This window comes from Hippoglossus stenolepis, chromosome 5 (assembly GCF_022539355.2).
Source record: "Hippoglossus stenolepis isolate QCI-W04-F060 chromosome 5, HSTE1.2, whole genome shotgun sequence".
Taxonomy (NCBI): Eukaryota; Metazoa; Chordata; class Actinopteri; order Pleuronectiformes; family Pleuronectidae; genus Hippoglossus; species Hippoglossus stenolepis.
Genome location: NC_061487.1, coordinates 14,166,666 through 14,238,754, shown reverse-complemented (window position 1 = coordinate 14,238,754; position 72,089 = coordinate 14,166,666). Strand labels below are relative to the sequence as shown.

Below are 72,089 nucleotides of genomic sequence, written 5' to 3'. Positions count from 1 at the left end.
GTAGACTTTCAGTCGACAGGAAGCGGCAGCACACATGCAGAGCACACCAGTACTCCAGCTGAACTGCAATCACCTCACCTTTCAACTGGGAGGAAGAGAGATGCATGGAGACAGGCACGTTCTCCTGTGCACATTGTTTTTTTTATAGGTATTCACATTGGAGACAGATAAAGTCCAGCAGGCATATTACAATTTTGGCTCAGGGTTGTAACAATATATTTCACCTCTTACATAAAAACAAAATGATCATGTGCAAGTCAAACCAGGATTAAGGTGTGTGTGCCAATGATGAACGGATGATGAAACGGCATTAAAAGATGGACTGGAAAGAATGGATGGATTCATGATAATTTTCCATTCTTGCACATGTCTATTTATGAACACAGCACACCCGACGGCTATCGGCTAGCTCAGACGCCAGTCTGTACACTATCATCAGGGTCTGATGAAGCAGATAGCACAGGGAGCATTCGCTGCTTCACAGTGTGCAGTCGTGCGTGGCGATATGGGTGGAGTTGAGGGCGTGGGGGGGGGATTATTCAAGGATGGCTAGACAGTTTGCAATCTGCTGTGAGAAAAAGACAAGAAGCATTCAATCAGCCGGTGAGCAGAAGACAGAATGGCACCAGCAGAGCGCCAGCCAGCCACAAAGCTGGCCAGAGGCATAGGTCACAAATGTTATCACCCAGCCTCCAGTGACATACTAACTATATCTCCATCATCAAGGTCAGGTCATTGTTTGCCTGGTCATGGGGATGAATCATGGCCAGCACCCGTTCCTGTTGGTAGTGGACAAGCAGGTTTGTTTGCGTGTGAAACCTTATTAGCCTTAGACCTCAGGCAAAGGCTTTTACTTATTGGGAAGTTATGTGTGAGGCGTTCTATTTAGATTTTTCTGAGCCAGTCCATATAACTTTGTATTTAAGCTTTTAAAAGTGAAAGATCCAATTTTAGTACTTAAAAGATCAAATAATCTCTGCTATATGTCCTTTTAACAGGGTGGGAGTAACACACGCATGGACAACTGGCTTTCTCCATTGTACCCTCGGCACTTTCACTTTGTCCCATTCTCTTCATCCATTATACCTTTTTTGACACCAGAATAAGCGAGTATAAGCACGTTTTTTTTAAGTGGGTAACTTGATTAAAAAAGGTCGATTGACCCCTTTCCCATTGCATCAGAGAAATTGCCTCTCTGACCTGGGAGTGAATGCTGATCGAATCCATTCTCGTTGCAGACAAAAGCCAGATATTAGCAGGTGTAAAGTGGGTTTCTGACCACCGGAAAAGGGGCTTCAGTCTCCAACCTAAAGGCAGCATCTTTGAGTGTTTGTGTGTGTGTGCCTGTCACAGACAATCAAATGAGTCATGAAATATGGAAAGGTGTGACGCATTCCTCCAGTCGGTGTCATTACTGCATTTGAGTCTCTGGATCATGACTTTGTTTTAGCGGCGCGGCACCAGAGAAGTTTTGCTGAATATCTTCCCACTGAGACAGAAAGTTTCAAAAGGCACAGTGCTAAAACGCTGTGAATCAGATAATTGCACTGATAATTATAATGGAGTGCTTGTACAGAATCAGGGGCTGCCATAAACCAACAGTGCTGTGTCGGTGCTTGGCAGAGCTGAGTCAGTCTGAGCTGGCATGGTCGTTAAAAGAGCAGAAGGAATGTCAGCATAGGATCACAATGTAGGAAAGGAAAACTCCCAAAAATGTGGTCACCATAGCTATGTCAGGAGCAGTAGCCGGTACCTGTTAGTTAACTGTTGTTTGTAAAGACATTACATGAAGCTTCTTTTATTGTCCAGCTACCTTACTTTTTTGTCTTAGTTAACTTACAATGACTTTGGGCATCTCAATGAGAAACTTGAGGATTATGCTTTATACTTGAATACGTGAATCCATAGTCAAATATTGGGCTGTGAAATAATCTTCGTCTACAGCTTTGGTAATGAAAAGCATAACACCCCCGCCCGCCCCAGTGAGCTACACAAGTTCTTGAAAAATTCCACTGTCTCTCCAAGGTGCTCATAAGTTTGACATCCAAGTGTAACTACAGGAATCCTGGAGCCACTTGGGAAGTGCATTGTAAGGTGATCTGGAGTCATAACAGCTGTCATACTGTGCTTGAGTAGCTTAGAGCTGCGACCAACCAGCTGATGGCATCCTTCCAGTTTTGTAACATTTCAGGGAATTCTCAGTGAGAGATTCTTTCCAATGAAGCAGTTTTGAAATATGGTTACCGTGGAAAACAGCGAAGATAAAGTCGCAACAATAGCTCAAGGGAGCGAAGGGCAACAGGATGTCCCTGTTTCGGGAATTGCCACTGAAGTTGTTTCCTTACTAGTCATCATTCATTATCTTTTGTGAAAATTATTTTACTGAGTCATCCTAGGCCACCAGGGATTTGTATTTTAATTGTAATGCTGAAATATCAACAGCAGATAATATCATGAATCGATTTTTGCCCCTTGGTGTTAATTACAAAAACAGAGACAAGGAAAAAAGGTTAAATCTACGATATGTAGTGTAAATCATTGTTCCACCAGTGTCCTATCTCTACCATAGACTGTGTATAAACATGGATGACTCATCGCCACTTCCAGAAATGAAGCCAAAATATCCCAGATACGAACGCTGCCATTTGTGTGAGTCTGTGCAACTGTGTGATGTTTCACCCTTTTTTTTACATAATCATAGAACTACATACAACCAAACTTAACGGAAACATGACACTAAAATGACACAACCCATCTTTGGGAAATATGTATTTATCACGTACTTGTCTTTTTAGGTTGGTCCATGTCCCATCCACTAACATGGAAGAGGTGGGGTTTATGACCTTTACTGCACCCAGCCACCAGGTAGCGCTGGAGATGCTTTGGCTTCACTTTTGGGAAGCTGTCATTTCGTCCATCCTCATATGCAGCCTATGGTCTGTACATTTCTATATTAAAAATGTTCTCCCAACTTGATCATTGATTTCATGCTATCCTCCAGATATCTGTTATAGCAAAGGCATCTAAATTTCCAGACATTTCTAAAATTAAGTTTTTGTTTCGTCACCATGGGCATATTGAGCGTAGATTTAATTTCATTTTAGTTTTGGAATGAAGCTGCAACATAACAAGATGGGAAAAAGTTTAAGGGGTCTGAAAACTTTCAATGTGCTCTCTATCCACCGAGCCAGAAATCACAGTGTCATCTTATCCTTTATTCTTTTGTTGTGCTATAAGAGGGTGTATGCTTGTGTTGGTATTGGCGTGAGTCCTTGTCTGTATTTGTGAGTGTTTCGTCCTTTCAGAAAGCACACTTGACCGTGATTGTGTAACTCTGTAGCTAAGAGGCAAGGATATTAAAAGCAGATGTGGCCTCTTAAGTTGAGAATATGGGGGAGATGCTTGCTGGTGGGGTGGGGGTTAGTCTGAAAGCGGGGGGTGGGCCTGGGTTCTGGGCAAAAATGTTCCCCCGTTATTGATTGCCGATCCTCTGGTATGTTTGGGCTATCAGCGGGGTTCTGAGTGCTGAGATGATAAATTATAATGGTGGGGGGGAAGTGGTAGATGGGAACAAGAGAATGGAAAACACCACTGGGTTCAATTCATAACAAGATGTGGGAAATGAAGAGTTCATCCAGCTTGTTTTTTTACTTCCTACTTTTGTTTTATTGCATTGATATTACTCTCGCTCCATTAAAAATCGTAGGCCAAGGCTATTAACAGGCTTTCCAAAACACTGAGAGATTTTATATGCCACACCCCAACATTTTATGGCTTTTTTTTCTATTAATCTCTTGTGACTCTCTATAATCCTACCACCACCTCCGCCACCCATAGTCACGCACGCACACAGTCACTCATCACTTCCTCCACTTTTCACATGGGATTCGCTGTTGTAGGAGGGAACTCTTGTTTCTCTTCTGCCCCAAATATGCACAAAAAGACACACATGCCCGCATTGTCTCAGAGCGATAGTGGAAGCAACACTGTTGGAGACACGCTTTATCAGTGGCAGGTTGCAGTGTGAGAGGAGAAGAAAAACTTCCTTGTGAAAGTAGGAATGCAAAGTATTCCCCACAATGCCACACTGCTGCAATTACTCCAGAGCCTGGTACTGAGCCAAGACAATGAGAGGATAGCTTATGGTGTTGAGAGGGAGAGTAGTTCAACTCCCATCTTTCTTCTGTGTGCTTCGGGTCCACACTAGACCTCTCTACACAGTAACATTGTTTCTCAGACCTCTACATGGAGGCCAATTGTGTCCAAAATGAATGTGATTCCATCTGGTATTTAGATCAGTCGCTTTCAAAACATCATAACCCAATAAAACTTTGCCTTATATTGCATTGTTTTGTTGTTGAGACAGAGAAATCGTGTGTGTGTGTGTGTGTGTGTGTGTGTGTGTGTGTGTGTGTGTGTGTGTGTGTGTGTGTGTGTGTGTGTGTGTGTGTGTGTGTGTGTGTGTGTGTGTGTGTGTGTGTGTGTGTGTGGGTGTGTGTGTGTGTGTGCTTTAAGTGAGTGTCTCGTGGATTATCTTCACTCTCTGTTCTGTCTGCTCACCATGCTGACTGATCCCACTCACATGGCTATTAACTGATGCAGTCTTCCTCTGTGAAAAGAGACAGAATAGAGGTGCGATTAGCCATGCTGGGAGGGGGAGTGAGGGATGTGGGAAGGGAGCTTGCTGCTGCCAGAGTGTCTGCCTCCCCAGGCCTTGTCCACTGCCGCCAAGGGCTGCCTGCCCTCCCGCCACTGTTATCAGCTGGCTCAGCAGCGGCAAAGAAACGGCTAAACAAAGCACTGTTTATCTGTGCAGACTGTATTCACTGCACATCCCAGCCGCTGGGTTGCGGCACCACTCAAATCTGCCCGGCTCTGCAAAGAAAAGGTCGGCAGACCTGCTCTCAACAACAGTCTGCCTAGAGGTGCCAGGGGTACAGATCAATAGGCGACAGCGTCCCAGCTCTGTCCGACACTGCAAACCCAACAACCCCACCTCTCCTCAGCAGCCTCTACCAAAACCCCTTTCTTATTCACTTTCAGCATGATGCATGCATATGTATCCCTGAATTAGACATTTAGAGGCGCTTTCATGTGGAGGTGCATTTCTTAATAATGAGCTGGGATTAACCTCCATCAAAACCTGGCTGATTTCATTATTACTGTTTCAGTCAGTAAAAGGCTGCATTGACATGGCCATCAGAGCATTCCTCCAGAGGTTCAATGTGCTTTGTTGTTGAATAATTAACCTAGACTTTAAGGAACTTTATCTTTCAGTTTAACTGTGAAACTCTTACCTACTAGTTACCTCTGGCATGATCATTACTTTCTTATCTGTAACAGACATTTTATGAAAATGTCCACCAGCCACAAAAGCCCTACCCTGTAGCTGACCCAGAACTCAGTATTGTCAACAGAGAGGAGAAACATGACAATGCTGAAAGTAGTCTTCAGAAATGCTGAATTCTATTCAGTTCTCGTCCTTATTTCCAATAACCATTAGTGTCAGAAAACTCCGAATCTAGGGCCGGCCCAGAGGGCTGCTCAGATATGCAGGATCTGTGAGCGCTCTCTCACTCTTCTCACACGCACAAACATGCACACACAAAACCATCCCTCTCTTATCTGCGGGCTGAGGAGCCCTGACTCCAGCCTGTGCAGACAGTGCTATCTAACTGGGCCATGTCTCTGTATACACAAGGAAATCACCTAGTCCTCATGCAGAAATTAAATCTGCTGCAGACATCCTGGCCCTGAGCTGAGGAAAAAAACATATTTTGAAAGGCTAATTTAGCCTGAGACAATTCATACACAACTTCTTGTGGAAATACAAAACATAGACACACTTTTCATTTCAAGTATAAGAACAAATTCCTCTTATTCCTTTAAGCATCAATGAAGCATAATACAAATTGTTGCTTTTCATTAAGACTTTTCTCTAGATGAGCTGGTTTGCCAATCCTCTATCCCTATTGAGAGGATCTGCTCAGAGTGAAATACATTTCAGTCTGTGTTGAGCTTGTGGATGTGTTTGAGATTGACACAGGCAGACTGACAGATAGGCAGAGCAGACGGCACAGTGCTGGAGGCAAGAAGTCAGGGGTCAGAGGTCACATGGAAGTGAGGATGGCTGACCTTTCAACAGGACAAACTGTTCAGTGGTGTTGACTTAACATTGCCCAGACTCCTGTGTGGTGCTCAACCTAACGTTTTAGCTGACCTGTCCCAAGTGCTCACCACAGGAGAGATCAGCAAGATTCCTCGTAATAGCCCGATGCGAGACCCAGCACAGTGGGAGAGCTTTGACACAGATACTCCCAGGATCCTCATGGCAGAATATGCTGACTTATCAACACCACTTGATGAAACACACGTTTGGGATTCCTGGAGAGTGTTTAGTGTTTCCATGCCAGTCAGCCTCATCACTACAGGAGGTGTCACAGCTCTCACAGTTCCAGCATAGCTATGAATTAAACACTCTGCTGCTGTGTCCCAACCTTCCCAGGAAGGAGACATAACTGTTAAATTCATAACTCTTTAGCACCAAAGTCATGAATAGCATAAAAATCTAATGTAAATGTTAGTCAGAAGAGTTAGTGAGTAACGGTAGAGATAAGGGTTGTTTGGGCTTTTTAGAGTAAATGTGTACAAAAAGCATGGCAATATATATTTTCATTAAGCACTTCAGTCAAACTCTATCAGTGAAATCAGGGCAGGATGCGGACCAGCCAGTTGCTTCATTTTCGGTAACCAACCGGAGGAAGTTAGTTACTTTGTGTTTACAAAGCAGACAAAACCGTCTGAGAGGCTCGCTCCATGAATAATTGATGATTATTCAAAAGATGACTCACATTAGTGGTTTCTATGGTAATGAATCATTTTGTTGTTGTAGAGCTATGTGGAGTATTAGGCCCGGGTCTGTTGGCTGCCCCTGGCTACATAGGAGTTACAGAGGCCCTATACAGATAGATGCACACACTGGCTCTGATCAAATTCCAGTAATTCCAGTGTAGGGGAGAGGATGTATTGGGCCAAAGTTTCAAGGATTGTAGAGCTAACCAACAATTGGACAAGCTGCCCAGGATAACATTATGTAGCCTGAATTACTTCGCTGGGAAAATGGCCCTCAGGTTAATGTGCTATCAATGTTGCGAGATCCTATTGTGAACCCTGCTAGCGGTGTCCGCACAGACCTCCTATAGGCAGCGTCACTCCTTTTCATGACCCCTTGTACTCTCGCTGCACATGTATCCACTCAAATTGTCCCTGATTTACATGTTTTTTTGCTTCGTGCATGTTTTTTCCCCACACAATAGATTAATTTCTGATGCCCCCAAAGTGACTGTATGCTGGATTACTTATTGCGTCCCGAGCATGTTGCTGTAATGTTCTATATTTTTTTTGTGTGTAACCTCTTGTAAATTCCTCAATAAGGGTCAGACATTTTACTCAGGATTAGCTAGTGTCACTCAACGTATGCAAGTGAAAGCATTGCACCAGAGCCAAACGGTTATTTCCGTGGTTTTAAGTTCTCATCATAGCAGATTATCCTGTTTATAAGGCCAAGTGCTCCGATTTCCCGAATTAGAAGGACTAATGTCTGTTTTCAGTGGTTCAAGTCCAAGATAATGTCATAAAAGATTGTGTGATCAACATTATCCTGTCCAGTAGGTATACTAGATTCATAGATGTTTCAGTAAAAGTATACATATTGTACTGTCTTACATCCAAAGTGAATTACACACTGTCGTTCATGTCATATCAATTTATATTTATTTCCCAGAAGTGTAATATTGTCAGTACTCTTAATCATTTCAGTCTGAATGTGGCCTGAGAGACCCAGCGGGTGTCTCTCTCTCTCTGTATCTAGAGGAGGAGGGCCTATTTTTACCTCTGGTTTGGGAAACAGTGGGCTGCAATCACTGGGCAAAAAAGATGGTTCTAATTACAGATCTCTCCCTTCTCTTTCTCTCTGTGTTTCAGCTGTTTCGTGGCTTCTCTTTTAGTTTAGACACGAAAACAACGGTCTTTAAGAGCACTGTAATGTTCTACCGTAGATCTTGGAGAAACTGACTCACAGGGAGAAAGCAGCAGCTCGGCTTCAGTCTGTTCCGGAAACAACATCTGCAGCCGCACACCAAGCCAATGATAATGTTGTGTTTGAGCAATAATGGCTGTTTTCACTAGTGTCAATTTGAGATTATGATGTACTGCTCCAAACTATGATGGACGAGTGTGTGATATAAAAAAAATCAGTTGCTGGTCTTTAGGCAGGGGTCAGCATTTCGTCGACCACCAAACACGTTGAAGTACCTCCAAACGCATACAGCCGTGCACCTCTGGCAGCTGTCATTGGATGGTCAGAAGTTACTTTCATAGCAAACTAACCCACAGACAAAAATGGTGGATTAGAGGCTTCCAGGTTCTGCAAGGGCCACTGTAAAAGTTGTGCTTCATGGAGGATGATTGGAAAAATGCGTGGAAACAGAAAATGGGGAAGAAGGAATAAGAGTTGGGGGGGGGGGTTATAAAAGGGACTGAGGTGGAAGGAGAGAGGGAGTGCAGGATTATAGACTAAGAGCAGTGTGGAGAAAGGGATCAGAGGCCGGGGGAAGTGAAAAAGGAGAAAGAGACATAGCTGAGGGAAAGGCGTCTGCACTCGCCAGCAGGCCATGGCTGTCAGTGGCAGGGCCTCTCTCCCAGCACCAGGGGCTCCAGAGCTGTGGCCACATAATGAAGGCTTGTTTGAGTTCACATTCAAACATCACAGAGAGCGCCTGGAAAAACAGTGCCCCACGGGCCACTTTTATTAACCCGGCTAGGATTCCCAGCCTTCAACCCTGTGCCAAAAGGCTTCCTCGTTTCTCATCCACCCACACACACACACACACTGTCTGGTAAAAACTTTGTCATGTCGAGCCTGGAACCTATGGCAGTATGCTGGTGTCTCTGTCGGTGTTGGAGACTCTCATCTCGTGCCTGTGAGAAAATTAGCAAAGCTCTTTTCACAAGCAAGGTTAATTGCGGACAAAACTGTTGCACAACATGGGGTTTAGATGCTATTACACTTTTAGCTGTTTATATGTGTCATGCAGAAGCTCCTCTGTCTGCTGCGCTGTTTGTCTTTGCTCTCTCTACCTCTCTGTCATAACACACACGGCCCAGCTGAATGATGGCCCTGTTGAGATTCACTGGGGAGGATATTTGACTCAGGATTTTCCGATAATAGGATTGGAAGCATCCCTGCAACAGATCGTGGTTTTTGTGGTGACGGAAACAAGTGTGTGACGCAGCTCCTGTATGTTCATACAGCAGCCAATTGTGAAATCAGTCTAGGGCTCGAAGAATTTTGTCAGTGGGATCAGATTCAGCTGTTCAATACAAATATTTGATGATTTGTTCCTTTTTTTTTTTTATCAAAGATTGGTGGGGCGTTCAGGGTGACAATGAGGTTACTGCAATATAATAAACAAGCCCAGTTGTCCCCTCGACCTAATTGTGCCAACTACAGTAATGAAGTCTGAAGTGGCAATGAGCTGTAAATTAACCACTTAAAGATAAAGGCTGAAAATAGTGTTTTCTCCGAGCGTGAGCAAGCAGCTGCTCCCTGATCCCTTAACTGTCGCAAACATCTTCACCGAGTGCACAGGACGACCTCAGAAAGTGGAATGACTCACTCCTCACTCTGTAAAGAAGCATGAAAGTGAAGAGCGCCCACTCTGCACCAAGTTCGAGGAACCAAAGTGTCATAAGCACATTGTCTGACAAAAAATTGCTCAACTTGAAGAATCTCAGTTGGCTGATTTTACTTCAACTGATGATTCACATCAGAGACTTGCACAGGGCAGGCCTACTTCCTTGTTAAGCGATTTTTCTGTTGGTGCTACCAAGATGACACTGTTTCTTCTTTTATTCCTGAAACAACAAACCACGTGAGAGCCAATGAGTTTAGGTTTTTGTGAAGAGTAGTGGTTAGTTTCACTCTGGCACGAGGCCGTTAGGGTTGTATTAAAGAAACAGGACTTTGTTTCAACTTTGACTTGTAGTATTCATTTTAAAAAGTACGTTTCTCAGCTTGTCACAGTAGGGAACATAGTAAAATAAATAGAAAGGCTTTGCTGTTAATTAGTTACATTGAAGTTTTGCTGTAATGACATGTAACCAAGGGAGCTGGTTCAAATAAAGCATGCGATAGAAGTTCCCATCATTCTCACCCCACGTATGCCGGTTTAAGGGGGCCTGTCAGCCCTTTGGACTTGCACAAATCCCCCCTAAAACCCCGGAGTCACCTAGAGTGTATCAGGCCCCTGGATCTGCTGTGTGCAAGGCTGGGTGACGGGCTGTGGTCCGGAGCCAGCCAGGGGGAGAGGACAGCTTCTGTGAGGGCGCCCAGAGAGCTGGGAGTCACTCAGCCACAGAAACCCTGTGTTTGTGTATGGAGCGCTGTGCTCTTATCTCCCGCCTGTACTGACGCCACGCTCTTCCTGTTTCAAATCTTTACTGCTGATTTTCTCTTCACTCCTGCCGCAGCCCCAGCCAGTCATGTTGTTTTTTGGTGTTCTTGTTCTGTTTTAATGGAGATTAGATAGAGCTGCTGTGGCGACACATGAGACAGAAGCGTTGCTGGGTTGAATGCACGTAAAAGTGATAAGCAACAAAATATCAGCCTTTTTTTAGAACTTCCGAGCATAGAATTATTAAATAATTCTCAATAATGAATTAAAAAGTGTCAAATGAGATGTTTAAATTACATGAAAAAAAGAATGTTTCTGTTTTATCAATGCAATTCAGTCAGGAGCAAAAAAGTCTGCTTAAAAAAAAAAAAGTTAAACTGCAGTTTGCAGTCTTTTTCTTAATGTGCTGTCAAACTCTATAGTCAATAACCATTGGCCATAAATGTGTATGACAAGTTGTTTGTGCGAAGCATAATTAAAATATAGAACAAATACAAGAGCTCCCTCAGCCAACTTATGTGCAGCCATGAAAAATGTGTGTTGGAATACTTTTGTGATAAACAGCAAGACACAATTAATGCTCCATTGATCACTGTTTTTCATATTTGAGTGTTGTAATTAGTTACACTTAACAAGTAAACATATTGGTACAGTATATTAGGAGATTTTGCATAATTAATTGCATTTTGCTTCCAAAGCTTTTGAGAACACAGACAACACACACACACACACACACACATTCGATATCCTGTGTTTCAGAGCATTTATGCCGACTCCATGATTTTTACAAAGTACAAACTGTTAACCTCTCAGCTGTGGTTAGACATTAGTGTGCTGTGCTTACCCTGTAGTGCTGTGCAAGTTCCATGACCATAAGTAACCTACTTTAAGCCTGGTAAAACGTTGAATGGTCTCTGCACTTATTGATCTTACATAACCTGAAAGGCATGTATTGAAAAATAATCTCAGCCGCCAGTTTCTGCTGTTTCAGTGAGGTGCATTTTTTTCCCAACAGTTGTCATATAACAGAAATTTCCTTGTCTGAGACCAGATCTGGAAAATACACAGTATGTGGTCAACGTTATTTAGTAATGGCCTTGTATCTGTGAGTTACTGAATCATTGTATCAGCAGCTATGTATCTGGATCTGAATATTAACCAGGTTAACATGTGTTTCAGACCAAATTACATGCATAAATAAATTCTACTTCTCTTCTTCTAAGTTAATTTCCACTGAGGAAAGTCATCTATCTAAAAGTTATACTGATATGTATGTGTGATGAGATACCAGGTAAAACAAATCTTCTCTGGGAAAGGTCCTTGATTGATAGCTAAAAAAGCAGGTAGCTGCTTCGAGTCCATTCTATTTTTGCACTTGGATTCCTTTGTTTGCTTATAATGTTTGATGTGATTCCAAAGCATATACAATATATACATTATGAAAACATGTCTCAACAATAAGATGTTCAGTCCAGTTAGCTGTGGGGAGGCGTCTATCTTTCTTCTCCTGCTTGACAAAATCAAAAACAGCCATCTAAAATACATAAACACCAAAAGAGCTCCCTAACGGTCTCCTACTTGGTATTTGCAAGCGTCACCACCATGCTTCCTCCCCTGTCTGGCCTGCCCAGCTGCCTGGATGGCCGATTTTGATGGCGCCAAGCGCTCTGCAACTCTGCCGTAATCAGGAACAGCAAGGGGCAGTCTCTATCACAGAGAGTTTCTTTCCCTTTCCTTTGTTTTCCACAGATTTCCTTCCTCGTTTTCTTAGATATTCTCTCCCCACTGATGTAAGTCCAAACAGAGGCCTATTTAGAAAGTAAACAGATGAATGAGGGGAGGTTCTGGGCCTGGCGTCCATGGAGTCAGGCGCAGAGCGGAGACGTCTCGCTCCACCCGCCCTGTGCTGACACAGCCTGTAAATATACAGCATGACAAATGGCATGGCTCTGCAGCAGTCCTCCAACCAATCTCTGGCAAGCAGGCCTCATGCTGGAGAGGCTAGCCGACAGGCCGTGTCTGATTCACTGTCACAAGAGACACATTGTTTATAGAACAGAGAGATACTGTAACACAAACACTAATACCCCTCGAGTGGGTGACACATTGGGAAAACCCTTGGTTTGTGGATACAGAGATGGCCTCAAGGAAAACTTTGCAATCAGAAGTTTGTTGCAACTCCTCATTGAAAAGTGTATTCTACTGTGCGTCCCTCTTGTGTATCCTGCTGATCAATAATTTCCTGAGCCCAGTGTTTTTTGTTCCGCACTCTCCTGAGATCTCTCCAGAGGTCCCGCACTGGTTCCGTCTGTCATAGCTTGGATGTTCATGTTTCGATTCAACGAAACCTGTGTGAGACTATGATTGCAAATATATATTTTCTCCATAGCAAATTTATTTTCATTCTTGTTTTTAGGGGACATCCTCCTGGGAAAATCCATCTCATGAAAACTACTGTTTTTCTCCTTGTATGTTTGTCTCACTTTTGACATTAACACTCATGTTTACCCTGGTTGTGCTATAACCAAGTGAAAGGCCATACAAGGGGAAAGTATTGAGATGTTGATGGATCTGAACAAGGTTTAGAGAATGGAATGTCTTTGAGGAGGAGGGGGTTGAGGGGAAGGAGACTGAGTGGAGGCCCGTGGGGGGAAAAGCTCAGTTTGACCTCTAAGGACAGACCTGAAAAACTGAAATGGCCACAGTCTTCCGGCTATGCTCCCTACCAGGATTTCCTTCCCTTCTCCAGGCGGTCATCTACTGAAGCACCAGGGACGTGGGCTACACTGGGCCACCTATTGTGAGCGCTGAGAAGACTGTGAGGTCACAGGGAGTCTGTGAGCGCCAGACTGGCAGGCGATCCCTGGTTTCCTCCGAGATAGGAGATGAAGTAAATTAGAGTTAGGAGTCTTTACCTTTTAAGCTTCTTAATGACCACTGCTGCTTTCCCTGCCACACACAGCTATGTCTGAGACAAGGAGCATTATGAAGATGGTATTTTGTGCTATCATCCGTTTTTCATCGACTGGCTCTCCTTTCAGCAAACATGATATCATCCTGGTATCATGGCTAACTTAATGCAGCCAGTATTAGTGTTGTGTTATGTAGCATTAGCATATAGACTGGAGCTCCATTAGTCATGCTCTGGACTTATGCCCCACATGGATACTGTGTTACCTCTTAAGAGGATCCATTTTTCACAGGCTGCCGAGGGCTATAAAGACAAGAGACAAACCAATTGATTTTAATTCGTTGGCAGTGTCAGGGGAGCCTGTTGGATTAGACACATGGAGATTCATCTCCCGAAGCACGAGTAATGACAAGATTATAATGACAACTAGCTGATCGGGACATAGCTGCTGCTGCTGCTGCTGCTGGGACAAGTGATAACTGTTTGATTTGACAACACTACATAGCGGTATCCAAATCTGTGAAAATGAAAATCTCACATTAAGCTGGAAACCAACTACAAGGCCCTCAGAAGCCTCAATGATGGTGAAAAACTGTTTTTACAGATATTTCTGTATACATTTGCATCAATGACTTCAAACTATAGGATCAAATACTCAGATAACCTCCATTTTAGACACAGAACATAGTTGATCTGATCACAGCAGCTCGGATGGGTCTGAGGCCCTGCTGGGAGGTAAGGGATTTATATCTTACCTGCTTTATTTTTCACAGTGCAGTCTTATAAGTTTGTTGCCAAGTCATATCAGTGTTGTAATGACTCTTTATATTGTACGGTGGGCGGCGTGGTGGTCCAGTGGTTAGCACATTACCTCACAGTAAGAGGGTTCGGGGTTATCTGAAACCTGCATGTTCTCACTGTGCCTGCATGTGTTTTCTCCGGATACTTCATCTTCCTCAGACAGTGCAGAACCATGCAGGTTAGGTTAAATGGAGACTCTAAATTGCCCATAGGTGTGAATGTGAGCATTTGTCTTAATGTGTCAGCTCTTGTGGAGCTGCTTTAAGACTGAAGCACTGTGTGTGAGAATGCAAATATCTGAGTTAGTTGCTCCAGACCTTTTCACCCCATAGGGAGCCAACGTGAGGAAACAGCAAGAACATACGACAGATGTAAAACTGAAAAAACAAAACAAAAAGAATACAAATATCTCTGGATGAAAAAGATGTGCCATACACATAGAAAACGCAGACGAAGATGTCAGCTTGGAGTGGCAATAACATTCAGGCGCCAGTTCTCACCTGAACATTTTCCTATTTTTGTGAACACGTTTGACTTGGACAATCTCTTGCTGTGTTCCTCATATGTGAAAAGCAAACTAGTCCAGACCCAATTTTCCGTTCATGTCAGGAATTAGCTTGATAGACAGGCAACCTGTCCAGGCTCTGCATAGCCTCTTGCCCTATGTCAGTTGGGATTGGCTTCATCCCGCCACCCTCAAATAATAAGCAGTGTAGGTAACGGGATGGATATTGTACAGTGTTTTCTCTGTTTACAAATTAGCACATAACAACAAGGAATTTGGAATTATAGCTACAGTGAATATCACACATTTTCGTACTTAATTTCCATCCTGGTAGTGTACACTAAAAACATAAGGAATCACCTGGGATCAAACATGCTGTGGTTCAATTCCCTGTCCCTGAACCCATTAAACCCAGATTCCAGTGGTTTAATCATTGAATAATGGGCCCTGCTATAAAAGATGTGATGGAATAAATTTACTGTAATCTGACTGTACACGCAGAGATTTAGAGGATCTGTGAGAATATCCCATTAAACGACTGCCAGTGATGGGTGTGTGCTCCTAACACACTGTAAAGGCCTCTCCTTCAAATTTTGAGAAAAGTGCCTTAAACTCTCAGATGCAGGCTAATAACCTTTTGTTTTGTGTGCATTGTGCCAAATGAGAAAGAGTTTGGTATAAATCTTTCAGTTTGTCTCTCGGCACAGGGCTTCATTTAGAATAATTAATTCCATATGTTTTGTCACAGTATTCGCTCTGTTTTTTGGAACCAGTTCACAGTATAATCTCATTGGATCTGCTGAGTTAGTCCATTACCATGGAACATTAAATTTCACTTATCTGTAATGTGTAACTGAGCTACAGGTACGTTAGGAATTTTCAAACCTGCTGTTAGGGTCATCAACAATGTGGCTTTTCTCCGACCTGTCAGAGGGACTCAGGGATCTTTCACTCACTTGCTCTCATGTTCCCCCGTCTCAGACCCTCACACAGGTCCACTTTGGATACACTGGGGCTGCCTTGTGTTTGACGCCTCCTGTTCTCCTCTCTTATTGATTTACTCCTTCAGACCGGTTGTGGAAGTGTAGCATCGGGGACTGTAATTGGCCTTCATGTGAGGGCCTCAACAAGTGGCTCTTAGAATGGAGGACCGAAGACGAGGTCGATCTTGGACAGGGTAGAAAGTGTGCACAGAGCTGACCGTGTTGCACCAGCAAGGCTTGAATCACACTATCCATGGGTGAAGAGAGACAGCACAGGCTAATGAAAACAGCATATTCTTCTGGACATGGCTGCTGTCACTTAAATATGAGACGGTGTTAAAAGTTTGCGTTATGATTTGTTTTTGAGCCTTTATTAAAATGAGCTGAAAATGTAGAAAAAGTTTGATATTTAAATAATATATCAATAAAAAAATAATAATGTAGAACCAACACCATATGAAACTTAATACAGGTTTAAATATAATCTTAATAGAGTCAAATGTGCATATTAAAAACCACTCAAGCCTTATGAACAAAGCGTTTTGCTGGTAAAGAACAATACAACCATACGCAAACAAATCCAAGGTGTTGATGGCTTTAAAAATTACAACACAAAACAAGCACAGTGGAGCCGAAGTGGAGGAGAGAAGGTTGACAACTCGATACATTGAGTGCAGACGTCAACACAGAACGTCTGAGAGTCACGACAAAATATCAGTTTGTTAAACAAATGTGGATACTAGCAGTCGTTAGCTATGGTCAGAGCACTTGCAGCTCATGCTGTTATAGTGCCAACCAAATCACTGTAGCTATTGAAATGGTACAAGGAACCACCAGGCACTTTACTATGGTATACCATGAAACCAGTAACCGTTCCATCCCTACTGTCTCAGCTTTGCATCATTTGCTCATAAACAAGCTCCACAAAATATTAAGTTGATAGTCAAGCATATATAACGCTGTGGAGGTTCACAGTGTCTTTGGTAAGAGACAGAAGGCCTCACACTGTTAGTAATAGTGACTTGGCCATCATCATTATCAGCTCTGTGGTAGTGAGTGGCTCCCACTCTGTACAGGCGGCACCACGTCTGACCTGTCTGTGGTGTGGCAAGGCTGTGTGCTCGGTGGGAGACTGAGGGTTGGGGTCACTCAGCGTCTGCCGCCATCTCTTGAATATCTGCATGCCATTAAAAGCAATAGCTGATGAAATGTTCTTCCTGAGCTGGCCTCGTCTGAGCTCCCATGCTGCAGCCGGAGGAGCCTGTGGCCCCTGGTCTTGAGGCACTTGTCTATTTTCGGAGGTCATTTGGAGCCGGACACGCTGTCTCCCCAACGCAGCCTGTCTCCTGATACTGCTATCAACTGGCGGCTTTTAACAGGGAGCCATGGCAATTTACTAGAGTGACGCCAAGCCAGGCGGTTATCAGGACCCCAACACCAGATTAGCTAGTTGGTCTTCTAATGAGCATCCTTGAACAGGGAAATGGAGGGGGGGCTCACAGCACAATAATAACACTATTATCCATGGTCCTGACAGAACAGGAAATACTCCACAAAATACACCAGCTAAGAGAAAATACAAGTTATTTCTCCACTTCAACAATGTACAATGGCATAAGGAACTTTAAAAAAGACATTTCACTTGGGTCTGAGTGGAAGTGTTGAACTGGGACATTTTAGACAGAAGAGAAGTGACAGGAAATGAGTGGAGAGGAGGAATGATTAACAGAAATGGTCACTAACCACGATACAAGATGGGGACATTGTGATTAAAATATATGGTACACACCTTGAACACTAACCTGCCAAAATGTTCAGTGAACTATTACCTTTGAATAAATGCTCTTTCACGTTGCTCCTGGTGGCGTATAGAGCCAATCAATTCAAACCACATTTCTAGTTTTAGGTTCAGTCCAGTTGCCACATCTTGATAATTCAACCACTAAGGAGGTAATGTTATATGTTTATGTTAATAGTCACAGGTTTCATGCAATTAAACGCAGTACTTTGTTATAGTAATTTACAAAGCTGAATACAAAGAAGACTGTGGTTACAATGTCTTAAGTTTTAATTAAATAAAAACAAGTTAAATTGAACCTCTTTGGAGTTTAGACTGTTTGTCAAACAAATGAACAATTCAAAGACATTAACTTGGGATTTGAGATCTTATTTGTGTTTTTGTCACTACTTCTTGTTATAAGACTAAATAGCTTTATTAATCTCTTGATAATTACTACATAATCATTACTACATTTTTATATAATTACTCAATACTCATGGGGGGGGAACCACACCTGCTGCCTTTATGTTTATCTCAGTACACACCTGTAAACTTTCTCGACTGGATCTTGCACTGTTTCGACGCTATTGCATCGCAATTGAATTAAAAACGGTAACTGGTCGATCAGTATATAACTGTGGCCTGTGTCCTGTTATGAAAGAGTTCATTCTAGCGAATGGGTAATTTGATTTAAAACTTATTTTGTGGTTTGAGTTATTTTCCATGGCCTCATGGCTTAACTTAGTCAGAGAAATACACCAATATGCCACAACTTTAAAACCAGTTGCCAGTTTTAAAGTTGCAGCTGATTGGTATATTCTGTAAACAGTTCCTTAAGTGAACAACTTTTTGACACACACACACAGTTGATTCTAAATTACTTAAAAGAACATTACACTCAGTTGCATTCAGTTCCTGGAGACTTAACAGAAATTGAGTTAATAACTACCACTTGCCCAACCTTAAACTGACTTTAAAACACTTCTTCCCCAAAAAAAGTTATTATTTATGTTCTGGGGACTGGGATTTTTGTCCCAATAAGGAAGACACAGACACACACACAGACTGACAATGTGACAACAATACCAGCCAACAGCATACTGTTAATGCTACAGTTTACAGTGTATTAAACCCTCCACATTGGACATGGTGTATTTTGTGGCCTTCTTGATCTGATATAGTTGTGTTAATGAGGTAAACAACAATGTACAATGGAACTATCAAACTGTACACACATGAAAAGCACCAAAGCGTTTCTCTGACTCTGGGTAATAAGTAAGAATAGAGAAACTCTACCACAACTGAACTTAACCGAAACTCCAGCAGATGTTTATACATGAGCACAACAAACTACGCTGAGAAAACAGCGACTAATCTCTTCCACCTCTTGTGTTTGCCAGTCAAATCTGGAGTGAATGACTCCTCTCTGCCGTTAAATGTGGCATCTGAGTTTTAAACTGGACTCTGTGGCCTGCCCAGCCCTGGTCTCTGTAAATGAAGTTAAAAATCATAAAACGGGTCTGTGCAGGGCTGATGTCATACTTGGAAGAGTGTTTCACTGTGGATTTTAGGAGGGTTAGATTTACTAGCATTCGGGAAACATAAAAAAAAAAAAGTACAGTGGTTCACACTAAGTGCCTGTGCTCTCTGTAGTGTATCCCCGACCCTCTCGTGTTTTCATGCAATATACTGCCACTGTTGGTGCAGAGCAGTAAAACAGATATATAAAAGAAGCTCACCGATAAAAACCGAGTGTGTTTTCAAACAGGATTGAAGTTCGTTGTTCTTGAAACACCATCTTTTGTCAAGCGTAAACGTGGAAATGATGCAGTAGAGTATTTGCATGTGAATGTGGGTGTGCAATGTCTTTGCTCACTGTCACATGGTTTTGTCTCAAGTGTTTCTCTTTTCGGAACTGTATTTTTATTTTGACATGGCATGTGTGGAGGGCCACAGGCAATCCAACAAGAAATATGTGAACGCAATAAGCACATTGAGACAGTTCAAATGGACCAAGTGCAAATATGCAGCCTGTTTTAATCCTGTGTTGGTTATAATTTAGTAATTGCAGTCAGCTCCTATTTGCTGTAGGCAAGTTACAGAAGCATATTAAAAATACATAACATCGCCAATGGTTTAATACTTTTCAATGAGTGTGCTGTTAAGTGAGGGCTTGATGGAAGCAGCCTGCAACAGGAAAGTCCCCTGTGGATATAGTTCGGACCCTTGGGGCAAGATGGCGCCCACACGAGAAGACCTGTGGCACCACTTGGATGTGGCAGCCAGTGATTATGTTTCATATTGACATAAAAGCTTCCAACCACATGGAGATGTTCCAAAACAATAATAAGAAGGGTGGGGGTTGTATTAGGCCGAGACGAGGTGTGGCTCCCACCACAGGTCTTGTTACCTCTGCTGTCAGACACGCCTCTAATTTGCAGCCAAGAGGAATGTAGCAGTGATTAAGATGAAGTCACAATGGCAGAGAAATTTGAATTAAATGTATTACGTGTATAGCAAAGCACTCTGTCTAACTCTTGGAATAAAAAACTGCTGAAAGAAACTGATTATCTTGTTGTTGTCAATAATATTAATGATAAAATTCTTTATCCTGTTTTCAAAGCTCTTCTGACGGAAGACAAAGATACACATGATGCACATTACATCACATCTGATCCATGATTACAAGAACATTGTCAGGATCCCTCTCATGCTATGCAGACATTGCAACTACCGACAACTGCCGAGTTATTATTGTGTGTGTGTGTGTGTGTGTGTGTGTGTGTGTGTGTGTGTGTGTGTGTGTGTGTGTGTGTGTGTGTGTGTGTGTGTGTGAGGGTGTACTTGTGTACACTTGTGGACTATGGACGGGATTGTGTGTCGATCACGTTATGCTCATGTGGCTGGTTGTGACTCCATCCCAGACTTTAATCAAAGTTTGTGTGTGTAGTCTTTGAGGTGTGGATTAGTGGGAGTGTTGAGTCAGGCCCAGGCGAGGGCCCAGAAGGTCAGCCCGGAGAGAGGCCCACGTAAGCAGGCTGTGGCGCTGCTGAATGGGCCCGATAATGGGCTGGATCAGAAGGAATGTGTTCATGGAGCCTTGCTACTGACAGCCGGCCCCTGGGGACATGAATTACTCTGACTGATACAAAAAGAAGATGACAAAAACACTGCCTCAGGGTCTGTCTACCCGGACTCCTTGTCTCCAACGCAGCTAAATGAATCAAATTGCCTCCAATTAAAGATTTAACTATACTTCTTTCCCATCGGCTGTTCCATCTTCCCTCCCTGCAGTTTTGGGATACAAAAATATTGAACTCACTGAAATCAGAAATGAACAGACATTAGATATTATAGCTTTATAATGTCTGTGAGTGTGTTTTATAACAGAATTTTGTTTAAAGAAATGGTTGTATAAGTTACACTAGAATGGCACTCAGAGAGAGCGCATGCCTCAGCTAAAGCCCAACAGTCCTCTTATGAAACCAGATTAAATTCACTTAATCCAGATTATTATTTGGATCTGCACCAAATTGCACACATTCATAAATATCAGTCTCCTAAACATGTCTGATTTTTTTTTTTGTGAAGATCTATAAACTATTCTCTGAGAAATCAGTGAATGTGTTCTAAAACGCCCTATCTCACAATGTTTAAGAAAGTGAAAACAAATTACTGGATCTGCACCAAAGTTGAATGGCTTCTTCTCTGACCAATACCCCATCCTTCCACCAAGTTTCTTGGAAATCCATCCAGTAGTTTTTACGTAATCCTGCTAACTAATGAACAGACAAACAAACTCAGACGAATACATAACCTCCTTGGTGGAGGTAATAAATATGAGTTATGGAAAAAATTCAGCGTTGATCTGCAATAAACAGCAATGATCTACATATAAAGATATCGTCTTCAAGCGGTACAGTTTTGTGATTTGAGATGTTAATGTTTCAACACACATAATGTATCTGCAAAGCTAATTTTACCTAAACCACACCTCTTTTAAGTACCCTAACTCTTAAAACTGCCACTCATCCATAGTTTGAGTACTTTGGAAATTTTAACCACATAACAATCTCTGCAATGCCTTGATCCTCGGGAGCCGTGTCAGTCGGGGTTCGCTCTTATTTCATCCGTCTGTATTTCACCACGTGTGTTGTAAAATATTTTGTATCCATAAATCATTAATTCTCTGTATTTCATTGGTTTTCCTCCCCTTTAAAATCTCACACGGCACTGTTGTTTAGGAAGCAAGGATAAATTGTACTATTACATAGTTTGCCGGTGACATCCATGATGAATTAATATAATTTGGCACAATTTATGAATCATATGCAGCTATGAACTGAATAAGGACATTAGATACATTTGGTTAATTATAACCACACATGTAACCATTTAACTTAGTTACCTAGATAAAAGGAGTAGTATTGACTTTCATGTATCATATTAAACTATCAGATTTGTTTTTTTCAAGATTATAAATTACATTGTCGTACAGCGTCTCTGTCAGTGAGTAATGTGATCTTAGGTATATTTTCTATCACTACCTCCACTAAGGAGTTATGTTTTCATCTGCCTTTGTTTATTTGTTTGTCTGGCAGTAAGCAGGTTTTTATCAGGGAGGAACCCATTACATTTTTGTGCAGATCCGGATCAGCTCCACAATTGTTTAAAGTTGCACGACATTACCCTGGATTTCTCAGAGAACAATTTATGAATCCGATTTTAAAAATATCTCTTATGTTTAGCGGACTGATATCTATGACTGTGTGCAATTTGTTGGCCATCCAAATAAAAATCCAGATCTAGTGAATTTAAATGTGGTTTCCTAAGGGGACTGTCGGGCCTTGGCGCAGGTAGGAGCTCGACTGAGTGCCGTTCTAGTTTAACATGGATTCAATCAAGCATGACAGTCTAATGTTACTGTATTCTCCAAAGAGGACATTAACATAGAGGATCAATTAGTGAGACAGGGCTGAGATCACCTTCAAATGAACTGCATGTTAATTAGGTTCTTATTTCATCAGCACAGTTTTGCCAAAGAACATGTTCTCCTGCATCACAGGTTAATGCTTGCAATGACTCTGATCACTGTTTGGCACCAGGATCTCTGCTGCTGCTGCAGTATCACCTCAGTTCCCAGCAGCATACGGTGTCATTAAGATGGTTTGCTATATTTCCGTTAAAGAGATTTATTTTGGAGCAGAGGTCTGCTTTGAATACAAATAGTCACAGAGATGACGTCACTGCAGTAATGGGGTGGAAGCACTAATTATCAGGTGCTACACAAAGCTAATGTGTTCCTTAGGCTGGCCTAAAGAGTTTTACACTAGACCATAAGTCATAATAGAAAACGTACCTGTTGTTTATAAGGCTTTTCCTACTGGATTTGTCACTGCCACCGTTTGTATAATCTATCTCTCAGCCATGATTAATTTGCGTTGCTCACCCACTTTGTCTGATGTGTCAGTCGGGAGCTGGACCGGCGTGACCACTGCATTATTACCCAGGAGTCTACAGGGGTGCGTGGGCCTGGCCCTTCACGGGGAGAGGGGCAGACAAGGGGACAGGCCTGTGTGAACAGCTGTGCCCTGTTTTAGATCCTCATACTCAGTTACGTCTTACTCTTTGAAGAAGTCTTTCCTTACACACTTTCACACATGCAGCTCACATTAGTGGAGTATGGCTCGGGCATAGCTGCAAGATGAAAAGTTCAAATGCCTAAACTTTGATTTCTCAATTTAAAAAAGAGCCAGATGGTTTTGGTGGCCTTCTTTTTCTTTAAATGCACTTTTAAAAAATGAAGGTTCTTCAAAGTTTCTTCAAATTGAGTTTTATAGAATCATTAGTGTCTAAAAGGCTTTTTGAAAAATGGGTCTCTTTGCTGCAACAGGAACCAGTTGTCAGTCCATAATCGTCCAATTTAAAACCATAAGGTTCTTTGTAGAACCACATTTCATTCTGTGTTTCAGCTGTAGTGGTTTTCATTGCACTGTAACACTGGAGCACATGTGGTACAAAAGATTGTACATTGATACCGAGCTGCCACAGAGATGGCCTCAACCCTATTTTAAGCAATGGTTAGCTTTACAGTTCTGTGTCAACTACATGATGGTGGAATTCAAATATATGGCAGAAACCACACAAAACAATGTAAAGCTTTGTGTGATAACCACAAAATGTTTCCATTTTACAATCCGTCTTGGTGCTTTAATGGTTCTTTGTTTATTTGATTTTTATGCAGGATCGAAAATTATGTGATGTCTATTTGCTATCAAATTACTTATTACTGATTTAAAAATATATTTTTTAGCTACACCAAAATCTTTTTTATATTTTTACATGTTTTTGTCCTTTGCATCAGCAAAACTTTGAAAGCAAGGACAGCATAGTTGTGGTCAGAGGTTTTCAGAAAGTAGCTGTTTATTTCAATCACCCTTTGCAAATCTTTAAAAATGTGCAAGTCAGGGACGTGTTTTATTTATTTATTATTAGTGATTTATTTAATAGTTGTAAATCAAACTTTGTAATCCTGTAGAATATGTACTCTATTGTGTTTATTTAAAAAAGGATCGACCTGTGTGAATAAAATATGTGATTAAATGATGTCTCTATTGAAGATGATGGAAAACATTTCACGTGCTGTGTATGTTTGCAAACCCACAGATCGCAGAGGAGCCTGCGGCGTCGTCCATCTTGAAAATCATCTGCAGCCCTTCAGGACCCTTGCGGCACAGATGACGGTAATGAAACCAGTCACTTTCAGGTGTAAAAACAGGGTCACAAGTCACATCACACAGTGTGGAATCTTTGACTTTTTGACCCGGTTTTCTGCTTTGCATTAGTACACAGATGTTTCTTCAACAACTTGTTCGCTGATTTTATTCACGTGGTCTCTTTTGCTAATACGGATATTCTCTACTCCTGCCCAAATATAAATCCTTTCTACAGATGCACAAACTTGCATTTCTCATCCATAATGATCTCACAGGTTCACAGAGAACTAAGAACTCCACTTTACAAGCTCAAAATCTTTATGACCTTAATTTGACCCGTACTATATTCAACACAAACATGTTTCATGAAATGATAACTATTGAAAATGTATGGAGGTTTAGTTGTGGCTGATAACAGCTCAAAGTGTCTTTGGACCAGTTTCTCACACAATGGACGCCAGTGACTGTCAGAGTAAATGTGTCAAACAGCCTCAGTGTGAACAGAATGTTAAAAAATACTCGGATCCTTGACCTGAATAATGGCGTGTGATGATTTGATGGGAGTTCATACATTTGCTTCTGTTTCAATAACATTATTTTTGAGAGTAACTTTTCTGAAGTTTTCCCACCTGTACTTGTCGTACCCCTTTAAGTGCAAGGTTTACGGTCAGCTAACTGTTACACTGACTGAGTGGAGATCCCCTCACTGGATCATCTGCATGTAACTCATGCTGTACCAGATTGAGAGCATCTAATATATCTGCTTGCTGCTGATGCTTCCAGACATTTGTCTCGCGTGAATCATTTCCAATAGCGGGGAGAGCAGAGCCGACAGCCTCAGTGACTTATGAGCCAGCTGGGCTTTCTTTTGACTTAATTGAAAATTGCATGACACTGATTTAAATGAAGCGGTACTCTGTAATAACAGTTTTCTTTTCCTTGTCTGACATGTGATTGAGTTACAAAGGGGAATGCATTTGCAACAGGTGCCTCTAACACAGTGCAGGCATGAGGGCCTCCATGTCCACCCTCAGTAACCTCCCTCTGCCCCTGAGCCCCAAGCCTGCCAGGGAAACCTGATTCCAGTTCAGACACTGGCACCGGTGCTGCTGCAGCCCTCCGAGTCTCCACTGGTGCAACCCTGAGAGCTTCAGTGAAGCCAGTGTCACCCACATGTTTGCAAAATAAATATATATTAGTGTGTTTTAGAACATTCGCTAAGATTCATCTTTCCTATCGTAAAGCTCATTTCTTTCAAATCTGAAACATTCAAAACACTTTTAGATACAAAACACATTGTTTTTATTGGATTAATTTCAATTTACCCAAGCCTCAGGGTTTGACTCAGTGGGCATCACATGCAATGATAATTTCATGATACAGTTTTATATGTAGAGTTACAGATGTGTTGTGCAATTCGAACAACTTCAAAGACTCACCAGTATAAAATAGATGTCACATGAGTAACATTAGTGAAGAGTCTTGTTTACGTGGAACAATATATTTGGTCACCAGGGATTAAATCAAATAAGTACATTTTATTAATGACAACTTACAAATTCAATACTGGGTGTGACTGTTTTTCACAGGGGGGCAAGGCTTCAAGGTTTTTCAACCAATCAGCAGCGCTTACTTCTGAACTTTTGCTTCTTGGATCATGTTAATATATCTTGGGGGTGTGGCTTTGCCTCTGGGTTCTGAGCCAGGATAATTTAACTCTTACCAGGGTGAAGGAAATTCAAGTGAAGTCCTGAAATAGAATTCAAATTTACTTTGTCACCATAATATACACGTGTAGTTCAGACTGTAATGTACCGGATGGAATATAAGATTTGCATGTCCATAATAACTAGTAGCTGGTCACATAGAGAAGAGAAACTGGAGTTCCCTGTTATTTACGGTTTGCCCTGACAAAACAAGATGCATGAGATAAGGTGGAGGCAGACATCAGTGAGCAAGCATTCACCTGTTGTGTCTCCAGCCACTGTAAAGACTGCTGGCTCTCAAAGTGGTAAAAGGTCAGGCGTGTCGTTTTTTCCCATGCCACATAAAGCTAAAGGCTGGAGAACTATGAAATATATTATTGTGTGTTGTGTCGGTAGTGATTACATAGTAACGCTGTCGTCACTTTTGTGTCACTGCAGGTTGCTGCTGACCTGGTGCAGGCCTCTTCTTGTTCTTTAGCCTCTCACACTCAGGTCTTTTCTTTCTCAGTCTGCTCTATGGAACTGAAAACCTTTACTTTGCTCCGTTGCAACCTACAGTATCCTGCTTATTTACCTCCAGGATGTAGGAAACAATGGACGAGGGATCCAAGCACAGCAGCCAATATTAATCAATTAAAGCGTCTCAGTGCCTGTGCCAGTTTTCTCCCCACCTCCACATATGGACGCACATAATGTGAAGACATTATGGCTACGTTGCTCTACTTCTATTTCATAGAAAAAGGCATGAAAGGAATATCTTTAATGATAATATTATCGTTCCTCGTTTCCTCCTAATTTGAGACATCCTGTGTTTTGTAGTCCACGTAACTGATAACTCTCTAGTTCTTTAGGAGATAAATAATCTCATCTTGTCGACTTATTGTATGATTATCATCAGAAGCTTCCTTTCATCTGCCAAAAATACGCTTAACTGGAAGGGTGTGACCCACAGGAGGTTTACAGTCGAGACCGATTGATAAATCTGTCGGTCTGACGTCAGCTTTTTGTAAATCATTTCAGCATATTTAGACATATATCTAGACCACTAGTAGTCACTTTTGCAGTAACAACAATTTGAATGTACCTTCCCAGGGCCGAACAAATGTACGTTTGATATCTGATTATGTTGTGTTCAAGAAGGAGGCGGAAAACGAATGGTGTCTGGGTTCCCACAGACCAATGAGCAAATCGTCTACAATGAGCCAAGCGCGGTTAGCTTGATGACGACCTTGATGTTTGCTTGATTTCTTGACCTTCATTTCAGGCTACGTGCACAGGGTCCACACACCAGGCGAGATTGCAGTTGCATTGGTTTGCTGGAACATACACTTGTTTTTCAGCTAGAAGACACATTTAGCCATCTTCATTTTATTCATTTGAATGCAAATGAGTCCTACCCCAGCAGTGTTGTTGGGCTTGTGTTCCCAATTGCAAAAATCACACGATTCTTTGTGCTTTCTACATATATATTGACTGTGTTATTCAATTTAAACTATTCTATAATTTTTTATGCCATATACACAGACGCTAAAACAGTGGCGGATCTAAGATTTTTTCTAAATCAGGGGCCATTAGGGGGCTACAATTGACACAGAGGGGGCCAATTATATGTCCAACATCCATGTACAATTGCTCATTCAGTCAGGTCAAAAATGTAAGTCATTCCCTGTTAACTGTTTGTTTCATAACTTTGAGCAAAGCCACACGTCATTCAATATATTAAAAAAAATATTTCTTGCTCAAGCACATTGTGGACATCAAAAAAGCTTATTTTTTGACAAATTGTCATTTATTTTGAATATTGTCAGTAAGTGATTGTTTTTCTGTTGTTTGTGTAGAGGCACTTTAGGGGCCAATCAGATTTCAGCTGCACCCCTGGGCCCGCCCCTGTCGTTGAAATAACTTTATAATTCCTAATTATTCTTTATTTAAAGTTAAATTGACTATATATCTTTTCACACCTAAAAGGTATTTTAATAAGAGTATTTTGACAATATTACAGTAACGTGACTTCCACACTGTCCTTTCATGAGTTCAGTGATGATTTTTTTTAAGAATGTCAGTGTATTCTTGATCTATTTTTATGATTTGTTATTCATTTGTTTTTACTCTTCATAATCCATTTTAAAAGCTCTAAATAAACAATAGTGATGAGCAAAACAAAGATTTGTCAAGTGTTGACACCTCCAACATTTCCCAACCAATACCTAAAGTTTAAATATACTTTTCAGTGGTGATTTAAAAAAAAAAAAGAACCCACTCCTCCACTTGAAAGGTATTTATCCCCCCTCCCTGCTCAGATCCTGTCACATCCTACACGTATAGCGGATGCAGTGGATGTAAATAAGTTTCAGTAACTTTAACTTAAAACGAGAGAGGTGGGTGTTTCGCCTTTAAGAGTTAAGAAACTTGAAACCTTGTTTGCGCAACAATCAGTGCAGCTCACAGCCGCCAAAGTGTCTAGACTAGCACATGATGGTAGTCAGCCAATGGCTCCACCGCTCTCCTCGGGGGCCCCGCGTGTGTGTGTATGTGTGTGTGCGAGTGTGTGTGTACGTGCGTGTGCATGTGTGTGTGTGAGGAAGAGTGGGGGGAAAAAAAGAAAAAGAGAGAAACGGAGAAAGAAAGGGATCCGTGCTGCAGTTTGCTTTAGAACTGAGTGGAGCAGCAGGAGCGAGACTCGGCGCCGGATTGATCCTCTCCGTGTAGCTTCAGCTCGCATGGATATTTTGTTGGGATTGTTTCAGAAAGAAGAAGAAGGAGAGGTGCACAGACATCTGAAGGATCCGGACTTCTAGTGCATTTCCCTGGGATTAAACCTCCTCGAAGTACCTCATGCGCTGCGTGCCGGTTAGAAAGTAGAACCTGGGGCTGTTAAAAGTCCTGAACTGTTCGAGTCGGTCTCATGAAGAAGGCTGCTGCTTCTGGATTATGTTTCTAAGTGGGTTATGTTATCTCATTGTGCACTCCGCTTTCTTTCATTCGTGCGTAACAGAGGTTTAACGAGTCCATTCCGCTGCGGTCCTGGATTATAAAATCACACTTTTCAGCCGATTTCGGGGTAATCGGATGAATCGGCTAAATGAATGCATTGTGATCGGAATGCTGCGGTGCATTTATTGCGCGGTTGTGTTGTTGTAGATGCAACAAAACAGCCTTGAGTCTAATGTTGCGGTTTTGCCAGCACTGCTCGTCGCTCGGCTGTGCATGCACCGCACGGCGCTCCGCACACATTAATGTTTTGCAACGACCGTCAAAGTGTCTGTAATATCCGGATATCTGTAGATTAAAAAAAACATTGATAAAAAGACCCCATCTCGATTTTCAAGTTGTCGTATGTTCAGGACGAAACGCTCAGGTCTTGTGCGGCGACTCTGGAGAAGCCGTTTGATCCCAGATAGAGAAGGGGAAGATGGAAATGGCCAAACTGGTGAGGGCTGCAGGGACGATCTGTACTGCAACAACCCGGAGAAGATTCCCAAAACGGAGCTCAGACCGATGACCCCGAGCGGGTCTCACGCAGGGGACACGGGGGGGGTGTGCACTCGGAGCCCCGCGGAGAGCCGAGGCTCGGGGGTCACGTCGGACCAAGATGGGGGCGCGGTGTGCGTCCAGGCGCACGGGAGCCCCCGATCCGTGCAGGACAGCGAGTGCAGGACAGTGACGTGCTGCCTGTTTAAAGACCGGGACCACGCCGAGCTCAGGGGTCCGGAGACGGCGCAGGGGACCGCGGACCCGGGGTCGTGTCACTTCGCGCTGAGGAGCCTCGGACCCAGGAATAGCGGCTCTCCCGAGGCGCAGGAGGCGATGCCGCGCACCGTGTTGGATCAAGAACTGAAGTCAGCCACATACTCTCTCCTGAAGCGGCTCAAGGAGAGGGCGCTGGATACCTTACTGGAGGCGGTGGAGTCCAGGGGAGGGATGCCCAGCGACTGTGTTATGCTTTCCCGGACAGAGCTGAGGTTGGGCGGCCATGTGGCATCCCCACAGCTGCTCGTGTGTAAACTGTACCGCTGGTCCGACCTCCAGCACTCGGCCCAGCTCAAACCGCTCTGTGAGTGTAAGAGTTTTGGGGCATTGGACGGTCCGTCAGTTTGCTGCAACCCCTATCACTACAGCCGGCTCTGTGGGCCAGGTAAGAGCATCTGCCAACACACACACACACACACACACACAGTCTGCGTGTAGCACCCAGCTCCATGCAGGTTTTCATAGTCCAACAGCAGCCAACTGTAATGCCTCTGGGTCTGTGATGTTTAGCCCAGGTTTCCTCTTTCTCTCTTTGCGGTTTTCATTTGGGACACATTACTTGTACAATGCTCATGTTCGAGAAAAGCAGAATTGAATCCTACAGATGCAGTTTTACAGTAGGCCCATTTGGTCAACTTGCCTTTCAGATATTTCCAACTTATTACACCCGAGATATTACAAAGAGAACTGCAAAGGTCATATTCATCATTCCATGGCAGAAATGAACTTTTCAAGATTTTAAAATTGAAAAATATATTCAGTCTTTTCCTATCGCTGTTTTATTTGTCTGCTATTGTTTGGCTTACTTTTACACACCGAGATAGCTGGCCATTTGATTAAATAGTTAATGATTACTAAGGTCATCCTTATGGCAAGGTGAACAATAATAATATCACTCTGAGCTAAGGTTGACAGAATAACTGGGAGACTGTCAGTTTGGTCCTATGCTGATGCTACCTGGAGTATTTGTGTTCGGGATATTTGAGGAAAAAAATATCAAAATGCATGTAAGATGTTGTTGTTTGTCTCTTAAAGTTGCTTGGGAAGTTGCATTTGAATATAGTTTGGTGATAAAGCAGAGGATCACTCACACTGCCCTGTGACGACTGGACCCTGAAGGTGTTTGTGTTGTCTTGCCTTTACAGCTCCTCTGTTTCAATCTTCAATGAATTCCTTAATAACACACAGTACATGACGTCTATATGAGAACATGTCATTGTTGTGCCTGTGATTGTCAATACAGCTGTTCTTACCTCTCTTTCCTGAAGGGTAATTGCCATGTAGGCCCAATGCCATCAACAGGGTATGACATGTATACTACTTGAATGTATAGACACACACTGAGATTTGTGTGTGTCAGTGTAGTTGGTGGTGTGGTGAAGGAGCAGAGCTTTGTTTTCCACCATCAATGATCTATCTATGGCAGAACCTTCCTGACCTATATTAAACAGATTAAATTTTGGCAGGGGACAGGCCTGCGATTTGGCACACCTTAAACACTGGGCCACTCGACCCCGCTGACCTGATGACAACGCATGGTATCATGTGTAAAGACGCAAGCGTCAGTATTTCTGCTTTCTCACTGGCACGGGTGGAGGATTTTCCATAACATTCTTGTTTTCTAGGGCCAGCTGGCGGCGACACGCTCTTAAAAGTCAGAAGTCCAGCAATTTCAGAATTTGGAGCACGCAAATGTGTGGAATATGGTGTGCACAGTACGAACTGATTGGTATTATAAAGAGCTCCATAAAGGTTGCGCGGTGTTGGCTGGTTTGGATAGACTGAGTGTTTGGTTAGTGCCCCTACTGATGAGGATGTCAGGCGATGCTGTGTGTGTTTCTTTCCACTGAAACTAGCAAGATGAATTATAAGAAGAGGGAGAGAAGCACATACCCCATATTGGGACTAAGGCTTGTAGTACACATAGCTCACATGCGCTCATGCGTGGCCCAATAGAGCTGGTATTTCTTTCATGCTATTCAAGAAGGGGGGCTGTGAATCAAGACCTTAACCACTGTTTTTTTACGTTGTTTGCACAAGGGAAAGTAAGTATGGAATTGTATAAGGATAACACTCCTTTCATGAGACAGCTTTTAATTGTAAAACCTTTTTAACTCTTAGTGAACCAAAGTCAAACCTATCCTAAAAACAAGACATTTTCAACTGTAATTAAATCTACTTGTTTGGTTTTTGAATTATTTGAAAGTAAACCCCAGGCATCAGTTTCATATAAGACCTTATAAAAGAATAAAACAGTTTACAATGTGAGGCAGAGAGCTTGGATTGAAGCGAACAAAAACTTTTTCCTTTTATTTAGCCAGGCATTATACTTTTCAAATGAGATCAGTTTCAAGTTGCGCTTTAAAAGCCCTTTTGTCCTAAGAAGGTCCCCTCATGCTATTTAGGTGAAGGAGTGGTGATAATATACAGTTTGCATACTACTGGCGCCAGACTGACTAGCTGTGTATCTGAGTGACTGAGTTCAGATCCTGGCAATTACTGCCGCCACTCTTAAAGGACCCGCTGCTATTATGCTTTTCTCCTTCCCCTTTTCCCTGTAGGCGAGGTCACAGTGTGCTCGCAAAGTTTTCTTTCTTTTGTGCTTTCCTTCTTGTGCAAGTTATTCTCTTCATTTCTCCTGTTTTTTACGAGATAAAGTCAAAGGCCTTGAAACACAGTGAAGTTAAAAAGCAGAGATTTACTCCATTTACCAAACTACTAACTAAAAGTCGTGGTTAGTGTGTGGTCGCAGTTATTACTGCTTCAGTTGAATAATATGTGATTAAATAACAGAAGCAGACGTGCACTTCTCCGTCGGCTTTATTAGCTTTTTTTTTTACTAGATTCTGAACAAAATGATCTGCGTTTGTGGTGCAGACACAAAGCTGTAAGAGTCAAGATGTGTCCTGCTGTCGACTCTGAAATGGATCTGTTGTGTGTTGAAGCTCCTATTGTGGCTGGCTGTGAAGGCATTTATCAAAGTCTTCTGACGATAACTTCACACACGATATAAAAACAATAGTCAGTTAAGTTTGTATTACTGCAGGATGAAGCACACGTACTATGTGGTGTTGACAGTATAAGAGCAGGAATTATTGTCTAAGTTTTGTCTCACAGTTAATCAGCCGCTGAATATCTTTACCGGAGACAGAGGATTTCACCTTTTCTTACACTTCTATCAGTCCAGGGTTTTTTAAATGTCAGATAGATCCTCTTAGAATTTAAAATACTTCAACTTTTAACATGTGTGTGTTTGTGCTTGCGTGTGTCTGTGTCTTGATCTTTATCAGGGTGTGAGTTTAACCTGACTGTTTTGTGTTACAGAGTCACCCCCACCTCCTTATTCGAGGCTTTCCCCCAATGAAGAACACAAGCCACTGGGTGAGTGACCAACACAAAGATGAACTCTGTGGCACCTGAATCCCGCCTTGCATTTCATCCTCTGTTATTGATCTTCATTTGGATTTGATATTAATATTTGATAGGTTGCAGAGCTGTAATTACTTGATTCTTGTATTTTTAACCATCAGAAGTAAATATGAGTCTTCTGTTGTGGTTCCTTTGCAACAGAAAGAAACAGGCATACGAGCAATGTGGAGAATTTTAATGGCTGTAGTTGGGCACGGTTACAAGCTAACTGCATGGTAGCTTTGAGAGGAGACCTGCGCCAGCATGTGGCATAATGTCAGCATGCCAGCCAGAGCCAGTGTGGGCAATATGGTGTGGGCAGTATGTACTGTGAGCTGCTGGGACTCTGGAGCCTGGCTGCGAGCTGGGGCTGCAAGCCTGAGAACGGCTGAGGTTTCTGCTGGCATTTAGTGGAGGGTGTCATCAGGTAGAGCCTGTCAGTGAAGTGCCAGGTTGTCCACTGTGGGGATGAAGCCCAACATGGTGTTAATTGTTTTGAATTTGAAAGGAAATAAGAGGCAGTTTCAGACGTACACAGGAGTAGGTGCTGTGTTAGGAGAAGCAGATGTTACTGTCAGGAAATGGAGGGCTAATTTCTGTTTTATTCCTCCACAGATCTGTCAGACTCCACATTGTCTTACACTGAAACCGAGGCCGCCAGCTCACCAAACATCACACCGGGGGAATTCTCAGGTGGGTGTGTTACTCCAACCGTCGTCAGTCTCCATATAAGGAGTTTATATCCGAAATGTTTCACTCTGATTTTAGACATTAATTATTACCAAAGGTTTATAATCCCAGAGGAGCCCATCGGTAAATACTGAAGTCTTCAGTCAAGTTCATTTGTCTTTTTTATGCTGTATCTGTTGTAGGAGTAGGGGGCATTTGTCTTTTGTTGGTATGCTGTATAGTTTAGCATGCTATATGATGCATAGAAGTGAATGTGTTTATGGGATATTTTGACATTAGTATTTCAGCTTTATTTCTTTCTTGACTTGATTTTGGATATATCCCTAAGCTGATGTTTGTGGTGTAGTAGTGGTACTGGTGTGGTGTAGTGTATCATTCAACATACCTGAATGAAGAGTCATTTCTTTCATATTATTATTTCAATAGCTTTCACTTAATGAATCATATTTTTAAATTATTACTAAATTGTTTGATTAAAACAAAATCATGACATTGAAGTGTTTAACTAAAAGTTAAATTGATAGTTTGAGTAATAAAATACTTTTCTAGTACTTGCATGAACTTTATTTTTGAGTAAGAATAATACAAATTAGGAAGCAATTTATGAATCGTTTGCCATTTAAATGTTACAGTGTCTTGTTTTTCTTTAAAATGTGTGAATAAGGATCCTCTCCGAGGGTTCTTTAACACAGTTCAGAGCTGTACTCTGTGTAGCTGTTGAGTGTATCTGGATGAATGCGCACATTTTCATTGGTAATTTCATTTAGATGTTGTTCTTTATTCTTTCTCATTAAGGGCCATTATGAACAGTCCCGGCTTTTAAGATAAAGGTTTCATTGTGAGCGGTGCAGAGGTTCAGCGGGGCGTGTGCATTGGCCACAGAGCTGGCCTCCCCTCCTCTGTTTTTCTTTCAGAAATATTTGAGTGGGATCAAACTGTAATAAGATCCAAGCTCACTCAGAAACACACAAGCACACATAGCTGTGCACATGCATGTGCACAGACACTCACACGTACGACTCTATCTAGCCTGGCTGTAAGTGGGCTGCAGGGAGGGGTGGGTTCAGGGAAATGGAACTGCTCCTGTGAATGGGGCCACCCCAGAGGAAGTGAGTAGAAACAGTCCTGTCCTCTGATTTGAAACGAAACTCTCCTTTCTCATGGCAAAGAGTTAAGCACGCCTCCCCCCCTCCTTTCTAGGGCTACAGCCAGCATGCATAGTATCGTGTGGACAGGGGGAGTCAGAGCCCTTATTTTGGAGCTCGCTGTTAAAGTTCCTGCCATGGCTCAGAGGCCTGGACACTGAGGAGTTGACATGGCTACCTGGCAGTGAAGTATTCAGTCAGAGAGGGCCCCCTCCTCCCCGGTACACATGCTGTCACCACCTCAGCATGGCTCGGCGACACTCCCTGAGTCAACAAATGAGGGGCTTGTCAGAGCCCGCACCACAATTCCTCAGAGACTGTGGTGAGGAGGGAGGATCTAGACATGCTAGGCTTTGGTTTCTTCCAACTGTGTTGCTGCTTGTACAGGCCAGGTCAGATCGCTCTGCATCGGCTGTGACACACTCAGCAACTTGGAAAAGGAGAGGAGAATGACCGGCGCTCTGCGAGGTGTCCGTTTTCCTTGCTGGGAGTTAATTTGTGTAGTCAGTTTGTCTCTGATTGTGTTGCATTTGGACTGCGTGACGGTTCTTTGATTTTAGATACAAAAAGGGAGTCCACGTTGAGTGAAAGAAAACATGAGCATCTCGTCAGGGATGCAGAATCTCTACCAAGTATTTCACCTAGTTCTGCCAAACCAGGAGCCTGAAGTCCTCCTCATAAAGCCTGCTTATTTCTGCTTTAGCATGCAGGCCTGTAATGCGTATTTTCAGGTTATCCTGTGCTGAATGTGTGTAGTTGGAGATGGCTTTCCCTGTGAATCTCCCCCTCAGCACAGGTAGAGAGGGTGTAAGCATGTAACCAGAGTTGTATGGGATCCAGACTCCACCCCTCGTGCAGGAACAAATAAACCTCTTAAAAGCAAGTCTGGGGGGCACTGGGTGGGTGGGTGTGTCCGAGTCAAATAATCAACCTCAGTCTGCAGCCTGGGGCTACATAAATACCCGCTGAGCATTCTTCTGCAACACACAATGGCAGAGAAACTGATCAGAGGGGATGGTTTTGTAGACAAGCTTGTTCTACCGCTTCAAACAGTGTCGAGGAGATATCATTTCATGGAAATATGAAAAGTAGCTCTCCTGCTGCTTTGCATTGCTTGGTACCATGTTAGTTGAGTTCAGCTTTGTCTGCTCCCTCTGGTGGAGTCTTACAGTTGTTTAAAAATGTTCTTAAGCATGCAGTCTTAAAAAAGCTTCCTCACGTGCACATTATTTTATGAATTTCTGAGCCTTAATACACTAATACTTAGTGGCAAAAGACATTTAGAATATTCCCAATAATTTATTTAAACATTGCTGTGTCACAAACAGCCGCACCAGGCATTCTGTGGTGTGTGTTTACGTCACGAGAGGGCACAGCTTTGGAATGGTACCTCGGTGCTGTGTGTGTGTGTGAGGGAATGTGCCTGTGCTGGTGTCTGTCCACACACCTGTTTCCTCACAGCCTGGGCCTGGTCGTGTGGTCATCAGAGTGAAGCTCTTTGAAGCAGGTCTCATTGCTTCCTGTATGACTGTCTGGGGGGGTGTTTTCCCCCTACACACTAACTTCATTATGTCACTTACGTTGTCTCTGACATTGGGGGCTCTTCTTCATTACAATGCTGCTTTGGTCAGCTCTTTATATCTTTTTATTATCTTTATTATGAGGAGCCATGCCCAGATGACTTTGTGTTTCTACTTCTGAATTTCAGGCTTTGAAGATGAGGGTCACGTTGTGTAGTGATTACTCTTATTAAATGTATTAATGTACTATTAATGATGCAGAGCTTTCCTCTGTGCCCGGCTCAGACCAGTATAAGATCATGGCTCCAGGTCTGCCTGCATTCTTCAGTCATCTGAGGATGCGTCCTCAACCAACCCAGAGGAATTTGTCACTTTGTGTACATGTTGATGTGAGTTTAGATCACATGTGAGAATCTAGGGGTCACTGAGATTAGTAGGATCAAGTGAACGGAGGAACTGCAGGTTGACCTGAGTCAATTTCCTTTTCATATTTTCATATTTTCTTTTGGACCGGAGAGGTGGAAGGAGATTGAGAGTTGCTAGACATGGACTCCACAAAGTAGAGTGTGGACACCTGACCCCAGCCCACCAGTACTCGTTGGGGTCATCAGGTCCGATTCGGACAAACATTTTGAAATGATATTCGTATTGGGTTAGGTTACATTGGCTGGGCTCTCTACTTGACTTTTTGACACTGTATATGCCTGTAATCGAGGAAGAAATTTGGCTCAAGTCGTGTTTGGGCACACAAGAAAGAGTGCCTTTCAGGCTTGGTTAGTTTTCTCTCGGGCTCAGACAGGTTCAAACAGAAAATTGCAGCCCAAGCCGCACTCACAGACTATATTTAATACAGGCAAGAGGGGCAACAGCAGGTAGTCAGGGTTCCCACACCGTAATCTCCCTCCATATGCCGGCCAGTCTCTGGAGAGGGGGTCAGCGCTGTCTCTTTGGATGTCTCTAGTGCAGACCGACACTGTTAGGTCCATTCTGGTATTGACTGGTTCTTCCAGGCAGAACAAGGCAGTTAGCAGATGGATAGGAAGGACCCTTATATGAGGCACTGAACCATTTACCCAGGGAAGGTCCAGTTTACGCAGGCACTGGGAGAACAAAAACACATATGTAAAGCTTTTATTGATACGTTTTTAAGTCTATGTTTCTTCCTTCCACTCCTCATATAAGTCCAGATGCATACTGACATACATTCACAAGCAAGAGCAAAGCAAATTAAATTGTGCAGTCAATACTAATCGCAGCCTGCCTGTCTGTGTCAGGAAGAGGCCAGCACTAAGCATCAAACCGTTCCCGCTGTCTGTACCAGAGTCAGAAATGATCCTGAAAATGCATGGAATAATTAGACAGTCTAATTCAGGCATGTGATGCTTCTCTTGATCAAAGCAGATTAGACTGGACCTATACTTTTTGATCTGACTTTGAAGGCATGTGATTCCACTTCTGCTAACTCTAATTAAATATCATATCTACTGTACACATCCGAAAGGATTTGGGATAGATTGCAAGTCTAAATTGCTCTGAAATATCTCGTTGTGTTTTTTTGCATGTCAGATCATGTCTTCAGTTTGTTGCAGGGGCCTCCGTGTTTTATGAATGGACCTTTGAAGTCTATTTCATGTCTCCCCTGGGTGTAAGTGTGATGCTGAGTGACATAAGGTGGCTTAATGATACATTTATAGCTCAGGAACCATCATATTCAGCTGAATACTACTATTTGTCATCCTGTAACTCTATTCTTTGTGCATGACTTTATTATGTGGTGTGTTGAGTACAAACAGTATCTCTTTCCCATTGTGCGGACATGCTCTTTTGCCGTGGCTGTATTCTGACTCTGCAATGTGCGGACAGAGGTACGATCAGGTGGAGTGACAACTGCATAAGCATGTCAGCAATGTCCCCCTCCCCACCTCGAGGCATGATCCCCCTCCTCCGTCCCACAGACCCCAGAGCGATGCAGCCTGGGTTCATCTCCCCCTGCAGCCTGGCACATGGCCTCAGGTTTCCACCGCAGCCCTGAGCCTTCCCAGCGCCTGGCCGCCCACACTCCCTCAGGAGCCCCAATGCTCCAGGATACGGGATGTGGAAATAATGTGACTCGAGTGCTTCCACCCTGCCTCCCGAAATCAGGTTTTGCGGATTGTTTATTTGAGGGGAAGGAGGCCTCAGACAAACATCCTGTTTTAAAAAGCTGCCTGGGTTTTGTAGCAACACAGGGCGGTGAATTGCCCCTTTGACAGCGGGGGGAGACTGAGGAATGTTGAAGAGAAGGCCAGCATCTCGGGGGACGTGAGGGGGCTCTCCTCACCCGTTTGTCATATCCAGTTTGCAAGAGTCCATTTTAAGGGCGGAGGGTTGCAGCTTTACATCCTGAAGGGTCCTGTGCTGTGTTCGCTCTGCATTGGCGTAGAGCTTGTACCCACAGTCCTCGTCTTAAGTATCCGTTCCTGTCCTGGGAGGCTGGCTTCCATTTCCCCTTACGTAACACACATACACATAGAAAGACTGCCATTGATAAGAGCGATAAGCCCGTTTTTGATTTTCCCTTTCTCAGCATTGTCCACTTTCAAGTTTTTCTGGCAGGGGTTAGGACATTGAAGATCCTGCGCAGAGTGCTCAACAATATGTGTGACGTATTAGCTCATTAATAATATGTATTACGGCATTTACAACCAGCCTTACTTTAGGTTTATAGATGAAAATTCTTTGCAGTGTGGGCCGTCTGTGTCGCGATGGCGGAAATGTGAGTTTGAACCAAGCACTTTTCATCATCTTAAATTGTCACATAGACTTGAAAGGAGGGAGTGTTGTTGTCATTGTGGTTTTTTTACACAAAATTTGCTCTTCGAGTTGACTTTCCCGTCAGAACCAGCGTCACAGTTCCTAGACGTGGTGAGGTAATGTGACCTCTATGTGCAGAGTGAAAGCCGTGCTAATCTAAAGCAGAGTAGCCCGAAACTTACATGTCAACAGAAACGAACCTGCTGAGCTTAGTATTTATCTGTGTCTGCTTGGCAAACCCGTGTGGTGCCAGTGCTGCTGGGTGTTTGACTTCTGAAGGGCTCAAGATTAATAAAGATTAATCTACAGCCTCATACGTGCCTGTGAGTCTGGGCTCACAGTGTTGTGCTTGTCATCCGAATTTGCACAGTGTGCTGTGCTCATGCAGGATAATGTGGACTGTGTTTCATTTTGGGACTTGCCACACAGAGAGAAAATAAAGTCAGAAGAAATAACAGGACGTGTGCTCGGGCTATAATTCTTGCCCCGTATTCTACCTTAGCAAACAAAGTGAGTGAGCTCATCCTGTGGAAGACTGCTGTTGCCATCTTCTCCCTCTTCACACCACAGCGCAGCTCCAGCCTCCACCAATAGCCCCATTCATTCAGCTCAGGGCACAGGGTTACAGCAACAAATAAGGAGCGTGCAATGCCATTAAAAATGTATGGAATGTCCAACTGTTGGTTTAGTGTTTTAGTGTGCCTCCTCTCAAGACTGAGAGGGGGAACAATACTCTGTTTGAGCTCGCCACTGTAAATGTGCTAGCTTTGCATTGCCTGGCAAAGAGTAGGGAAGGAGATGCCAGTTGTGGATGCTGTTTTTTCTGACTGTTTTACCCACAATTATAAATCCAGACACTGGCCTTGGCCAGCTATGATTTAGGCCTGTGGTTTGATTGCCGGCGAAAATAGATTTAAGATGTTTTTCCCCCTTTCTCCCCAGAGGAGCATTGACAGTTGTGCTTGAACCTTTGGTTGACAGTATTTTTAAAACTCAGAATAGACAGTGCATTCTTTGAGCCTCCAGAAAGCTGTGTGTGGATTAACTGTAGGGGCCCATGTCATTCGACATCTCTACACAAGCCTTTTACAGCCAGAGGGAAAGGAGAGGAGCTCATTGTGGATGGATGAACAGTAAACTCCCAGAGTATCGAGGTCTGCTTCATTTTCTCACCTCTATACACGTGTAAACTGAGAGACAGTCACTTGAGTTTTTTCCCTCTGTCCTTATCTTGAACTTGATCTGCTGTCTTCATTCCACTCCTGTGTCCGAACATGGAGCCAAGAATGATTGACATAATTTCCCTTTGATCTTTTGCCTAAAAGCTGGTGCTTTTTTAATCTTCACAGAAAACTTTTATTTTGAGTGATGGTCTAACAAATCAATACTGATAATACATTGTTTACAGTGGCTTACCTCACTTTTCACACCGAGGTATTCTGTTTCCTGAGCACGTACAAGTGTATGTCCTCAGGTTGTACACAGAGTACAACTCGACAAAGTAAATTATATTCTTGGACCAGGGTTTTGCGAGTTGTATTTACAAGTCGTAAACATGCTCATATGAAATTTCTCATTGATATTGTTCACCAGGGAAAATCGCATTGACTTTTGTAATGTGTGTTTTACTTATCTTTTATTTGTGTGTATTGCTGAAGTCTTGGCTGCGCAGCTCAGTACGTGCAGTCAGGCTGTCGCATTTCAGGGTACGGTTTAGATTAGAGGTCTGGCTGTAGCTTCCCCCTCTTCCCCTCTCTGTGACTGCCAGCACATAATTTACTTAATGAAATCCTGCCATTCCCTTTTACTTCAAGATTTTTTGCAGATGTTGACAGGGAAGGACTTTGTGAATTATTGGAAATGTTCACTCTTGCATTTTTAATGAATGTCTTGCTAGTCGTGAACGGGCAGACTTGTCGGAGATGAGGGAAACAGTTGTCTTTGTTTGGGGAGCTGGTGTCTGGGTGCCCGCGGTGGAGCAGTGTGGGTTACAGCCCAGCAAGTGTTGTGATTGAAACAGAAACTCTGGTGCCACATTATCCTGACAGAACACATTCTCCTCACAGACTCTGATCCACTGGGCCGATCAATAGGAAACCATTGTTTGAACAGCAACTCTGTCCATCATTGCTGCTCCACCTCCCAGTCCGGTGGAAACCAAATACCTGCCTTTCGCCTTAAATTAGTCAGACTAATATAAGTTGTAATGATAGAGTTCCTTGTTATTGTTCATTTGAAACCAAGCCTTCAACATAGCTTGAGTATACAGGCCAGCTAACGTCGGCTTCCTCCATTAGTGTAGGGTCTTGCTTATCCTAGAAGAAAAGTGTGTCAACTCTAAAGAAAAATATAAATTAAACAGAGGAATAGTTTAAAGTTTGTGCGTAAACGTTTTAGACCACACAATCGACGCATCTTCTCACAAGACGTGATTTGGTGAGATGTTTTCACCGAACAAGACGGCTGAAGGACAAGAAGGTAAGCAACCTTCTTGGTGCACCCCAACCCCCCACAGTCCTAACCAGAGTAGGAAGTTAGGAGGCACAGCAAGGGGGTGTTCAGGAATGTGCAGGGTCTCCACGACTCAAACGCTCCAGCCGACTTGGCTCGAAACCCCGTCACACACTCACAAACAAACACACTCGCGCGTGCACACACACACACAAGCAGATAGGTTGTATGAGGAGGTGAAAGGGCACAGCCACCCAGCAGGATGTTCACTGAGTGTTTTGCTTTCGGTGCTCTCGCAGACTCCGCTGGCCTTTAACGCTGCCTGTGGATATGACATCCACAAACATCCCCCACAGTTCTCACTGGGCCTTTACATGCCCTGAAAGACTCGCATAAGGCCTCGCTTGCCTCGCCACCATCACTTGTGTTCTGTGTCTCTGACACATTGCAGAGCTTTAGAGGAAATGAGCAGCACATTCTCTTCCCCTTAAAAGAAAAAGAGCCTCAAAACCCTCAAACCAGTGGCGTTATGCTCGCGCACCCAGACGGCTCCTCCATATTAGCCTCCTTAGCTTCCTGTGAGTTTTACAACTCTGTTGTTTATTGATTTAATTTATGGATTCTGTTATCTGTTATCAAGGGTACAGCACTTTTCCTCCCTCATGGGGTCATCCCGAAACAGAAACAGAGGGAAAGTGGAGAGGAAGTGGATGACAATGTAAAGCTTTCCCATTGTGACCAGCCAGGCTTAGTGACTGGATTCAGTTTCTCGGGCTCCCACAGTGTTTTCTCCAAGCATATCTCTCTCCCTCTCTTGCTATCTCTCTCTTCCTCTCTCCCTCTCTCGGCAGAGAAAGGCCAGACCTCAGGGAGAAAAATCCATAGACATATAAGAGCAGCTCCAGTTAGCGTGTCTGTCTGATAAAGCCGACTTTGATGGCAGCGATAGCTCAGACGCCAGCCTAAATGTGGCCTGCTCAGGGGTTACAGTCATTCTGTAGGAACCTTTGTCTGCAGAATTAAAGCCATATTATACTCTGGTATTGTGGGGGGGGGGGGCTTTTGCTTTCATTCCACTTTGTAGTTTGCTGGTAAATGAAAGTAAAATCAAACAAATAATAAAAACGTAGGCACAGTTTTCCTCTGTTTATCCTAAGCATACAAACCTGCACCTATATCAGGTGTCATTGTCCTCCCCTTCCACTTCCAGCCTGGCAGCATTATCAACCTCCTCTTGCTTCGAGAAGCAACAGCAGCCTCCAAGTTAACAGCCTACACCCTGACGATTGCAAGTTTGGAAGTAGATTTGAATTGTGCAATGACACCATTAGCATACGTCTTGTACTGTGTTTTGTTGTATTTTAACAGTGTAACAGTGCTCGCCCCTCCCCAAGGGCAAATGTTCCACCTAAACAAGTTCCACCTCAACACTGTTTTGCAGGGGCACCGTCACTGCATCCTGCATGTTGATTGGTTTAAAGAAATACAAACAAGCCAGATCGTTTTTTTTCCTATAGCAGAATGATATTAGGTGCAGTCAGATAATTCTCCAGTGCTGACACAGCGCTATGGAGATAGGTCTGGCTATGCGAGACTAGTTCATTGGTCGAGTCTAATAGCTGGAGGGGAATCTAATCCTTGGCACAGGATGAGAGACTCTGCTCCCCCTCCTCTCCTTGCTGCTTCCCTCCTCTTGAATGTGCTGCTTAAAGGGACTGGAAATAGTGTTTTTCTTTTGCTTTCCTCCTCAGCAAAGTTTTGGAGTTCAGCTCTGCTCCCTGCTCTGGATTAGGAGAGATGATGTATAATGGAGGTGGCCCCAGAGCTTGGTGGGGAAATGTTAGCACGGAGGGGAAGCTGTTGTTTGTCTGCCTGTCCCTGACACTCGGCCTCCCATTCATCTCACTCCAAGGCTGCAGAGCTGTGTTTACCCCGGGGCAGCTCTGCCTCTCCCTCTGCCCCCCCCACTCCTTTTCATGCTGTCTTTAAAAGCATTACTGGCTGATCATCAAGGATTGCCATTGAAACTTTCAAACCCCCATTTTTGTGTACTTAGCAGTACTACCCAGACTTGCCCTGGAGTGCGAGGAACTCATAGCTGTGTTATCTGCGTTTTTCAACATGAAAACCTGTGAAAAGGCCTTGGGCAGGTTGTGTTAAACGGAGAAATATATTAAGGGCTGTATTAATGGTGTGTTGGTCTTTTTCTCATGATTTAAGGAAATAATAATAACTGTAATCTTGTAATAGGACAGTACCGCTGCTGAAGTGAGGGATCTGAACTAGAGCCCAATCAATTGGGATTTTTGGGCGCTGATGCTGATATTGGGAGTAAAAAAAATCTACAGATACAGGTTCTTTGATATATTTTTAAAGATTGACAATGATTCCTTAGATGTTGTTATCAAACTCTTATGACAAGGAAATGTAATTGAGGCTTGATATTTTACAGTTTATCCATAAAATGTATTATCCGACAGTGGTGGCATGTCACACACTTAATTCTCTCCCATCAAAGAAAAGCTAAATGCCCAGAAAATATCCTAAAAAATTTAAAATAAATAAAAAGAAAACACAAATGTAACAGAACACAATATATGGAACCTCATTTTTGTATAAAAAAAAAGAAGAAAGTTGAACATCATAACATAAATGCCAATACCAAAAATCAGTCAGGCTCTAATCTAAACCTGCTTCGTCGGCTCTCATTTTTCATGCACAATAGTGACTTGTTAAACCAAGACCGCTTGTAGCTGACATTTCAAATCCGTTCTGCGTGTGTCACTGTTTGCTTTCTCTGTGTGTTTGTTGTCAGATCTGATTTCCTGCTTTTGATTTTCTGAATTCCTCCAATCAGGCCAACCACAGGTAAACTGAAAAGCTAAATTTTCAAATGATTTCCATGGAGCTCATGCCTTGTCACGGAAATCAAACGCCCCACGCCGAAGGCTTTCTGGAGTAGCGTTGGTTAAATATCTCTTATTTACTGTTTGATTGTACTGAGACATGTAGTACGTGCAGCTACAGGCATCTACAAGGCTACTTTTAATTCAATGAAATGTGTGAGTGTGCTTTTTATATTGTGTTGTAATCTGTTTGCTTATTTCATAACACTCGAATGAAGCCAAACAGAGACTGTCCTTATCGTAGTGCTAGAACACTAGTAGCCACTTTATTCTGCAATCTGTATGGCTATGGAAACTTTCAGACTAAATAGCTTCCACAGAGCTACTGTATGTATCTACACTTTTGTGATACTAGTGGCGTGGGAGCTGATCTGAGCTCAGATCATTGCCTGTGGCTACAGGAAGAGGAAGTGGAGCAGCCATGTTGTGGCCTCATTCATTGACTCTGAGAGTGACACTAAGAGAAGAGGCTTTTGAGAATAAAATAACAATAATAACATGCGCCACTATTCTAATGGGTAAACGGAGCTGTTAAAAGGTGGCAGGGTTAAATGGATGCAGAGCACCAGTAATTGCTCCCAGTCCATCGTGGCTCCGCCCTGAGCAGACCCTCGGAAAGCCCAACATGAAGTTAAAGGGAGTTGGGTGTCGCTGCTGTGGTCAGAAGGAGGGAGATGCACGCCCTCCCTTTGCCTCATGTCTGACTTTTAGGTTTGGTCTGAGCCCTGGCCAAACCTATATCTGCGTCATATACTCATAATGAAACCTGGCTTCAGTCTGTCTTATGTCAATTTGGAAAAGGTAGATAAATATTTACTGAACATCCAAACACGGCTGAAGAAACAATGCTTCCTTAAAAAACCTAGAAGACTGAGCAGAAGCCAGCGTGAGCTCTGGCGTGGAGGCATTAGTTGCTGTGGTGATATTGTCCAAACAGCCCGACTATTGATGGTCGCTCTGCGCTGTAAAATAGATCCTAATGAGTTCCTCACTCACCTCAGCGCGCCACCCCCCCCGCCACACCTAGACAAAACACAGTTCAGGATGAAAACACAAACACGCTGGCTGATTTTCTTCCTCATCCAAACAGACACATGTGCGCACAGACACACGTAGACGCTCGGCAGAACAGAGCGACAGGAAAAGGCCTGGCTCATGGTGTGCTCATTGTCTTCCCTCAGGCTTAACATTAGATACATTTCTAACCTTTGTCCTGCTCATTCCTCTTCCTGGTCCTCGCAGTCTCACTGGCTACCTCCGTTGCAGGCTACGTGTGAAAACTAGATACCGTCGACCAAATACTTTTTGCGTTAGTCCTTCCATCTAAAAACGGAAGAGACGGTAGCCATTTGGTCCTTTTGTGTTTGTGTGCACAGTTTCAAAGTGAGTTTACCTTGATGTGTGGGCTCCGTTTGATTTGAGACAATAGAGGGCCATAAACAAGTTGGGGCTGAGTTCTTTGTGCGGCCGAGCCACACTGCAGTAAAAGCTGAGCTCAGAGTGGAGGAGCTGGAGTGTGGAATTCACTAATGGCACATGCATGTTGGGGCCCCTGAAGAGAGGGGGTCATTTCAGCCATCACTGTGTGCGCAAACACACAGAGAGTCTGTCTGCAGCTTCCCCCGCACCCCCACACATTCTCTCTCTCTCTCTCTCTCTCTCTCTCTCTCTTGCTCGCTCGCTCGCTCGCTCGCTCAGTCACTCACTCAGTCACTCACTCACAGAGAGCCTTGAACCAGTCAGGCTCTTTGTCTGTGCAGGTCTGGTCAAAGTTTTTTTGCTAATCTCTGAATAAACTTTACTTGTGTGGGTCACTCAGCAGAAAGGTTTAGTTAGGTGGGAGGTGAGTGAGACATTTGGTTTGTGTGGATCTGCGATGCTCCACCTTAAAGGCGTTTGTTAATGGGGCGGGCGGTCATTAAGCCCTGAGAGCAGAGAGACTGAAAGGAATGGGGCCACAGGCCCAGGCTTTAAATCCTCTGTGCCAATAGACTCTCTGAAGCAAAATAATGGCATCACTCTGTGTGTGAGTTAATGGGAGCTGATAGCATGAAGGCTGGGGGGTCAGCGGGTCACGGGCTTGTGCTAAGTTGTCAGGGAGCTGAATGCCGTCCCTGGGCCCACAGCAGGGGGAAGAGCTGGGTGGAGGGGGAGGGGGACCCCCTGCCTGGCCCTCTGCCGTCACCCCCACTCTTGTGGAATGTGAAGAAGATGAGGGAAGAGGAGAAAGAGGCACCCTCCTTCTCCAGGAGGAAAGGGTGAAGAGACGGATGTGAGATCATGGAACTCTTTTACTTCCTCTCTCCGCTCGTCATATGGCAGATTTATGAGCGATAGGAGTGTATGACAGCTATGAGCGGTGTGGACTGTAGCAGCGTCTGAGAGCAGTCAGCAGTGGTGTCTGTTCAGGATGGTGAAAATAGAAGTCTACCTAGGGAGCAGTAACTCACTGTGGAGTGCTGGGGGCTGTCACTGAAAAGAGTTCACAGACTGCAGCCATGAAAACTGAATTAACAAGCTAATTTACTGGACAGAGATGTTTAGGAATGAGATGCCAACTTTGTCCCACTGTAAAAAGAAACGCGTGTTTTGTTTTGAGCAGTGCAGGGTTTATTAAACAGTAAGAACATTGTCAGTCTGTCACACAGCTGAAGTGACTTGTTTTTGTGAAGTTTCAGTCCAAACACTGTGTGTAATCCTGAATTAATTCTATTAAACATGATGTGTTTTGAAAGTGCATGTGTGAGCAGCTGAAACAGGGCTCTGTGCTGGGTGGTCAGAGTTTAATCATTACAGTGCCCTCTTGAGGCAGAGCAGGGAACGTCAGGACTTCAGATTGACCTCGCTACACCCTCCACCGCCAGGATATGTATAGAATGTGTGTGTGTTTGAGACGGATGTGCATGCAGTGGTATTTATACAAGGCTTAGATTTCAATACAGTGCCTCCGTCAGTATTTATAGTTTGGCCATCTGCTCTGAACAATAAAAAGAGATAGCTAATCCCTTAAAACTCAAGCCTTCCTTTTTACTGGCCCTGTTTGCTTTTGTTTATGTTTTGTTTAATGACTCTCTCTCTCTCTCTCTCTCTCTCTCTCTCTCTCTCTCTCTCTCTCTGTGGCTCCTCTAGATGCCAGTATGTCGCCTGATGCCCCTAAGCAGAGCCACTGGTGTAACGTGGCGTACTGGGAGCACCGCACACGCGTGGGTCGCCTCTACACAGTGTATGAGCACTCCGTCAGCATCTTCTACGATCTACCTCAGGGCACGGGCTTCTGCCTGGGCCAGCTCAACCTGGAACACCGGAGCAGCACCGTACAGCGCACACGAGGCAAAATCGGCTACGGCATCCTCCTCAGCAAAGAGCCGGACGGTGTGTGGGCGTATAACCGCAGCGAGCACCCTATATTTGTCAACTCCCCTACTCTGGACATGCCCAGCAGCAGAACTCTGGTGGTGCGAAAGGTGATGCCAGGCTACTCCATCAAGGTATTTGACTATGAGCGCTCGTGCCTCCTGAGGCACAACACAGAGGTGGACCTCCTGGATGGACCCTACGACCCCAACAGTGTGCGCATCAGCTTTGCTAAGGGCTGGGGCCCCTGCTACTCAAGACAGTTCATCACCTCCTGCCCCTGCTGGCTGGAGATCCTCCTCAACAACCATAGATAACACAGACGGACCCCATAAACTATCCCAAATATCATCTACCTAGATTTAATATAAAGTTTTATATATTATATGAAATATATATTATACTTGTAAATACGGAGTCATTTTTACAATGTAATTATTTATGTATGGTGCAATGTGTATATGGACAAGAGGAAAAAAATGGAAAATGCACTTTGGCTTATATATATTATATATATAAATATATATAAAGATAAAGAATCTTTCAATACCAACTTGAGAAATTATACAGCAAAATTAGGATGAGCCTGGATTTGATGTATAGTTTTCATATACTATTAATATCCAGACAAAAAGCTAACACCATTCACACATTGATAATAAAGTATTCGCATATTAATACTTTGTCTGGTCTGTATCTTTAGCACTTGGTTTATTACACGGTCAACTTTTCACTCTTAATTCTTTTTAAAGGTACATTCCCAAGTGTATTGGTACGTGCAATTATAGAGGACAGCAGTGTGCTAAACCCTCCCTGTTGTGATTGGTCTAAAATGCAAACCATCACAAATCTGAATCCATCACCATCTTTTATCACAAGGCTGTATCCATACGACTATGTTTAAAAGAATCTCTGTCCATAAGAGGGTTTTGGCTCAGCATCAGTTTTATTCCCGTCCATACTACACCTAAAAAACACAAATCACGTGACCGCACATACAGTGGGCATGCGCGTGCCGGTGTAAGCAGGAAGCATTTGGTTGTTGAGGAATTGTCGCAGATTGCTCGAATATTAGCTTGTCTCGTAAGCAGTTGTATGATTGTAAATTGCAGAACAGCTGTTAGCAAAGACGACAGGGTCAGCAGCACATGTAATAAATTATCCATGCTGCGTTCTACACTGGTAGTGGAGGCTAATACTAAGGCTAATCTCCCGGAAGGGGGGGGGTCATGCTATGTCCTGACCGAACAGACCCAATTAGCAAGTGGTTGTGAGTGTCTACGTCAGCATTTCCAAACGTATTGGCTTCTTCCCGTCCAGACTGAAATGGAGCCAGTGGCATTTTCCAAACTTGTCTGTTTTAGTGGCTCTAAAACTATGGAGTAATGTGGACACCAGGCAAATCTGTAGCAGAGTTAATGCATTTTCAAGCAAAAACAAAGCAGGATGGATGTCCCCTAAGTAGATGATCTTTGGTGACATGTAGGTCAAGGGGTTGAGATCAACTTTTCCTGCTTAGTGTTCGAGCAGATGACATAAAGAAAAGAGCTGAGACTCTACTGAACTTTGCGAGTCAGAACGATCCGAGTTGTTAAATCAGGATGATTATTTTGAGGAATAGAGTGATATAGTCATCAGTTATAGGCATAGAGTGGTAAATTCAAAGACCTAAGCAGATAACTGATGTTTATATTTCGATCTCAGCTGATCCACATGTCCTTGAGGTCCAAAGGAGCCCAAGTAACGAGGACTAAGAGGAGATGGAGCAGTAGAGGACAGTGTAGGAGGAAATGATGAAACTCCTCGAGCTCAGCAATTTAGGCCACACTTCCCAAAGGTGTTCCTAATTCAGCACATCATCGCTGGCTCGTGGTCGCCGGGCTCGGGCCTCCGCAGCCAGCGTGTCTGACAATGGACGGTGTTATAACCGAGCAGGGATGCGGCACCGTGAAACCGGCGCAGTGATACTGGAATGTATGCAGAGAAACCAAGGAGTTTTACAAGCCTACTGGAATCTTAAAAACTACAGCCAAGGTGGATGTGGTTTTAGCTGGCTTCCTTCATAATTGCTGGTGTTGGGTTGTCAGATTGGCGGTGGTGGTAGTGAGGAGGAGGAGGGGGGCGGAGGTCTCTGCCAACATTCAGCAATAGAGGCATTCAGTAACACACTAATTCTGGTTCAATGAGCGCTGAACTGTGCTGTTACAAGGATATGCGTTTTTTTTTTAGAAGAGGGCATTAAAAAGTGCTGGATGAGCTTTTTATGTGAGCAGTTTGTGAACTGCGTGTGTCGAGCAGAGAGATGGCGAGAAGAGGTTCTTTCTTTCATGACAGGAGCTCATATTTTCTCATTGAAAATGCTACTTCCCATCAGGTGTGCTGTTGTGTGCAGCGTCTCTGTCCTTCCCCTCCTTCAGGAGGGCTCAGACAGCCTCCTCCGGGCCCGCTGCCTGTCTGGAGCCAAGACTGTGCAGAGTTCAAACAGCAGAGAGGAGTGGCTCCACTCCGCCTCTGCCTCCGCTCTCTTCCCTGCAACTGGGGGCCATTATCCCGCTCCTTTGTGTCTCTGTTATGGGAAAAGGGCCCACATCACCACTGGAGAGGAACTGGCAGACAATTATATGGGGTGGCAAGAAGCTAAGACACATAGTGGGCAGATTACACAAGCCACCACAGAGGGTACGAGAGGGGGCCTAATTAGACAGGCCTGGGGGAGAGGCCAGGCGACATCACACATCGACTGAAGCTGCTGCATCTCCGGGAAGGCGCCTGCTCCACTCCGCTCCAGAGCTGGAATAGTTGTGGCAGGACGACTGCAACTCTGGGCAAGACGTAGGGGAGTGGGGGGGGAAAGCCATGTAAGCAGCTTTGTGCGCTCCATGAGCTCAGGAATGGTATTGATTAACAGGCTGCAGTCCTCAATCATTTTCTGGAGGAGTCGGTCTGAGTCGTTCTCGGCCCCCCAAACCCCAAGCCGCCATTTTGTTCCACTGTTTATGATACGCGGAGCTGTAGTTGCAGCGCCGCACTGATTAAAAACGGATGTCGGGGAGAAAACAACCGTGGCTGCTACTTTTCACAGCAACGCAAAAACACGAACCGCACGGAAATGCTACACGGGGACACATATCTGCATTTGTGTCCATGTGCAAATATGAGTGTGTGAGCGCGGACAACGTCTTTTTAAAACTCTGAATTCGGAAACCTTGTTATTATGGCTTGTGTCCTGCCAAAGCCTCATTACATTCCTCCGACTGTAGTTTCTTGTCTGTGAGCTTCTCTCCTAAGGCCTGGTCCTGGGTTCTCAGTTGGCAGCAAAGCAGTGAGTTCTGATAGCAACAATCAAGTCGCTAAGTTGATCGGCTCCCGTGGAATAAAAGGTGAGCACGTCGGTAAAAACATCCCTCGGTTAAATGTGACAATAACGATAAAACTTAGAAGAAGAACATTTTTGTGTGTGTTAGAAGGGACACAAAAGCCAGTGGTGAAAAGTTAGTAGGTCACTGATGTGGAGCCACTGCAGCTCGCCACTATCCGCTCCATCTGATTAACCCCGTCCTGCACATCTGGCCCCAGTAAAAGCGCAGTGAGGTAATAGCACCTTTTGAAAACACGGGGAGAGATTACACAGAGCTCCTGAAACACTTCCTGCTCTCCCTCTCTTCTCTCTGTGTCCCTCTCTCTCTCTCTCGCGAAAGCCGGCCCACGGAAGTCTTCTCACCTTGGCTGAGGGTGTTAATTACGGCTCCTCGCAGCTGCCATGCTCGCCACTTACAGGGCGTGCTGACACATGCCAGTGCACAGGGGATCCACGCTCTCAGAGGGGATTATGGGCCGGCGCGCAGGGCAGGTCGGGAAAAGGGAAAGACTTTTTCTTTTGGGTGGTTTTCTTTTCCACCTTTTAATAGACTTGAGTTTAAGACAGCAGGGGAGACGCGGCGTGTCTGATGTGTCTGTGCTTTGGTGTGGGTTGCGTTCGTCTTCGTCTGCTCAGGTGTGCATCGCGTCTCTCGGTTGATCAGAGGCGTTTGAACGCCCCTCTGCTGCTTCATTTTGCTTCCAGGACGACATTTTTTCGTGTTTTTGCGTCTCCCCGATGGCAAACCATGATTCTGCTACTGTGCAGGCCTCTTTTAACCGAGCCTGGAACAGACCATTGAGTAAGCATTTAGGTGGTTTTTCTTTTTCAGAAGCCAAAAGCAGCGCGGTTGTGATGCTCCTCTGCAGATCCCACCCTCCCTTTGGTAATTACAGGGTGCACAGGGGCCTCTCTGACGTACGAAAAGGATTTATTTTAGTGAGTTTCCACAGAGGTTAAAAGAATGCCACAGTGAACACACGGCCACACACACACACACACACACACACACACACACACACACACACACACACACACACACACACACACACACACACACACACACACACACACACACACACACACACACACACACACACACACACCCTTAGGCTCAATCCTGACAACATTTATCAGCAGCCTATTCCTTCCTCCCCTTGTCGAACTCATATCATAGAAACACAGTCATCCTAACTTTGGATCTGCAGATGTTTCTACAAAAACCTGATGTCGATGATGACAAATTCTGCTTTTAACATAGTAAAAAGCTGAAGCAGACAAAGTAAAGTCACACTCTCTCTTTACTATAACACATCCAACCAGACATTACTTAAAGCTTCACTCCGTCTCGGAGGTTTTGTCTTCCTCTGTCCGTCGACCTGAAACGTTTCCCTAATAAGAAGAAAGTATGTATATGCTGAGTTCTGTGAGATATCGTCTCAAGAAGTCCCAATTATTTAATACCAGTGTTTGATAGAGTTGCTTTATTGGCTCTAATCAAATCCCTCCAGACCCCTCCATCGACATTTGGAGGCAGTGGCACATTAATGCAGTGTGCTGCACTTCTGCTGATACATATTTTATGGCTGCATGGTTGTGGTTGTGCCTGACTTTGTTTTTTGGGAAATGTGATTCTTTGAATAGAGTCTCACATGTTTTGAGAAGTTATCCTTTATATTAAAGTATGTCGTGCCCGTTGATCTCTCCAAGAGCTCAACAACTTTTTTCCACAGGCCCAGTTTGTCCTTTCAGAGTTTTTTTTTCCGAGGGGCTGTAAAAGAGAAGATCTAGGAACGCGGCCCCCTTTTTTTTTCTGCAGGGCTCCTAATATGTTCCATATTGTGAGTTTAAATGGGGTGGACTCAGGAAATGCAGTCACACTGCTTTGCCTTCCAAGCTTCCAGTCTGAGGTTTGGCCTGCAGTGCCGGTGGTTCTGTGGACTGGGGCTGATTGGGCCGCTGGAGCTGCCGAGGTGGTTAGGCTCGGCCATGTGGGCTTTCTTCCTCTGCTCCTCAGGAGCCGAGATGTCCACGTCGATGATTCTGTTGTGTTATGTTTCTCTGCCTGCACTGGAGCCGCATTTCATGTGGACTGCACAGCAACGACTCTCATTCAGGCCTGCTCTCACACTTTTGTTTGCACAGTGCAACTTTCTCAAAGCTGAATCACTCTGCTGGTTTATTACACAGAAAATAGGCTGACATGTTGTGAAACTCGCTGATGTGCTTTCCTGCCAAGAGTCAGATGAAAAATCTGATACCACTGCGACGTCTTTAACCAGCAGCTTATTGTAGATTAGCTTAGTTTAGCATTGGACTGGAAACAGCCTGGTTCCGTCTGAAAATATGAAAATCTTTTTACCAGCATCTCTTAAGCTCACTATTTAACACAATACATATAAGTCCAGTATACCCCATTCAAATGCAAAAGATGTGAAGGAATATCAGAGTCAAAGAACTATTTACTCGTCCCTGTAAAGTGCACAGAGATCATTTCTGACCAGGGTGTTTGCAGACCATCAATCATCAGTTCCGTAGATCTTGTTTGTGATTTTACTACAGAGGGTTAATATCTGAATCGTTGAGAAAAAACTACAGCACACAAACTATGCATGTCATCAAAACATTTCTTCTGAAAACACTAATTTAAAGCACAGAGGAAGTAGCATTAAATGAACATTAATTACGTAATTAAGACATCTACCTAAACATATTTAAGACCTAGTAGATAACATTTTAACACATTTAAGACTTTTTAAGGACTTAAATTCAGATTTTTTTCCAGACTTTTTAGGATGCACAGAAACCCTGAACTTTTTGTTTTCACAAAAACTAATGTGACATGTGTTGATATTGATATTAATCAGTGAGCTTCGAAGGGGATTTTGTTTGACTGAAAGTATTTGTTTACCTCGATTTCCTGTCATTATTTAGGTTACAGACAGGGATGTCGATCTTCTCATCTTATTCTCAGAGTTCCGTCTCTCTCCTTAAAATCTATTCCTTTAGTAACCGACGCTGGACTATACAGAAAGATCCTGTGGTAGATAATCATCCTGTGTTTAAAACCAAAAAAGTGGTCAAATGTGAAGTGATTCCACTTAAAGTGACACACTTGGCCGTTCGGTAAAAAGTGGGACGTAGTTGATTTCGGTGAAAGAATGTGAGGGGGACTGTGGTCTGCACTCGCTCTCATTAAACAGTCACTGATGCAGTTCCCCCTCGATGCTCATTTTGCTTCTCGTGCGTAGTGAGATCTTCATTTAGCAGATGCCAGAGCTTAAACCAAGCCTTCAGTTGTTGGAGGATGATTTAATGTAACTGTTGAGGTGCTCTGCAGGGGCAGCGTGAGGCCCCATGCAGCCATGAGAGCGTATCTCTCTGAGAAGAGTGAAGATGAGTGTGGAAGCTCAAATTCCACCCCAGAGGTCAGGTTTCGCATTCCTGGGGCACACACCACCGCCTGTCTCCAAACTGGCATACCTGCTGAGTGCATGAGTGCCAGCGAGGGGGGGACAGGAATGTGTGTGCATGCTCCAGTGTATTTGTGTACACATGCACGTGGTGGAGTGTGTGTGTGTTTTTCATTCAAACTGATGTGTGAAAAGGGGGAACATATTACATTCCATTACACATCATCAAACATACATAGAGAAACTTATCAAAGCAAACAATGATGTGATAGAAGTGAGCTGCTTTTTCCCCCCCTCTCCCTCATGTGTGATACAGGGCGGGAGTGGGGGGGGGGGCTCCACTCCTCTGCACACACAGATGTAGAAAGGAGTTGGCTCATCAAATCAAACCAAGCACTCATTACGCGTCGCACGCCATTCACAATCAGCTCAGAGAGAGGGTGGGAGTCCAGGACTGGTGCCCTTGAATCCAGAGAGGGGAGGAAACCACTGCACCTGGCTGCTTTTTATTTTGTTTTAAAAGCCTCGCCAAACAAAACTGACTTGTTTTCAGTACTTGTTAATTTTATTGTGGTATGAATACCAGTCCAGCCGCACACGCAGTGGTTTTAATTATATTGGCGTTTGATTCACTGTCTTTGAACTGGGTCTGTGTGAGTAATGTGAGGAGAAAGTCATGAATTAGATTTAAGTGATGCTTTCTTTGTCACAATTATTCTTAAGAGACAGTTTTAGTATGAAGGTTCACAAATGTTTCTGCTTGTGCATCCTCAAACTTTCAGCTATAAGGACAATGAGGTTATTTTCAACAACTAAAGATGTACATCTACATTGGTATGTGTATTCCTAGTGGCCCAGGGAAGTGCAGTGTCAAATATGGTGAAATGTGGATGTGAAATGTGATGCATTCAATATTTACATCAATCAATCTTCTACATCATTTTAGGTTTAAATCGCAAACAGGTCATTTTGATCAATTGCATTTTTTTTATTTATTTCACCATATCGGAAAAAACGTTGTGAACATGGGCCTGAAGATTGTGTCGGTTGCTTACCAGACCCCTGCAATAGCCCAGCATGTAATTTAGAAAGCAAAAGCAGCAGTTAAGTAAATTATTTAAATTTATATAAAAAAAACACACGTGAACAATATTAAAGCAAATTCAGTTTCATTTTATGAACCCTAACCCTTTATGACTATAAAAGCTTTGTTTCAGATAAACCAGGTAGGATGAACACAAAGTTTTTCTAACTTTACTTTGCACCTACTGACAAGCAATAATAACTCTGAAGTAGCTCTGGAGCATTAACACAGGCCAAGAGAACAGGCCATTCCAAGCAGGCATGTTTACAACAGGCACTGCACTAGTTTAAAACTTTGTAACAGTTGTTTGGGCTATGACACGGGCTGGGACTTTAAAAGCAGTATTCATGATGCTATCTCCATCCCGTACTTTAAATGAACGTCAGGCTTGGCAAGTGGAGCACAGTGTAACCTTTCAGTCAATGCTCTGCTCCGTGCCAATACCGTTGCAGACGACTAGGCGGCCTCTGGCCAAGAGCTGTTGGCTCATCTGCTCAAAACTATATGGATCACGATAAGCTGTAAATTTTCTAATGCCGTTCAATTTTCTAAATCTTGTTCGGTCCCTGCAGGCCTCTGCGCTTTTGTGGGGTCCCTTGAGAACTTAAGCCTTCCCCGAGGGTTTCCCAACCGACGAGAGCAGCCAGTGTGTTAATAACATGTCTTATTCCTCAAGGGCCGTGCAACATGATCTCCATCTGACATTCCTGGGCTTTTGTTTGTCTCCAGCCCCGACTGCTTCACTCGTCCCGTGCCATCCCATATGAGGCTGTTTAACATCTTAATCTGCTGCCGTCTTTCATCTGGCTCCTGTTAGAGCCTTAACAGAAAGATTGTGAATGCTAACTTCTGTCAGCACCTCGCAGTAAGAGAGCAGAGGAGAGGTGGAGAGAGGGAGAGGAGCAGACAGGAGAGAGAGATGGGGGAATGGAAGATTTAGAAAAGGAGACACGAGGGGAGAGAAGACACGTTGAGATAATTCACTTAAAGTACCAAAACAATAACATAGATATACTCCATTGAACGTAAAAGTACAGAAGTATCATGAGCAAAGTACTCGTTCTGCAGAAAGGTTGGCCCTGTCAATGACACATTATGTCATTGTTACACAATTCCTTTCTCCGACGAGGAGGTTATATTTTAGTCTGTGTTTGTTAACATTACACAACAACTACAAGACAGATAACCACAAAACATGCTTGAAGGATGTGATATGGGTCGGGGGAGAACTCAATAAATGTTGGTGTGGATCTGGATCAGGGGTCCAGATTCAGGAATTTCTTTCACTTTCTGTAACATTTTGAGATATTCTCAGAGAACTATTCAGGGATCTTGATAGAAAAAATCTGTCATGTTTAGGGGACTGATATTTAGTGATATTTAGAGTGTGAAATTTTGGCGCAGATCCAAATAAAAACCAAGATCTAGTGAATTGAAATTGGGTTTCACAAGGGGACTGTTGGGCCTTGGTGGAGGTATACACTCTCCTGAAGGCCGCTCTAGTTAGGCTAAACTAGATGTTTCAATTTATTTGAATTCACAAGTAACCATTTTACTATTGTAGTGGGTCATGATATAACTAGATTTAACTACTTTATACTGAGTTCAGCATTCCAGTGGTTTACAATTTAGGATTCAGGCCCAAACACATGATCTCAAGATAAATCTAAACCGTTGGGAGGTGATTAATGGGGGAAAAAAAGACTAACCTTTTCTGCTACACATATTTGATTTAAATTTAGAAAAAAAGTTTTTGTAATGTTATCGGCTGAAAACGTGACATCTGAAGGTGTCACTGGTCTGAATGGCTGCGAAACACTGGTCTTAATCTGTAAAAATGTATTTTGTTCGATTTTTTATTTTTATATTTAGTGTTAAACTCAAAACTGAAATGCAACTTTTAACTATAGTTGTCATAAAAAAAGTTCTTTAAAATGTGGCGGAGTAGAAGGATACATTAGCTAAACCCGAAAAAGAAAAAGTAAAGACGGAAGAAATACACAATTTAGGTATTAAGTCCCTCAAAATTTTATTTCAGCAAATGTACTTTCCACCAGTGCATTTGTTATTAAAAAAAAATGTAATACAGGCGGGAGAATAAGAAGTGAGCTGTCTTATACTTTGGCCTCAGTGCAAACATATTTATCTCTCTCTCCAGTCAGTGCTTCATTCAGCTGTATCCCCACCTTCCCGGCGCTGATATTTATGTTCCTGCAGCAGTAACTCATCATTTAGATCAAATACCTAAGAGTATGACATGCCTTCATTTTCTGATAATTCTACACCGTCATCTCTCTGGCTCGTACCTGTGAGGGTGAATTGTGGAGGGGAAGGTTGCTTTGTTATCTGTGCCGCTCCTGTCAGCCCGCTGCTGAGCGCGGTGGCGTGGTTCTCACAGATTCCTCAGCAGATTTATGTGAGCGCCCATCCCCTCGCCTGTGGCTGCAGGTAACAGTGGCGGCAGCCTGTCAGAGCTGATGGGCCTGATGATGTTCTTACAGCCATTAACAAGGCAAACAATTGCTAATAGGAATGAGCCCCCAGCTACAGGAGCCAGGTCAGCTTCAGTACAGTGGGCCCTGGTGTAGAAGGCAGCGAGCGATGTGATCATCATTGGTGGAACAGCAGTGCCCGACCTGGAGCAGCACCAGTCAATGCAGTCAGTCTCTATCTCCCCTCTTCACTGGAAGTCCTCTAATTGCTTGAGCTCTTTTTTTCATCTTCCTGTATAAACAAAATGAAGCAAACCTGGGGAATTAATATAAATGCTGTAATAACTGCTGTCAGGGCTACTCAGAATCAGGATAATAGCAGGCGCCTTGCAAGCAGAAACAAAATGAAAATCCTCATTACACTTGCTTCTGCATTCTTCCTGAACGGCCAACATGCTGCAGCTTGTCACATCTGCTCGGAAAGTGTGGAGACTTATCTGTGTGCTGCTGTCCCCCCCCCCCATGCGCCCCAGAAGAGAGGCCCGACTCCGGCTGAGTTATGTGTTTGTGATGGGATGTAATGAAACTTGTGTTTTCTGTAATGCGGCGCTGCCGTGTGAAAGTTTAGCTCCTCTCCGGTCCGAGCTGCCGTCTTGAACCCTCATGCCAAGCTCTCGCTCTCGGGGTGTAGGTTTAATCCCAGGGCAAGGTAAATTTGGTCCTCGGCACTGGTTTATATTTGCTGGCGTGCGCACGTTTTTGGGCACAACCCGGCATCTGCTAGTATTTCAGGTCGCTGGCACGGGCTCAGTCGGCGAGGTACAGTATCAGGGGATTTCTTCCCTCTGGCGATGGCTCCAGTCCAGCCTAAGAGGCCTGTTCTCGTCTGAAGAGAGGCCCCCTTTGTCAGTGCTATCGCCGTGTGAGAATACAGGAGAATAGGCAGGTGGTTGTTATAGCAAGACAAGCTAGAGACACACTGGTGGAGGCCGATCAGACTTACTGCACGACGAGGCAAAGAGCTGTTTTATTTTGTTTTGACTGGACAAATATTTGTGCGTCCATTATGAGGTTACACCTACAGACATGGGCTTAGGAGACAGTAGGAGTTTGTTTTCATCCTTTTCATCTTCCCCTTGCTGCTCCCCCTCTTCCCTCCCGACTCTGGCACCCCCTCCACCCACCCCTCAGCAGAGTTTTTAATATCAAAGTGCGCTGTCTGACAGGGGTGAGTCTCAAACAAGGCCTCTTTTGTTGGCTCGCCTTCCAACCGGCCGGGAACGACAAGAACTTGTCAACCGTTGTTCGGTGAGAAAGGAAGATGAAGCGCGCGGGAGAAAGGGATCGGGACTCTTGGCTCTTACACAACGTACAAAAGAGGTTATTTAGGTGTCTGGCAGTGGGTATGAAACTGAATAACTTAATTTCAGCCTATTAAGGGAGCAGAAGCGCTGCAGATATGAAAACACTATTCATTTTTCTGATTCCCCCATATATTTAATATCATCACGTACAATGAGGACACAATCTCTCTGTCTGCATCTGTGGGAGAGGAGACTGTTGTGTCTTTGCCTCAAACCAGAACGACAAACAGAGCCATGGTAAAGTTTATACATTGACAGTTTGCCTGGTGTTTAGGGTGATGTCCTCTGATGCTGAGGCTCCGTACAGTTTTGAGTTACTTGTACTTTACCTGAGTATCTCCTATTTATTTGTCAATTTAATATACATTTATTTGACAAAAACATACAATCAACTTATTTGATATGATGCATTATTAAAGATTAAAGACCCGACATACCCACACATCTGTTTTCAGTCATGTGGTTGCTAAGACCTACTCAGGTCAGATTTGTGCAAAGGTATTCTGAGATTCACATGCGGTTCCAATGTACTCAAAAGGACGATAAACTTGTAGTTTATCTCACACTAAACTAAACGTATCAAGATGGAGCTACGAATGGCGGCCTGGTCACAAGCTCCCACTCAGTTTTGGAGGCAGTGAGAGATCACAAATGTCAACCTGCTGGTGGCGCTAGAGGGAAAGATAGAAGATACATTACAGTCTATCATTTATGGGATATTAGTGGTAAAAGAAATAGAAAGTGTAATCATGTAAAAATACTGATGGAAGTATTTATGAAGTGCCAAAAGAAGACATTTTATCCTCACCAGACATGAATGATCTCCATTGTATCTTCTAATCGCTCTTACTATGGGAAAAATGAAATGTCCTCCGCTATTGGGATGTTCCACGGTGCCTCTGTGCTCATGTATGTAATGCGAACATCCTTGTGGTGGCTTTGATGTGCCGTTTGACAAAGATCGTCATGCTGATTTGACGACTGACGTTTAGTCTGTTCCCACAGTTGTTCAGGGCATGAACGAAGTCCCGGCTGAGAGGCTGATCAGTTCAACTGGAGGATTAGAAATCTATGTTGCATTGGTGCATTCATTTGCGTTACACTCCACCTGATCATTGGCCTGTCAAAGGTCACAGCTGCCACGTCGAAGGCAAGAATCAGACCAAAGATCTGCACCTGACCGCGGACATGTCAACACATCAGAATGAATGGAGTTCAATCTCTGTGAAGAATTCGTTGATGCTGGCGACATAGTATCTGTGACAATTGAAATCGTCAAAAAGAAAAACAGAATTTGCATGGACGTGAGAGTTTCTTCCCATACTATGCATAAACTTTATTTGACCTGTGTCCACAAAGGACGTCCCTATGAGTTTGTGGCTCAGGATGTATGTATGAAAATGTACATTTCCAGTGCGCTGTGATGTGCAGCACGGAGAGGGAGCAGGGAGGGCTCGTGGCTGCTGGCCAGCTGAGGCCCCAGATGTGCAGCGTTGTTTGGGCCTTGTCCTGTGTTGTTAACTGTGTAGTGAGGAGCAGAGCTACCGGACACACACTGAGGGATCTGGGCAGCAGATGACGACTCACTCTTCGCAGAGTGGGACACAAACTCGGTTATTTTCAGTATGAAATCATTGAGAAGAAGTAATCCGGACAGAGAAATATACAGAGGGTAAAAGAAATACGGATAAGGGATGAAGTACAAAAAATGTCTGCAGTCATTTTGAAATGAGAAACATTGAATAAGGTCAAACTGAGACAAATTCATCAGGTGAATCCAACATTGTATGAACCTTTCAACCGTGGCTGCTTGCTTCAGTAAATTAAGGTGATCATAATAAAAAAGATGGCTCTGGTTTTGAGAAATGTTGTAACATGGCTGTTTCCACTGCAATTATAGGAGCAGTAAAAAGATTATTACCTTATAAAGTTTAATTTCCAATGTTCACCGTCCTTTTAGCTCTGATTGGGTCTCGACCAATTCCTGAGGAAAAGGAAATGCTTAACTATGTTCATTAGTTAGTTACTACCTTCGTTTTTGTTCCCGTTTGTAGTTGAGCAGGCAACATGTCAGGAGTTCGTCAGAGCTTTTCAATGAAAAGTGAGTCATTGAAGAAAATATAAAGTTACTGGTCAGAAAATTGAAAAGGAAGGAGCTTTGTGGAGCTGAGGAGAACAGCAGAGCTCATAACAAATCCCTGTGCGTTCCTTACTATGAGTCATCTATTGCACATTACACAAAGTAATGCTCTCTTTCTCTTGGTATAAAACAGGGGTATTTGGTTCAAAAAGCATTAGATAAACTTAATAACCACTTCAGCTAAGTGTCCTCTGTCTGCACTTACACACCCTTTGCTGGTTAATCAAAATCGTCAATGCTCAATCTTTTTTTCTTCTTACGTTCCTTTGTCAGCAAAAAGGAAACAATCTGTAATTTTCTCATTCCTCTGTGGCCATTCTTCATCTTCTGACATGCAAAGTGCCCCTGGCTTTAACTCTGGACGTGGGTGTATCACTGTAATATTGGGACTATCACCCGGAGCCAAATGCCTTCTTGTTTCATGTACCTCCTCCTTCACTATTTTCAGGTTTTCCCTTTCCGTCCTCCAGCACGTGAATCTGGGCTCTGGGAGTTTGTCCGCCTCTTGCCTCAGTTTTTCCCTTTTTTCCCTGTTCGTCACGGAGATGGCCGCCTGTTCCCACACTGACTTCTCAACAGAGTGGAAGAGGTAACAAGTCACCCACCTTCCCACTGGCTTGTTTGCTTTCCACCTTACGCTACGCACAGGGAATGAAACCGTACTATTTTGAGACACTTGAGGTGGGAAAATACTCCACCCAGGAGTTATGCAATTTACAAACATAAAAAAAATGTTCCGTATTTCTTTCCTGGGTTTTTTTCGAGGATGGCCAACACTTCTCGAGGGCCACGTGTGGAGTCCATGAAATGTTTGTTGGACAGGCTCGGCGAGCACACAGCTCGGGGAGGGAGTGGAAGTGTTCTGTCATGGTTGAACATGGGCGTCTGGTGGTGATTACAGACCATTTGTTTCTGTCAGAGCACAAAGCTGCAGCCTTCTCTCTGCGTGATAGATGAATTAGTGGAAGTGAACTGGAAAGCAGGATAAAAGGGGACACACTCATCAATGAAACACTCTGACACTGAGACGTTTGGTGATTACCTGCGCCGGAATGTTTTTCTCTAACAGCGGCCAGATCTGATTTAAGAGAAATGTCTTCCTTCAGTATTTTTCCCCTCTGTCTGTGTGTGTGTGTGTGTGTGTGTGTGTGTGTGTGTGTGTGTGTGTGTTTTGTTCTCTCATGGATAAAATTTTCCATTTGTGTTTTAAGTCATTGTATCCAAACTTGTCCGCCCCTCTCTCTAACCCCTTGTTGTTTTCTTCTCTCTCTCTCTTCCACACACACACACACACACACGCACACGCACACGCACACGCACATGCACATACATAATAAACATACTAGTTGATGACCTGGCTAATGCTTGTTCCCCGTCTAAAGAGCAGAGATAAAAACAGAGAGGAAAGTGGCGAGCGGTGCAGTAGACCCCACCACCACCGCCGCCTCCCCCACCTCCCCTCTCTTTCTCTCGCTCTCTCTCTCCCCCGTCCTCCCCAAGGGGATCGGATGTTCTCAGCCGTTATAAGCAAGCAAAGCTGGCGGCCGGCAGACCGTCTGGCTCCAGAGCAGCCCGGGCACACAGACAATGCCAGACCTTCTGTCATGAGGTTTGCTTTCACTGAGGTCAGCTAAACAAGCCTCGAGGCCCTAAACACAGCCATGTGCACACGTACGCCTTCATCCTCACACACACACACAAAAACACACACACACACACACACACACACACACACACACACACACACACACACACACATCTGCACACACTCAAGATAACTGGCTTTACTTCCTACCCCAGGCAACAGTGTCAGTCCCTTGTTTGTGTTGTCTACGTCTGTGTTTGCAGTGTCACTCGGTCCTGCAGACAATGACTTCCCTCTTCTTGACCATTGATTGGCCACCTGACCCGCTCACCGCGCCCACACACTTTGCATGCCGTGGCGTTTTGATTAGAGCATCACTGTGCATTATTATTACACATACACTGTTAACACTGTCACCACCAGCTGTCAGAGTGAGCTGCTATAACACACTGTGACATATCCCATTGTTACCGTGGACATCACTGCAATGAAATGTAATCCTGCTGTGAAATGTAACAAAGTACATTTACTCAAATACTGCACAAACCTACAGGTCCGAGATACTTTTACTTTACTGGACTATTTAAACTTTAAGCACTATTCATATATAATGCTTTTTACAGTACCAGTCACATTTACCATTCGCCTGTTCATACTGCGCTTTTTATCTTAGACACCATTCATACACAGCCATCAGGAGCCAGTTGGGGTTCAGTATCTCGCCCAAGGACACAAGGACAGAGCACAGACGAAGAGCCAGCGATCAAACCACCGACCATCTGCGTAGTGGACGACCCTGTGTACCTCCTGAGCCACAGCCGACCCACGTTATCTAACACCAGAGGTGGTAAAAAAGAACACACATTCTTTACTCAAGAAGTACAGATACTTGTGTTCAAAAATACTAATGTTTTCTGCCGGCTGTATCCGTGCAAAGAAAACTTAAAGTAATGTCACACTAATATAGTTCACAAGACAAATTTAACTTGGCCTACTCTTACTTCAAATAAAATTAAAAATACATTACAAAAGCAGGGGTTATTGCAAGAAAAGTTTTGTGAGCATGAAAAACTGTCCAGGAGGAAACGTGTACATGAATGAAGTAATCTTAATTTAAATAAGGCCAGGGATGGAAAATTCGTAGTTCTGCTTGGTTGTAGACGTTATCAACGTAATCAGTAATGTTGAATTCTTCACTTTCTTCCATGTCGTTACTCTTTGTCACGGACATATATCCTGTAATTCTTCTCTGCAGTTTAATGCATCAGCCATAATAATCCTGTATAATGATAAATCATCAATTTGTTGCAAAAAAGTATTTTTCATTTTAATATGACACCTTTTAAAACTTAAACTGGATTGCATTACTTATTTGTGATCACTCAGTGAATATCAGCGAGTTGATACAATAATATCAATTTTTTCACATGTAAAATTCAGTTTGAGATATAAATTGCTCTCTCCCCACTTTAGCCTCGTCTTTCTCAATTAATCCGAAAACATATAGTGACAGAAATACAGACTTCATCTACATTATTAACATACTGTAGGACCGGCCATCCTCTCTCATGGTATGCAAAGTGTTATATTGCCGTATTGATATATACCATGATGCAGTCAATATTCTGGAAAATCAATCAAGACGGATGCTGCTGCATAAAGCAGTGTCTGTTTTAGCAAACTCAGCAAATTAAATACCTAATAAATTTAGGTTCTTTATTATATTGATGAAAGAACATATAAAAACTGCAGAGTCCTGATCATTTCTCTAATGGCTTTAATGTATTGGAGCATTAAAAGGGCAGTAGATAAACTACTTGGAAGAATCTCTGAAAATACACTTTTTTCTCTTTGACCCCTTTACTTGTTCTTTGAAGTTATAAAAATCGTCTTGTGTCTGAGGGAATCATATATATGTTTTATCGGCTCAGTCCAGCTCTTCTTTAACATCACGCTGAATAAAATACATCAAGTTTGGACTCTGTGGTTTTTATGGCTGCATTATTCTTTTTCATGTTTGGGATGTTTTGTGAGGGTTTGTGTAACGCACGACCTTGTTATGACCGACTTCCCTTGTTCCAGAAGCATGATGTATATATTCTCTTCTCTGTGTCTGAAAGTATAGACAGAGAGGAGGAGAGGAGAGGAGGGGAGAGGAGGGGAGAGGAGGAGGGAGGGGGGCCGCTGGACAGATCAAGGTCTCCTGTGTTTGGGGATGCGCCAATCAGCCCTCACTCAGGAAAGCAGAGTAACTTTTGTGAGTGAGTTATTCCAGCTGAGGCTTCTTTGTAGCCTGCTGCGGCTGTTTTTGATTTCACAGTTCACCCCCCCACCACCACCTCTCTCTCCCAGCTAGCATCTCAGAATGCCCCCCCCCAACACCCCCTCTCCCTCCCTCCAGCACTACCCCTATACTACTCACTGGTACTCACTCACGTTCACTCTCACATGTTAAAGCAGTGACACGCACCACAACAGGTGTTTACACTCGCTTGTCTGTCCGCACAGGTCTCAGGGTGATTTATGAAAGACGGCAGGAAATTAAGCATGAAGGATTACATTGTGTTTGAGGCGGCGGCCGGGGGCCTGCAGAGCGTGTGTGTGGTGTTCGCCGGGGGAGGCTGCTGCTGGCCTGCAAATGTGAGTCCTCTGATAGACAGATTTAACAATTATGGACCATATAGTGGCGTGAACTTTTGTAAAAGAAAGTGGCAAAAAACAATTGAAGCACACTTTTTTACAAGACATTTTTAAAGGAGAAATTCTTACTCTTATAGTAGATGGAAAAATGCTAAAACTTTTTAATCATATTTTGTATAAATTAAAAGAAAAAGCAAAAATGAATGTGTGGATTTGCTGAAGTCGTTTCCTCTTTTTGAGCTTCCAAAAATTATCTCCACCAAGGAGGGGGTTAGGCTTCAGTGGAGGATTTTTCTAAATCAGGTTCCATAAAGGGGCCACAATTTACACAGAGGGGCCAATTATACAGTATGTCCAATATCTATATGCACAAATTCCTGATCCAGTAATGTGGACATTTAAGTCATTCCTCATTTACTGTTAGGCTCTATAGCTTTGATTATTCACTGAATATATTTTGAACATTGTTCCGTGTTTAAGCTAAATAAAAATTCTTCACAAATTGTCATATTTATTGTTCGTGTTAGTAGTTTTTTTTTAAAGAATACTGAGTGGGCCGGGACACTGCAGGGGCCCATCAGATTTCAGCTGGGGCAAATGCCCCCCTAGCCCCGCTTCTGGATCCGCCCCTGTTATGTTCGGACCCCTGTCTGTTTGTTGGTTTGTTTGTAAGCAAGATTACACAAAAATCACTTTCATGTTTAGGGGACAGCTATTTGTCATATAATAATATTTATGAGTGTGTTCAATTTGGTGCAGATCCTTATACAAATGTGGATGCAGTGAATTTAGATGTGGCTTCATTTAGGGGACTGCTGGGCCTTAGCAGAGGTGAGGTATGCGCTCAACTCACAGTTTTATCAGTGCAAAAAAAGGCAGATGCTTCTATACCAAACAATATGGGACACTAATGGTATCTGTTCTAGATACATGAGACACTACTGTGTGTACTTCACACAGCAGATTGTGCTGTTTTATATTGAGAGGTCTACAGTGCAGTCTCTCTGCAGAAGGAAATAACAGCTACATGCTCTGAAATGCTTCCCTCCCCTTTGGCCTGCTCCCGCTCTGCTCTCTATCCATCTATCTCTCCTACATCTCCTTCCTCTCCTTCTCACCCTGGTTTTATAATCACTCCCTCTCTCTGAATGAGCTGCCCTCGGATCACTGGGGCTTGTGGAGGTCTATCAGAAACATGTGTGGAGGGTTGGAGGCGGCTGATGGGAAGTCCTTCATCAGGCGGCTCACCCTCGCTTCTCGCCAAAGGGCCCGAGCCAGTGGGGAAGAAAACCTCTGCAGCGAGTACAGAGACATAAACTTATTGGCTTTTTACAGGATATTATTTTCCACTGAACAGATAAACAGGAAAAAACTTCTCACCCTAAACCACTCTCTGTAAAATACAGGAGCCAGTTGGAGAAGTGGAACATTCACTCCCCTCCTGGAATCGCCCTCAGCCATCGGCGCCCCTGCTTTCAGCCTGTGCCTCTCCTGCCCTCTGTGTCTGTCTGACTAATCCTGTGTGTGTTTAATTGTGAATTATATCATCACAGAGCCACATGTTGGGATCTTGGAACATCATCATCAATCAGGGACGATCAAAGGAACCAGTAAAAGATCATTAAAGATGTGATTTAATCTCAGACTGCTCTCTCAGTTTGTGTGGATGAGTTCTTTGATAATTGAAAATGTTTCATCATATCAATGTTTATGAATGACAATGGTATAAAGGCGGCCACTGACAGAATTTACACTTTCACTTCGCTTTTTTATCAGAGCACTCAAACACTGCCCTCTTGTGGACTGTGTTGTCTTGTGAGATGTGTATTAGTAGTAATGTTTTAGAGTGAACCATTTTCAAAACAGAACACTTTAAACAGCAGATACAGATGCAATGAAGCAATGAACACTCATTGTGCGTAAAACGTGTATTCATGGAAGAAGTACTCGACAACAATGTCAAACACCCCTTTACAAGTTAAAGCCCAAAGAACTACAGAAAAGAAAGTACAGAAATACTGTCAGCAAGAATACTTCTTTTGCGATATTAATTAGTTCAAGGTTGAACACGGTTAGGAGCCACTGATTTAATCTTTAACAATTTGATATTAATATAAAGGCATAAACCTTAAAGATATGTCAAATAAAACTGGTGTCGTTAAAATGCAATATTTACATCTGAAAAGAAATTTTGTAGAAGTAGCAGAAAAGGGGGGAAAACTTCAAGTATCTCAAAGTTTAAACAAAATCCAGTACTTGAGTAAATGTACTTTTTACGCCTGAAAATATGAAACTTGGTTCTTTTGCTCCAGTTGAACAGTGTCACTATGTTGTTGTTCTCACAATCTTTACCGTCAAGAGATGCATCAGAATAACTACATTTATAATTTTGTCATTAACTGATACTATGCAACCAACCAATCAGCCTTCAAATCAACGAGGTGTAAATTCACCAGTTACTGTAAGTACATTACAAAACCTGAAGCCCAGTCTTTATGCTTATTATAAAGAATTCACTGCAGGAGAATGAGGAGTCGTCCTCCCGCTCTCATGTGTTTCAGCTGCCGAGCAGAGAGAGCCTGAGAATGAGCCAGAAAGGGAATGGAAAAATCCACAGCATTTAGGTAAAGCCGTGTCATAAAGGCAGCACTAATGAGCCAGAGGTTTTAAGAGGGGGGGAGGAAGGCAGAGGAAATTGTTTACATATGGATTTGAAAGAGCACAGGCATCACAGCTATGTTGTGTATTTAATGAAGCAAAGTAATCCTGGTGCACATGTCTCTCTCACTGCTGCTCCAACACTCCTCTTTCACACACACGTGTTTTATCTTAATATTATCAACTTATTCATACAAGAAAAACTATATTTACCATTGTTAGATATTGAAAAGTAGGTTATTTGATTTGAAAGAACGGAAATACACTTTGATGACGTTCTCGCTGATCAAGGAAGAATATCACAAATGTTCCTTTCCTCGAACCCTCTCAGGAAACTGGGTCCTTGTGCCAAAAGCTACTAACAATATGTCACTTTTCTGATGCTACCAGCACTAAAACTAATAATTCCACATCTATTTTGTCTCCAATCTGCTGCTTAAGCTCAGAGAACGCAGGGATTGACCAGAGGCTGCGTGCAAATGCATAATAGATAAATGCAGACGATAGCTGAGGACTAGAACTAGCCTGATTGCTTTCTTTTCCTGAAGCCACATTCAATCATCCCCTAAGCCACATTAAACTTCGTACCCATTACAAGGGAAATAGGCCAGTAGTTTTAATGAGTGATATACCTGGAAGAAAAGCCACACACATTATAGATGTGTCAGCCTCATTCAGCTGCTTCATCTCTACATGAAATATAACAAGAGAAAAACTATGAAAATCTAAATTGCCCTGAAATACTTTGGGTGGTGTGGTGCTAAGAAACCAAACGGAAATATTAATGTCCTGAAAACAAAAATACATTCATCCCATTCAAGGAGTATAGCAGTTAATTTACTGCAAGTTGCATGAACATATTACAAAACTTGACTTTTTGAATGTACTTCTTTTTAACAACGAGCCATTTTTCTAATTTATTTACGTATTTATGTAACATAGTGAAAATCTGCCAGAGTTGAATTATTGTTCCAAGTAGTGAAAAGTGGTGCAGTGCGTTAGTGAATCTGCACTTCAACTGAATTAGCATTCAAAGTTATGTATTATTATATTATGATATTATTATCGCACAACACACACACACACACACACACACACACACACACACACACACACACACACACACACACACACACACACACACACACACACACAGACGCGTTCTCTGTTGACATTTATTTCTTGTTAAATTCAAATGATAATTGAGTTTCTTGAAACTTCATTTCACACCCACACAGAAGACAACTTCTTCTCGCGCTTCCTCTGATAAAAGATTTTACTGTCTGCTTCTCATCATCGCACACATTCTTTACTTCAACCACAGAATTAAAACAATACTAGGTGATTTGGTTATGTGAGAGTTTTTTTTAAAGACGCAATTTTATGTGACACATAATTAAGGACTAAGATTTGGTCCTAATCTGGTTGCGTGGTGGCTCCGGTATGCATCTGCTTTTTAATCCAAAACACATGTGAATTACGTTGCCTTAGTTTCAGCCTCTTATACAATCTCAATGTCTATAATAAAAAAAATGATGATATAATAATGTCTAAATAAAGATTTTTCTTTATTTATTAAACAGCTAAATCATGCCACTGTTTCCTAAATTGACTGTTTTGTCATCATATCATCTTTTATTAGGTTTTAAGGAACGTATGTGTTGGTGTTCAAATGGAAACTGTATATTTAAAGATGTTTTAAAAAGATTATGATTGTTGATATGCTAATGAAAATCACTTTTCAGGATACAGTAAGAGAGATAAAACAAAAAAACCCTAACGACTGCTTGCCTACTAATACTAATGAGAAGACATTATCGGGAAACACCAGAAATGGTGATGAGTCCAATAAGAGCCCTGCACTGCCTGCAGTTCTCTGAAATAAGCAAGTTTTAATGTTCAAGAGTAATGCTTAATTATCCATACATGGCCATTTACAAGCATATTGCCACAGGGCTCCAGTTTCACAACAGTCCCCAATCTAATAGAAGATAGCATTATTGCGTGCAGTCAGAATTATTCACTGCATTACCCACGATTCATAGCATGTATTAACACAAGCAATTTCATGCATATGGATACAGTGGGTCTTAGCAGGGGAGCTCCTGATTGCTCTGAAACTAATTTCACAATCATTAGTTTTGGCGGTGGTGTGAGTGACAGAGTGTATTTACCAGATTTCAGAAAATGACAAGTTCCACCAGCTTTGGGGAGGAAGTTTGATCTGTGTGAAGATTTGTTTTTAAAAGGAACTATCAAGTGTATGCTGTGTTGTCAGATAAAGGAAATCTGCTTTAATCGCCAAACTTTTCCTTTCCAAACTCAGAATGTACACATTATATATGATAAATAATCAAAATTGCTGAGTGTATATCACTGATGATATCAATGTCCGCCCATAAAAACAGATTTTTTTTAAAAAGAAACACAGAGGGAGCTGTCTTTGTAAACACAGGGCCAAGAGGAGCGGGCCCAACAGAAAGCCATTTTAGCCTGGAGGTGAAGTTAATGAATCATGGCCAAGTGCTGCATCGTGTCCTTATGTAAGATGAGGAAATATTGTGCTAAGCCTCTGAACCAACTTAATGCTGTTATGGGCCGTTGTTCACAATAAACATGTAAATTGTGTTTATGGAAAACCATATAAATCAATGGCACTGATTCACTAATAAATTAACAACCACACTGATTCCAGACCATGTGTGTGCATCGGCAAAAAAGTCCAAATAATAACAAAGGCATCATTAACCACACACACACACACACACACACACACACACACACACACACACACACACACACACACACACACACACACACACACACACAGCTGAATGTAGATCGGTTAAAACAATTTCTGTTCTGTTCTTTTCACACTATGACATGTCAATATGTTTTCAGTCGAAAACATAGCGGTACATATAGATTATTCAGAATGGCAATTTACTGGGAAATATTTACATTCACAAAAATTCACAACAAATAGCTGAGCTGTGTATCATGATGAATCACATTAACTCTTGTAGTAACCAAAAAACGCCAGTAGGTGGCGACACATTCTTTACCTTGTGGGAACTTGTATTGCAACAAAGGTATCAGCTAATAAATGTAACATATTTCTATCAGATTTGTTCAAATCATTCTGGATAATTGTTTAAAAATAAGCACAGTAACAGAATTAATTAATGAAGTGAACACTGCGCCACCATCCAATTAGGTGCTCTTTATGCTCACGTTCATAGATAATGCAATTATATTTCTTAATAAATAATTTACTGATGCTTTATAGATCCATTATAGGGAAATAATGGGAAATTATTTTGGGGTTACAATAATACAGTTATAAATGTCTATTTATAGAAGCTGATGGGTTTCTTACTTTCTGTCATGTTGACATTTATAAATGTTACTGTCATGTGGCAAAGAAGTGTTTTTTTTAAATAACTGATGTATATATAAAACAGGAATGAAGGATGGTTAACCACTGATAAAACCATCTGTTAGAACTTTGTAAAGTGAACCTTGTTAGACAACGGTTCTGC

The 72,089-nt window shown here is 43.1% G+C and overlaps 1 protein-coding gene across 1 annotated transcript; it reads left to right on the top strand.

Annotated features, from left to right (window-relative positions):
• The first annotated feature begins 28,331 nt into the window (after positions 1-28,331).
• smad6b (SMAD family member 6b) lies at positions 28,332-48,551 on the top strand. Its single transcript, XM_035156754.1, has 4 exons — positions 28,332-29,991; positions 32,931-32,987; positions 33,630-33,707; positions 47,649-48,551. Exons 1-4 carry the CDS (start codon positions 29,193-29,195, stop codon positions 48,188-48,190), a joined length of 1,476 nt encoding a protein of 491 aa, XP_035012645.1. The 5' UTR covers positions 28,332-29,192; the 3' UTR covers positions 48,191-48,551.
• Positions 48,552-72,089: the final 23,538 nt, after the last annotated feature.

Excerpts from the sequence above, each read along its gene's own strand:
- smad6b (XM_035156754.1), top strand. The coding sequence starts at position 29,193 with ATGTTCAGGACGAAACGCTCAGGTCTTGTGCGGCGACTCTGGAGAAGC. Across the intron at positions 29,992-32,930 it reads CAGCCGGCTCTGTGGGCCAG|AGTCACCCCCACCTCCTTAT; the intron begins GTAAGAGCATCT and ends TTTGTGTTACAG. Across the intron at positions 33,708-47,648 it reads CACACCGGGGGAATTCTCAG|ATGCCAGTATGTCGCCTGAT; the intron begins GTGGGTGTGTTA and ends TGGCTCCTCTAG.